Raw genomic sequence first — 72,089 nt, 5'->3', positions numbered from 1 at the left:
TAATGAGAACAGTTTGCGCAACATCAGTGTAATCTGGTAGCGAAGGAGTGGGGACTGGAATGCACATGTGTGAACAATGACAACTTCACTGCACTAGTCAATGGAAGCAGTAGATGCTGTTGAGTGAGCATGTGTCCTGTGTGGCATGTTGCATTCAAAATGACTGAGCGAGTGGAGCGATGAATCTGCATCAAGTTTTGCATTAAGCTTGAACATTCCTCCTCAGAAGCTATTCAGGCGATCCAGAAGGCCACAGCTATGGGCAACTGCTGATTGGCGGCTTCATCACAAGAGTGTGCCTGCTCATCCATTATGTCTTGTGCAGAGTTTTCTGGTGAAACATCAAATCATCCAGGTGACTCAGTGCCCCTGCAGCCCAGATTTGGCGCCCTACGACTTCTGGCTTTTCCCCAAACTAAGATTTCGGACCATTGATGGGATTTCAGAAAATATGATTGGGCAACTGGTGGCAACTGTGAGAATTGTGTAAGGTCCCAAGGTGCCTACTTTGAAAGGGACCGAGGCGTCATAGTCCTATGTACGTTTCTTGTATCTTCTTCAATAAATATCTCTATTTTTCATATTACATGGCTGGATATATTCTGAGCAGACCTCATATTCCCAAATTGCTAATTGTTAACTACCATGGCTCATGAATTGACATCTCCTGAATAAAAGAGAAAATCTTATGGGTGATAAATAAAGTTCTTTTTGACCACTTAAGTTATTCCATACTTACAGATCTAGAACAGGTTTTCTAAACCTCAGCACTATTGACTGTTTAGAAGGATAAATCTTTGTTATAGGGACTGCTTTGTGCATCTTAGGATGTTCAACAGAATCTTTGGGTTCTACCCACCAGATACAAGTAGCATATTCCCTCTTGTGACAATCAAAATGTCTCCAGATATCGTCAATTGTCCCCTGGGGTGTCAAGATCCACCCAGTTGAGAACAGCTGATCTAGAGGACTCACCCTCCCCTTTTCAAGCCATCTGGAAAAATAATGCCAGTGGATGGTAAGTGGTTGGTATTTCCCCAGGGAGCAAAGGGGTGTAATTTGTGTTGTGTTTACTCAACTTTCAAGTTATATGTAAGCATTGTTTGTCTCTCTGCTCTCTAAGCCCTATGTAGAGCTGTGGGGATATATATATATGTTGGGCTATAGTGTTACCTTGGGATTTAGAAACAGGAACTGGAGGATTGGTGTTTGTTTTTATTTGACAGTTTTTGAGATTCTGCATCTATTGATCTTTGATGTTTTCCAGATGGAACACACAACAACAACATACAGTGCAGCTGTTGATTAAAAAAAAAAAATATATATATAGCAATTTCCAAGAAAAATCCAGAAAAGAATGTGGTAGAAATCCAACCGCAAAGCAACACTGCTCAAACAGGAAGTAGTTACTCAAGAGACAGAGCATGACAGAGCTGGAGCCACGGAGGAGGAAATGGGAGACATAAAAGGATGCCAGCCTCAAACCAGAGCTGTGTGCCTTCAGAACTCTAAGACGATAATAGATTCAGTGTTCTCTGAAGATTGACTGGCACTTCAACTTTGTTATGAGTGAATATGTCAAAATAATAACAGAAAAGTACTGAAAATATGCAAAGAAAATGATTACACAATAACCTCCATAACTCGAGAGGGAAAAAGAGATAAGTGGCCCAGCCACACCATGTGGGCAATAGCAGGAAACTGGTTAAACTGGATCGGACAGCTTCCTGGCACTCTGCATTTGCCAAATGCAGGCACTGTTCTGAACCATATGTATATAAGGGTATAAATGTAACTGATGTTTTGCAAAGATCCTTAATCGCCAGGTAGCTTTGTAGGGTACCTTGGCAGTTTGCCCAAGCCTCTCAGATGTGTGTTGTTACATGTCAGCTACAGAAATATGTTACAGACAATTTCTTTTTTTCCATTTGCGTGCTATGCACTGAAAGAGCACACTCACAGTTGTCCTTCCCATCTCATGTTCTCCTTAAGAACCAGGCTCAGATGAGACTGAAGAATAACATATGTGGGAATTCATGCCTTTAGGTCCTCCCTCCTTGCCTGTGCTAGGGGTCTGCGAAGAGCCAAGTGGAAATAGGGTGGTAGAAAGAGGGGATGGAGGAGGCAAGAAAGATGGATAGAGTCAAATATTTTCTACCCATTTGTTGAAAGATCCTTGTACGCTTCCCTCTCTTCTTCTCATGTGCTAGCAATTTACTCCTTACAAGAGAATGAGGTATGTTCATCATTTCAGAATCAATTAAAGGGCAACCTGCTGGTTCCACAGTTTAAGACTTTGCTTCTGCAGGAGCTTTTCTGGGTTTGAAACTAATCAATTAGCTATTTCTCTCCAATGTCTTTTCCTTGTTCCCTGTGAGGAGTCTAGAAATACCCATTTCCCAACCTCTCCCCCACTCAAAACACCACCAGTGGCAGTACATGCATTTTGCCGCTCACTAATACAGAATAGGACAAGCTCCTCTTTTGAAGCAAAGGCAGCCATGTTGAGGCTGCAAAGGATGGTGGGAGGTCTCTCTGTGCAGAGAAGACAAGATTCTGTTAGTATTTTCAGCCAAGTACAAGTCAGAGTCATGGCCAGACTCATTTCCTTCAAAAATAAAAAGGAGGCAAAACAAACATTGTAAACACCTGAAGAATTCACAAAATACCTTTCACCTGTAATAAATAGTTTTAACAACCATTAAAGGAATTTGTGCTTGGGATTTAGATGAGACAAGATGTTCAATCACAAACTTCCTTCCCATTGAAATGGGTAGAAATGAGCAATGTCCCCTTAGTCGACACAGCAGCTAGAGAAATTGTGTGAGTGGTTTTGAGTGAGCTGTAAACAGAGTAACAGCAACGTCCTACAAAGTTACTTTGCAGATCAAATGTAATGGTCTATGAAAGCACTTTGAAAACAAATGTCATTGAAGTGTAAGATGTTATTAACAACAGTGGCTATTTGTTTAAATAACAGCGCAGTGTCTGGCAGATCATGGATGCGGCATGAAGGTGAGTTGGGTCCTATCCTGAAGTATGTGTTCTCCTCACTATTATCTGCCAACCTCGCTCAGGATGTGGTGATATGTGCATTGCCTTCAGCGTTTAATGAGTCTTCACCACCATGATCACCAGCAAATGCCTGAGGTTACTTGTGGCCCTGGGCTTGTTTTTGTCCCATGAGCAAAGGACATCACCAAAGAGCATGTGTAATGATCACAAACTCTAATATATTTGAGTTAATACTTATCCCAGGGATAATTATCAACATGATAGAATTTCTTCCTTTTTAATAATAATTTATATTTAAAAAGTTACTAAAACAATGAGTTTAGTATAGAGCCTTAAAAAGAATGGAGACGCTATTTTTACATGAAATCTGTATTAGATGACACTTGAGACAATCTTCATTCTAAGGGGTTTTCTGAATATTCAATAATTTGGCAGACTAAGAATCTAAAGAAGCTTTCGCAAATACTACTGATTATCTTGTCCTCAATTATTTTGTAAAAAGTTGGGTTTTTTTTAAGTCTCCTGAGTAATAATTTATGATAAAGAGAAGAGGGGAAGGCGGCTGGGGCCTGAGTGGAAGAGGTGAAGGGATTGAGTACAGAACAAAACCAGCTCTCCTGGAAACAGACAGCAGTGCGGTGATGACCAGAGGAAAAGGAGGGCGGGGGGAGGTAGGAGAGAGAACGGGGGTGAGGGGGTAAACGGTGATGGAAGGAGACTTCACTGAGGGTGATGAACCCAGTGCAGTATACAGGTGATGTGTTATAGAATCATATGCCTGAAACCTATATCCTCTTATTAACCTGTGTCACCCCAATAAATTCAATTAAAAAAAGAAAAAAGAAAAAAGAAAGCATTATACATATTTAAAAAGGTAGCCCATATTGAATTATAGCTAATAAACACAAAGTCTACATAACAGTAAGGAGAACATCTGCTAATTTATAGGCAATTCATTAAAATGCTAAATATTAATACATTTCAGTTCCGCCTTCACTTAGTGCTGGTTGAATCATGAACCTCATCAAGGAGCCATTAAAGGCTCGAGTTCGGCCCCGCACACAAAGAACAGCACAGACCTGTTCTCTGCTCCCTGGGGGCTCGGAAACCAATTTATAAAATAATACTGTGGGCAAAAATTTACAGACAATAGGTAAAAAAAAATGAAATCATCATCTTTACAGGCAATATTCTACATTATGTACTTTCCCCATATACAGATATTTTTAGAGAGAAGAAAGCACTACACTATACATAGTAGGCCTTCAGTTAGTGTTTCCTAATTATAATGCGAAATTATTCATGATTTTAATGGGCCAAAGCCACATTCTCAAATAGACTCACTATTTTGGTAAAAACTTGTGCAAGAAATCTGTAAGTCGTCAAAAGCCGAAGACCGCATAGTCAGTCTTCTAGGCGCCCTAAAAACACCTCCACGGACTACAGGAGGGTCGTATGCGTGTAAGTGCCCCCCTCACAGAAATGCAGAGAACACCATCACTGTGCCATAAAGGGAAATGACAACACGATTAAAAGCAGGGTTTGCGGAGAAAAACTTTAGTTCTCTCCCGACAGCTGCCCGCCCCTCAAACCTGACAAATATCAGAAACCGATGGTACCGCCTTTGCTGTTTGTTCTTGGATGCAGAATTCTTCATTAAAGTTGAGGGATTAAATATAGCACTTTAGCTAATTAATTATAGTTTGATCGTTTTGACACCTCCAAATGACTCAGCCACATACCTTGAAGCTTTGTCAACTCAATTGCATCTTTATTTTTGTTGCCTTTAACCAACAATGAAGACGAATGCCACTCTTTCTAGTTTTCAATCACCTCCACAGAAGTGCTCCCCTGGCAATGTGCAAGGACAGACCTAATTAATCCCTCATCTGCCCTCCGTCGTGTCTATACATCACACTGGCAGTTGGAACTGCTGCTTGTTTTAAGGCTATTGCTGGAATGAAAAGCTCATCTGTTTTTCAATAATTTTACCACAGGTGGTGATTTGTAATTAGAGAGAGCAGAATCCAAATTTTGGTGTGTGCGTCCTTGTGCGTGTGTGCACGCCCATGCGCCTGCATGTGCTTTGTAATTCACCATGGGCACTTATTGTGGAATGGGGGAAGGGGTGGAAAGAAGTAGCACAGCAGGAGAAAAGCATAAGCTTTTGTACCAAGCTGAACAACACGACTTTAGAAGGACTGATGTTTTTTGGTATTGATTTTTGTTTTCTCTTTTAAGACTGATATGGTCACCTGTTGGTCAGCGATTAAACTCTCAGGGAAAACGGAAAAACCCTGAGATCCAGGAAATCTTAGGCCTCACTGATGTTCCCTGGAGGGGGAGTAGGCTTATGGTGAGTGTATGGGGGTACACGAAGGAGAGTCAGGTGAAAGCCTCCTTGGGGACGTTGGTCTCCCTTGGCCCTCTGGTCTCATGCTGCGAGGAGGCACTTGCATTCTCCTCCTCCTCCTAGGTGGAACTTGCTGTACCTGGAAAGGCAGTTTAGCATGAGGAAGCAGTCCGGCTAGCTTCAGCAAAGTCGCTGGGAGTGGAGATTGGCTTTTAGGTGGGTGGAAATGCCCTGATAAAGGCAACGTAACCCCAGGACTTCAGCAGTCACTACATTGCCATCCCCTGCCACGCTTCTTGATTGCTTCCTGTGTTCTTCTTGGTCAATTCAGTTTCTACTCCAGTTTTCAAGGCTCTGTCTGCTCTTCTATGAAGGCTTCCCCAACCATTTCAGCCTGCCATTCATATTCTGCAAAGCACATGGCTTCAGGCCTGAAAGAGAGACAGCTCAGGGCTTCCAAACATCAATTAGAGCAAAAATGTCGTGGCTGTCCAACTAGACTGCAAACCCCCAGAGGGCAGGGGTATTTTTTGAGTTTTCCTTATGTCCCAGGAACACGTGTAGAGCTAATATGTGGGTGCGTATCTCAAATTGAATTCGTCTTTATGAGTCTCAGTGTAAACTATACAATGGAGACTGAGAGAGTGGGAAGAAGGAAGGTACTGCTTAACTGTGGCAGAAAGTCAGAAGGAAAGTGCCTCGGAAGAATTACTGTCTAAGCTCTGGCAGAATCTTCCAGGCTGCAAATATTATGAATTACTAGAAATAAATGATCAGATGGTCGTCTTCAGACAGTGTTTGTTTGTTTTTAATAGCTTCCCGAAGTGCAGTTTGCTTCAGGGACGGTGGGTCAAGGAAAACTCTGGTGTAGGTTCCTCCCAGTCATAGGCTTCTACAGTTATGGGGCCGATGGCGAGCGAGGATGGTGGGGTCGATGTAGAGACATGGAACACCAACTCCACAATGGCTTCTTCCAACGACTGTTGGTCTGTGCAGAAAGAGACTATTTCACACTCCTTGGGATCCCTGTAGAAATATGAGACCTGTGCCACAAAGTGCAGGATGCTTTTTCATCGAGAGATTTCCCCCTTAGAAAGAAATGCTTGCTCTCTGGGGCTTTCTCTCCACAAGAGCAGATTTGCAGAACCACAGCGGTGCTGATGCACACCTCACTTCCCATTCTACCGCGTCTCTGTCCTCCCACACCTGGTGACTGTGGGAAAGAAATAGTTAATCCAAATAATCGGAAGGCAGCTGGATCCTATCGTGCGTTGTCCTCCCATTTAAATAGTTATCTGTATTCTGATTAGAATAATATCTTCACATTCTTAATTTAACATATATGAAGAACATTATTTGCTGTATTCAATTAAAAAAAAGAAAGTAAATACTATAAATGCAAAGAATAGCTTAGAGCATTTCTTTTTAAAGCTACATTTTTGGTTGGGTTTTAGAGTGTAGACCTTGTACTTCTGTTTTTTTCCCCCCTCAATTACCTATCTCCCTGAGTTTTAACTGCTTACCTGAGTACTAATGCCGCCCCCTATTTTATGTGAGATCTTTCTTTTTTAGTTGGATTCCTCACTATTTCTGTACATGGGTTTTCCTCTACCATTAGGCTCCTCTTCTCACACGCTGCAGACATGGGTGCACCTTCTCATTTCTGGGCCCGTACATACACCATTCGCTTCACAGGGAACACCCTCATAGCTCTTCTCATCACTTAGAAACCGTGCCTTTTTCAGACTATTCCATTTGACCATGATTCCTTCTTTTTCTGAGCCCAGTGCTCTTAGGCTCTTAGCATGTGCCACGTACTGAAAGGCTCCAGGCCCAATGCCAGGGCAATACCTCATGTTCCAGCACAAGATGCTTCTGTATTTTTATATTTACTGGTATTTTATTCTGACAGCATCACGTTATATATTAATGCTGTATTTTAAAATTAAGTTATGAGCATGTCTCCTCTTTTGACTTTCACAGTATTTAGTACACAGCAGACAATAAATGTTCGATGATTTGCTTTCGAACAGCACGTGGAGTATCGTCCTTCCATTTCCTGAATGTATACTTCAGTGAAATCGGGGGAAAAACGTAAGTGAACGTCTCTATAACAGGGTCAGGAAGCTAAGTCGTATGCCATAGGACCAAAGGCGATGGATGCATTGTGCTTCTGCAGAACTGAGAAAATATGTCATACTCAGACCTGGATTGGCTGGATGGAATTTTAGGGCTAATTTCCTCTAACTCCTTCATTCAGTAATTGAGAAAACTGAGACTCTGCAACAAGCCACTTAATTTTATATCTTTTACATTGTACCTGGACAAATGTCTCATAATACTAGTACAATTTAATATACTTCCTATTTCTCAAAGCATTTCATATACATCCATTTTTACTCCCACCATACATAGCATTTAAGAAATTTTTTGTTTTCCCCGCCCCCCACCCTCCTGCCTTTTTTTCAGATTAGTAAGCCTTTAGAAGTTTGTGTCCTCACTCCACAGCAGGGCCAGGACTGACACTTGCATCCTGGACGATCTCTCCCTGGGTAATCTCTTCCACCCATTTTCCCAAGGTCAGATATATGTTGCCAACTCATAACTTGTCTCTGAGTTCCAGATTTACATATATACACGCACATATAGAAATAGTCTTGTTGAATAGAGGCGTCATGGGAATGGGGAGGAATAAAGATTTAAAAAAAGCTTCTAGGCAGAGGGAAGAATATGCTTGAACGCTTGAGGCAAGGGGTCACATGCCAACTCTAAAAAAGGAAATGGAGGCCAAAATACAGGGGTGGGAGGGAGAATGTGTTTATGTGTGTGTAGAAGAGAGTCATCCTCTTCTTTACACTTCTCCTTGGAAGTCCCCCAAATGCTCCAAACTCAGTATCATCTAAAGCCAAACTCATTATATTTGCCAAAGAGGCCCACCCTTGGTTCTCTTCCAATATTTTCTAGCATGATGAAGAATATCCCCTTTCACCATCATCCAGGTTGGCAATCTAGCACTCATCCTGGGCATCTCTCTCACCCACTGTATCAATTCACCACCAAGGAGACCTGGTAATTCTACCATCGAAACCGTTCTCCATTCCCCTCACTCTTCTTACATAAACCACCTCCACTTGCGTCCCTGCTGCTGCTGTCTCTGTCTTCTTGCACCAGCCTCCTCCCTAGTCTTGCTGGTTTTACTCTGCCCATGCACTCCAGTCTGTTCTTCCACAGTCTATCCAGGGAAATCTTTAAAAATATATACATTTTACCAATCTATAAAAATTCTGCAATGACTTCTCATTGCTGTAAACATTAAGTCTAAAAATCTTTAATGAATTTTAATGTCTCTTAAACTATCATGTGTATACAAATCACCTGGAAATCTTTTAAAAAGGTAACTTCTAATACGGTATGTCAGGCTGGGCCTCAGATACTGCACTCATAACAAGCTCCTGGGTGATGTTGATGCTGGGGCTGTGCAGATGACACTGAGTAGCAGGGACCTATATTATCCTTACTGCTCTGGTCCACCACTTTCAGGTGTCCCTCCTCTGCCAGTTTTCTATCCACGGTAGCCTCCTTTTCATTCCTTGGAATTAGCATGCTCAGCCTCAACCCAAGCCACTAAACCCAGTCATTCCTCTACACAGAGTTTTTCTTACCCACCCTCATTTTCCCACCCCCAACCCCCCCATGTACCTGATGCACTCATATTCACCTCTTAGAGCTTACCTTCAGACCCATTCTGACACCTACCTGAATTTTCCTTCACAGAACTTAACACAGTTTGTATTCACATTTTTAAGTCCTGTTATTATTTGGTTAATATATTTCTTTATTATCTGCAGATTCCATGAAGATTAAACTTAAGAGTAAAAACCAAGAATTATGCTATCGGGGGTTCAAGCGTTCTTATGGATCCCTCTCCTGCCCCCTCAGAAAGAGATGGATACCAGGAAATGGCATTATTTCATTATTGGCTAGAGTGAGAGATGAGCCCCAGACGCCTGGACACATGCCAAAGATGGAAAATAATAGAACTTTGCAGTAGCAGGCAGGAGAAAAGGAGCAGACCTGAGGCACCAGAGGCCGAATGTGAGCCACATGTCATTGGTCTGCTTTGCTTATCATTAAATCTGATGGCCCGTCTACACCAGTGCAATGTAGGTATAATGTGAGTCATGATACTACCTACATATGTAATTTAAACTTTTCGGGAAGGATGAAAAATGTAAAAAGAAACAGGTGAAGTTAATGTTAATATTTTATTTAACACAAAATATTATCATTTTAGAACATGATTAATATTTTACCTTCTTTTTTCTCTTCAAACTAAGTCTTAACAATACAGTGTATATTTTATGCCTACAGCAAATTTCCGTTCAGATTAGCCACAGTTGCAAGTGCTCAGGAATCACATGTGGTTAGTGATTGCCCTATGGGACTGCATAGCTCTAAACTTGACCTCACTCTGCATCTCTTGAATGAATATACGACCTGGCATATATGGTGAAATGAACATCTAGAAGAGGGTACAGCCAACAGCTGCAAACCTGTTACATCCCTGATTCTATGCCCCTTGCAACAAAGTCACGCTTCTACCTGCTGCTGTGGGCTGTGTGCAACATATTCCTCTCGGTTGAAAGCCTACGGTGTGAACAACTCTCACTATTGAGAATGTAAAACAGAACTGGAAATAGAGTCTAAGTGCTTTTATTTCTGTACCAACATGCCTGAAGGGTAGAAACAGTTTTTAAAACATCTTGTAGTTGATTTGGAATCTTGAAGGAAGGTGATTGAAGGATTCCTGGTTTTACATCATTTGCATGCTCCTAATGAGCCACTGACAATTCTAGGAATGCATGCAGCCTGTATATATTTACATGCATTAGCATGCGCTGGTGACACGGGACAGCTCCTTAATAAAACATTCAAGACAAATTCTCTGTGACTTCTGGGAAAGCCATTCATAAACACGTGTGTAATTTTGAAATTAATCAAATGCATTCCTTGATCTGTGCTACACAGTGTGAATAATATCACATAAGTTGTGTGCTAAACATAGTATATTTTTATTTGTAACTCAAGGGATCTTAATTCTACATACAAGCTTTTTAATGTGGGTTTTAGAGACCCTTGGAAAATAGGCTGCTAATCAAATACAGCAGGTGTTTTTGTCAGGACCGTAGAGATTCCTAAAAGCCAACAATATAAGTCAAAAGTCTTCTGGTCCCACCTCCTAAATTCCAAGGGAAGGTCACTTTCACAGTTTGTCCACTGGTGTGCTGATCAACATTTTCATCAGCCACCAGAAAGAATCTGAGCAGCTTCCCCCAACATCACCTGTCCTCAATCTCTAGGCAATTAGGGGGAAGGGAGTGGAAGAGGAGAGAGGCCTCACACAGCATCAGAGCCCCACGGCAGTTCTGTTGGAAGCCTTCATTGAAGCCATCTGGCTATGGACCACTGAGGTTTAAAAGCCCACTTTTTCTGCTCACCCAGCGGGATGGGCCCAAACTAGGACTCTGATTTTCCATAATCTGCTTGCCAGCATTGTTCCCTTTTCTCACTTGCTCTTTCTCTTAGTTTCTCTGCTGCCACTGTAGGGAGTTCCTTGACATCTCTTGGGTGCCTCCAAGACTCTGATGTACATTTGCTCATTGGTCAAAAGGGAGCAATACTCTCTTCTGGTACTCAGGTGTTTCAGAAGAGATACCCACAATTAAAGTGGGTCCCTAGCAATCAGTCCTTTCCCTTTATTCCACTATATCAGGGGTGTCAAATTCATTTTCACCGGGGGCCACATCAGCCTTGCAGTTGCCTTCAAGGGGCTGAAATAATTTTAGGAATGTATAAGTGTAACTACTCCTTAACTGTTAAGGAGTTGAAATTACATTTGGCCCTTTGAAGGCAACTTGGAGGCTAATGTGGCCCCCAGGGAAAATGAGTTAGACACCCCTGCACTACATGGTTTTAGCAGGGTCCACGTTTCCTAGAGACAGGGCTGGATAAGGGAGGCTCAGACTTAGCCCCTTTCTGTGTGTATCCTGAACCACTTGTCTGTCCCTGCTCTTTGGTTCTGCTACTAAATCTAACCGCTTGCACCCATGTGCTGCAAATAGAGAATATTGTTTTTTCTCATAATTTCTCTATTACCTAACCGCACTCTGAATTCACGCAAGCTCTCCCCCCCTCTCAGATGGGCTGGACTGTGAATGCATTTAAACTCTAGTGGTGGACAAGATTCAAGTATTTTCTCTTAGAGCTCATTGGCCTCTGGTTAGACATTTGTTCAACTGTCTCTGAACATTGTGTTCAGAGGTAAAGAGTCTGGGTCTGCCCAGAGAACATGAAGGACTGGCAGGAGGTGTCAGTCCTCTCCATGCTGAGAAATGCTCTTATAGCAGGCACATCAACTCTAAGTGTGTTGCGGCCTTGGAGTTAATAAAATTTAAATAATCAGCCTTATGGATAACAGTGTGGTAATTACTGGGGGGTGGGAGGGTACGAGGGGACTAAATGGTAATGGAAAAAATACAATAAAGGTTAAATCAAAAACAAACAATCGGCCTCTACATTTCCAGTTTTCTGTTATTATGGATAATTTAAATTTCCATGATATACATCCCCTCATAAGAAGGAAATGTAACTCATGTATGTGTCATAGTAAACGTAGTTATTTAAGTCAGTTTTTTGTGCACAGGGTATGGGAACATGCAGGTTCTAGGATGACATCGCAAGTTGCCTCGTTGAGAAAGGACTTTGCACGTATTAGGAGAAAGGGAATTTTCATGCATGTGATCATTAAGCTAAGTAAAAGGCAGTGATCTATTCTTTGCATACTTAACTACTTCCTTAGCAGCTAGTAAGTATTTGTGAGGCACTTCCTCTTTGAATTCAACCTTTTATTAGGTTAACCTCTTTGAGATGGTAAATACATTTGTATAAGGATTGTGATATTCAAAGTATGTTTTTCCTGAAAATAAACAAGTGAAGAGTATATATTATATAGAGCATCACACATTTCCATTAACTTCATTCATTTTGGAGAATCTTCCCCATATGGAATTTAGTAAGGAAAAATATGATAAAATTTCCAACTTTCCATTCCAAGTGCATTTTGATATATTAATATATCACCCCAGTGGCTGTTATTTTCCTAATAAATTTTCCAAGAATTAGGCAGAGAAATGGATAATCCACATGAGTCCAAGATATTCTTTCAGGAGGAGGCATGTATTACTATGTCAGTGGCAATTCTACTGAATCAGCAGCTCAGACAATATTTAACTGAAAAAATCAACTACAAATTTTTGTTCTCTACTATCTCAGTTATTATAACGTGTTACCTTCCCTCTCATTGTGCTTCTCTGCTTTCTGTAAGCCTTGGTAGGTATCAACACTTGCGTCACTGATAACAAACAGTATTGTTAAACTCTGGGATTGGATGTAAAAGATAATGTTATACTTGAGTGATTTGGGAAGAGGGAATCTTGAGTGAATTATCTTCTATTACCTCTCTAAGCTGTCAGGATGGGCAATTTGGGGTAACATGCTATAAGACACAACACTTGGTATCTTTCTTATAGAGGGTTCCATGCCCTGACTGGTGTGGCTCAGTGGGTTGGGCATCATCCTGCAAAGTGAAAAGTTGCTGGTTTGATCCTGGTTGGGGCATATGCCTGGGTTCTGGGCCAGGTTCCCAGCTAATGGTGTGAGCAAGAGGCAACTGATTGATGTTTCTCTCTCACATCGATGTTTCTCTCCCTTTCTTTCGCCCTCTCTTCCCCTCTCTCTAAGAATAAATAAAACCTTTATAAAATACTGTTTAAAAAAATAGGATTCCAGTCTTCTCCAAGTGGTCTCATGCAATATGAGATCATTTCCAAAGTTTAGGACATTAAACAGTAGCCTGATAATCTGTAAGTTTCCCTAATTTCCACTTTATATCCCCTCCAATAGGCATCGCTAAAATATAGGCGATTAAGCAGAAAACCTATGCACAGTCATTGCTTACCTGCTTCTACCCCTCCCATTCTTTCCACCCCCAATGGAGGGCAAATAAGATTGAGGAAAGGATGCCAGTGTACATGCCTCTAGGCATGGCTTCTCCTCCAACCCTTGGACTCCTTCCCATGTTCTAGTTTTACTACCTCTCTGGGAAAGAAAACATCCAAGTGATTTTCTGAACATTTCTGCAAGACTGCCTTAATGATTCTCTATCAGGCCTTGTGTGCTTTATGCCTTGAAGGGGATTTGTCAGAACCAAGAAAGGTTTGTAAATCACCTCTGGGTGACTTGGCCAAAAGTCCACCAGTCTCTCATCCCCCCAAGTGATTTGCCATCTAGTTTCAGTTCTAGCACCTGATAGTGTGGTTGATAAACTGAAATCCTAACAATCAACTGACCACAGTCTGAAGTAGCAGTGGACTGAAGCCAATGTGTGCTGGGCCTGGTGACAGCCGCTATGTGACCCAGCTTGTCAGCAGCACAGGCAGGGCCTCAGGTTGTAAGTAGTCCTGGCCCTTCCAGATGAATGAGAGCTGACAGGAGTGATCACTGTGACGTGGACTGGAGTGATGACATGAAAGCAGTGACATGTGTGGGACTGAAACACCAGGCACAGATATGTCACTTGTGATGGTCAGAGCAATGACAAGGGACTTGCACTAACTTTACTTGATTTCAGTTTAAAGATGTCCTTTGTGCTAAGAGCCAGGACTAGTTGGGAGTCATGTACTGGGAAGACCCCCCTCCCCCCAGAAATCCCCACTCCAATTTAATCTCAGCTACAAAACAAATGGGCATTTTTGCCATTAGAATAGTGATCCTTAGCCCTGGCGTCACATTAGAATCACCTGAGCACTCTTGGCCTGGCCTGGAGGTACCGATTTAATTGGTGTGGAGCAAGACACAGGCATTGTTGTGTCCTGAGAGCCCCCAGGCAACTCTGATCTGTAGCAGTGGTTGAAAACCACTGCATTGGAGGACGGGAAATGAAGAGTAAATGCCCTGGAAAATGGGTATAATTTTATCCATAATAACACTATGAAGCTCACACCCTTTCCTATTTTATTACCTTGTTATTTGATTTTTAGGTGTTGACATCGAAGCTCAGCAAGGCCAAAAGCATTCTCTTGACTCATCCAACAAGTCACTTGGTTCTGGGACCACACATCTTGCCCCTTCTGTCTAATGCCCTTTCTTTGAGCTAGAAGTTAATATTAATTTTGAACCCCAAACAAAACAGTATTACCTTGCCCCTAGCCCAATTTGAACTTTGAGGATCAAAGGATAGGTGAGCGAGAGTTCTTAATTCAATACCAGAAACGTGTGATCCCGTATTTTGTGGAAGTGATGCACAAATGTTAGAAAAGGCAGGCACTAATTTCCATTTTAGCTGAGGCGGTAGTTTTCCTCAACTAATAGTGTTCCCATATTTTTTGATACATATTCTAACTCAGATGTGGGGAAGGATGGGGGTGAGGTGGGTCAAGATAATGACAAAGACCAAACTGAGTTGATCCTATCTTCTTCCACTGTCCTGGCTTCTTATCTGGGACTGAGTTCCCACGTCAAGCCCTATCTCCCCCAAAAGATCCAAAATATGTCATTTCCTTACCAATCTATATAACTTTGCCAATCTATATCTTTTCCTAGGGTTATTCGCAAACATTATCTCTAATGTAGACTGAAAATAATGTATACATAGGAAAATGGGTTAGAAACACAAATAAGTATGCGGATTAGGTAGATATGGTAGATGACAGATTAATAAATTGAAAGATGATAGATGGGTATGTAGGTGGATAGATGGATAGATAGATAGATAGATAGATAGATAGATAGATAGATAGGTAGATAAACTTCTCATTGCTTGGGGTGCCCTGTGGAATTCCACAACTATCTTTGAGTAGCTCTGAATGTAATGGAATAGAAATGAAAACTAATCCTTTTATCTTCCTTCAGTGTAGCCTTACAGGCTGGGAGAGAAAATATGCATGCACAGGGTGGTGGTGGGTTAGAGGATTTCAAATTGCATCACTATGACTCTTAAAGTAACTTTTCACCTTAAGTGACATGCCCAGTAGTAACGGCTACTTGGAAGTGAAAGTAAAATTAGGTGTTAATATGATAGGAATTGAAAGCAAAAGTATAACTCAAAAATTATTTTTTAATCAGTCCTTTAAACACCAATACACTATAATTTTCATCAGTAATTTTTAATTAAAAAAGCAAATAGTGAAATAAGCTATTTGCACTAGGAAAAATGGCCATTTCATGTCTTTTTTGTGAGAACCAACAGTTTGGATTGAGATGTATGATTGACAATGAAATGTTATTCACCAAATATAAAAGTTTGTCTAAATATAAAAGTTATCTTCTTAAAATACACCCAGGGCACAGTGGCAATTATAAATATGTATTTGATTCATTTTCATTTATGCATAAAAACAGAAAAACAGCTAATATCACAAATTTTTTATCACATTAATTTTGTGGAAATATTTCCCTCAAGTACAGCAGAGATGATCCAGGAAATGTTAGTCAACAACTCATCCCAAATTAACACAGCTAAAGAGCTAAGAAATGATAAAAGAGTAAACAAGACCCCAATTATTTCCCCTATACTTGCCCCTACCTCCCAAAAATTGTCTTGGAGAACTGGGCTGCACCATCAACCTAGGAGTTGATTGCACTATTCAGGTGCTCAGAGCTGCCTGCTCCCTGCTTGAGTCCTCTGTTTTCAGCCCCATCGGGATCTATGGTCTGGTCCCTCTTTGAGAAGCTATGACATCTAATCTGTAGGGGCCAGGAGTGAAAGGTCTTGAGTACTCATATCCAGCTTCCTGAAATGTGCATCCAGAAATTAATGAGTCAGAGGCACGAAGGGCGGTGGGAGCACTCTGAGACCCCCAGCGAAGGGAGACTACACGCTATGTTTAAATGTCCTTGAATAAGCACCTTCCCGGAGTTAGAGTGAAATCACTGAACATATTCATAAAAACATGTATTTTTAGGAAAACTGTGACCTTTCTAGAGTAAAAAAAATATTAAGGTATCGTAGAGGGAGGAAGTTAATTTTGTTTATTTATTAATTTATTTTTCTAGCTTTATATTGAGGTATAATTGACAAATAAAAGAAAACTAACTTTAAAGAAATTAAGTTAATCTCAGATTTCTTTTCCTGGCTGAACAAGTTTACAATTTGAAAATATTCTACATTAATAGTGAACAGAGAGATGAAATTGATAACAAGTTAGTCTGCCAAAAATGTTTTTTAAAAATAAGGCTCTCTAAAACTTTGAGGTGGCAGCAAGAGAGATACTCAATATAGTTGGGACTGGTGCAAGTGAGTAGGGATATTTTGAAAAACAATTTGGTTATATATGTGAAGATGCTTAAAACTTTAGATTCAACTTATAGAAAACCTATCCTCAGGGATAGCAAGAGGGTTAAGACATCGATTTCAGTATGAAACAATTTAGCTCATCATTATTGGTTAAAGGAATAAAAGCATGATAACCAAAAATAAATAGATAGATGGGTAAATTAACTATGGTACTCTTTCCTATAAGATTATTATAGAGGTATTAAAGTTTCCAAGTAATATTTCACAACATTGTAAAAGCATTCACACAATATTAATGGTAAGGCAAAATATAAATGTATATGAGTATACACATATATCATGATCCTAAATCTAAGAAAAATTACATGGAAAATGTAAATTTTCCTGAGCTTAATCTATTTTGTTTTTCAAACATAAAAACAGGTTGGATGAAACTTAACTAATAACTCTTGTGGTGTAATAAAGGGCTATTTTCCTGTGATTGAATCATAGGGCATTTAAATTTTTTATACTGTGCTATATATTTAAATTTTTCTATCATAAGCTAGTAATATATTATCTGAAAAATAATTATATCTATTTTTAAGCAGTAAGAAAATTTTGTCAGCTAAATCCAACTGCTAGTTTCCTTGGTCTGAGAAGTGAGATAGCAAAACACTTTTTAAATAGAACCATAAAATGTCAAGTGATTACTACAGTAAGTTTCTCTGGAAATTCAGAGGAAGAAGAGTTAGTTTCTTGGAGAAAATGGAATATCTAGTGAAGCAGACCTGAAGTCAGATTCAGAAGGCCTTGAATGCCAGACTAAGGGAGCGATTAGAAATTTTTGAAGGGATTTTCGTGGCCCTACCTAATGAATCTCCTTTGTTCTTCTCCATTAAAGCTGGCACTTGAAAATGTATATGCATATGTGTATTCATATTTGAACGTATGTATACTGGATGTATTCACCCCTAGGCAGGAAATAATGTGTCTATAAAGAAGAAACAGGAAGGATGATTAAGGTATTCGTTAATTAGGGTCCATTTACATTACTAGAGTCAGCTAAAATCATCCACTTATTCAAACGGAAATCTCCTCCATTTATTACAGTCATTATTACTGGGTAGTAAGAGATAGTTTGAATTCACAAGTAGAGAAAATTGCATAGTCTGTTGCTGCTCTCAGAGGTCACTATTAGTCAATGTTTGAGTAAAAGAAATTGCGATTCTTAGGAAAAGAAGTGAACATTTATTGAGTACCGACTATGTTCAAGACAGCTGCATAATTCCATAGATATTCTCATTTAGTCCTCACAGCAACTCCTCAAGGTTGATATAACCCACACTTGCTCGTAAACCATTCTGAGAAAGATGCTAAGAAAGCCACGTAGCTGGCCCACGTGAGCCTAGATTTAACTCAGAACTGATTTTCTCTCACTATACATTGATGGATGATAACTTACGACCCTAGGGCACACCCATTAACTCATGAATTTTTAATATTATTAAATTATACTTTTTGAGATTATGTATATAGATATGCAACATGTACATGAGTTTATGTAGTTGTAGGGTACATATACAGCTATCATATAACTGTGTGTTTATGTAGACATACATTATAGTAGCAACCTTATACATACTGATAGCAATATATTACATACTTATTATGTTATGTCCTTAAATATACATGTGTATATAGCTACATATAAATATGCAGGGTCTGGTACAAATAACACCCCTTTTTATTACAAAATCATAAGCATGTAATTCTGTAATATAACTATATCACACTCAAGCACACCATATAATATTTTAGGTGAAATGTTCAAATTAAAACTATAAATTATTACACCCAAATTATTACCCTACCAACAATACTCAAGCAGATGTTACTTCTGCCGGACCCTGTATATAAATAAGACATAAATATAAATTACACCTGAATGCATATGGACATATATTTATACATACGATTGTATAAGAAGACTGCTGGGCTATTGGAGAACCTATGTCGTAGCTGAGGAAACATTGCTCCCCAAAGCCAAATGAGTTCCGACTCTGCTTTTGGGGTTGCAGCCCCAGAGAAGACAGCTGGTGCTTGTCTTGAGTCCAGAGGCTGTGTCTCCCTAACAAGGACCTAGGAATCCCCAGACGGAAATGTGGAGGACCCTCCCTTTCCCTTTCTCCCATCCACGCGCCCCAACACCCACCTCACCAACCCACACCCTGTGAAAGTCCGCAGCGGGAGGAGGGGTGGCAGATTCCTTCAGCCCTGACACTAATTCTATTCTATAGACTCAAAAGATCAGCTCTAAATCTGATCCCTGCAGCGGAAGGACAATTCCCTAACAGTGAAATTTGTTCAGCTTTTTATTTAAGAAAGTGATGTACCATTACCATCAGTGAACCAACCGAACAATCAGCCCTACGAAAAATAAAGGGGCAAGTCCGAGAGAAAAGAGCCCTTGGTGGGAGTTTGCGGTTCTGCACAAAGGCTGAGGAGGCCGAGCTGTCACTCCTTTTCTCCGTCCCAGTACCCCATGCATGGCACCAGCTCTAGCGTGAAGGGAGATTTAAAAGCAACTAAGTACATATAAACATTTCTCATTCATTATCTGGGGTTTCTGCTACTGGGTGACATATCATTAGTTCTAGTGTAAGGCAAGCTTTAAAAACGTAATTACTTAATCATGCAGTTAGCTTCCCATCAATCCTAGCAGCATTTGTTCTTAACTAGCTTTTAAGAACAAAATTAGGAGTAATTTGTAAACAAAAGTAATTGAAGAAAGGCAGATATCGCCAAGGTGTTGACAGCATTAGCAGACATTACAGTTTCCCTTAATACCACCACAGCACTGCAGTTAACAACAGGTAGCTGGTAAAAGGCAACACGAGGGAATTTGTAGGTTGCAAGCTGAGGAAGTGTAACACTAGGCAAAGTCGACCTTCCCCGGGCCCCGTAGGTATCCAACTGCAACAGGTAGGCGGACCCTCTACTCCAAAATTGATTTGCATTATAATTTGATAACTTGGAGATTTATGGTATGGTTTAACATTTTTAGCATGGCATGAAAATAATTTCATTATATTCTTCATTGCCTCTGATTGGAGATATTGAGTCCAAGAATTTTCCCATGAAAGGTGCCGTCCTATTTACATGAGCCACAGGGGTACAGTTTCCATCTGGTAAGCCCCTCTCAGGAAAGGTGTAGTAGTGACAAAAACGCGGGGGACCAGTACTTTCTCGAAAGGAGCTTTGCCTGTGTTTCCTTCCAGCTACTGCATGCAGGTGGTTTTCAGAGAGTTGGGGGAGGATGAAGAGGGTAAAGGGGACAAAAACACGCTGACGGAACGAGACTAAGCTTCAGGTGGTGAGCACACAATAGAGTGTACAGATGTTGTGTTTTAAGTTGTACAACTGGAATTTATGTAATGTCACTAGCCAATGTTATCTCAAAGAAAGTAATAAAAAAGTGAAAACAAAGAAAGACTTAAGCCACGTTTGTAATAGCTGAATAGTTAGCTTCTGACTCTGCCTATTGGTATGGGGGACTCTATAGCACCTCCAACAGAAATCATGAAAACGTGTAAGTCTCGGAGTACAAACAGGAGTATCGGGCCCTGGAATGGGAATACTACTATCTTTGTTTTATAGATGAAGTAACTCAGGCTGAAATGAATCAAATAACTTACCAAAAATCATACATATAAGAAATGGCACAGTTGGGATGCAAGTCCTGGTATTTGTTTATTTTTGTTGCTGTTGGTACCAGGATGGCGAGTCCAGCTGTCTCTCCAGGATCCCCCAGAATTCAACAGAACTCCTGAACCCGGAATCAGCACCAGCTTCAGTTCTGCTCCTGAAACCTTCCACTATGTGACTTTAAGTTGTAAAACTTCTCTGAGCTTCCGTGATCCCATCAGTAAAAATTAGTATCTTGGTAAAGTTACCTCAGTCTGTGGCTGTAATGACCTCATAGAGTAACGAAAGTAAAAATTCTCTGTGAAGTTTAAGTTCAGAAGTAAAATATTAGTATTGTAAGATTCCATTTATATGTAGTCTAGGAATAGGCAAAGTGGCCTGTGGTAATAGAAATTAAAATGTAGTGGCCCTTGAAGAGTGAAAAATTGGGTGGAAAAGGCACAGGGAACTTGCTAGGCTAATGAAAATGTTGTATCAACTGTCAATACTCATCACGTTGAATACTTAAAAATGTGCGCCGGTTTGTGTGCAAATGATGCCTCACATTTCCATTGAAAAATACGATATGACATTTCTATTAAAGTTTTTTTGAAAGTTAAATAGACTTTTCACATCAATTGTTAGCATCTCAGAAGTGAGCTACAATCTAATGTCCAAAATGGACAGTCCAAGGGAGGCCCCTCATGGACCATTAGAAATCTCTAGGGAGAACACATATCATTATGCCTCTAAGTTAATTCAAAATAGATATCACCTCCTCTTTATATCCTTAAAAAGCAAAGCATTGAGAATCATTGTGGCCTTCCAGGTTGCTGACTCCAGCATATAAGAAGAAGATGAAATTTGTTGCTCTCTATAATTATCAATGTGGAAAAAATTCTCAAAACTTAAATGTACTAACCAGAGAATGCTAATAATATTACATGTGGTTTGGAAATAAATATAAGAGAGAACTTTCTGATCTACTGGCACATAGGACAACAGAAATTGTTACCGAAGCAAGTAACAATAGCCAAGGTCTCTGTTCACATCATTTTGCGATGGGTAAATGTTACCTTATTTCAATTTTTTTTTCATGACTAGGGTAACTTTTAATTTCTAGAGGGTTTTATGATTCTAACACAAAGAAGAATAAACACATATTTTTGAGTGCTCAGAAACATTGGGCCAGCATACGCCCACACACGTATACATGTGTGTATACACATATGCACATATATGTGTTTGCATGTATATGTATGTACACATACACCTATATGAGATCATATGTATGTGTGTACACACACACACAAACATGTGAGGTCTGTACAGAAAAAGTGCAGCCATTGTTAATATAATGAGAACAGTTGGTGCGATATCTATGGACCTGGCAGCCAAGGGGAGTGGACTGGAATTCACATGCCTGACCAATGATGACTTCACTGTAGTAGTCAGTGGGGGGAGGGGGGCAGTGCAGACACCACTGAGTGAACACGTGGTGTACGGTGTGGCTGCCGAATTCAAAATGACTGAGTGAGTAGAGAAATGAATCTGCATCAGATTTTATGTTAAGCTTGAACATTCCTCCATGGAAACTATTCAGATGATTCAGAAGCCTTTCAGGGAGGATGCAATGAGTGCAGTGCAAATGAAATTGTGGCACAAATGCTTCAAAGATGGTTGAGAATCTGTTGAAAGTGACCCACATTCTGGAAGGCCTGCAATAAGCAGAACACCTGAGAATGTTGAATGTGTATGAGCTGCAATCAACAAAGAGTGATGACTGACAGTGTGAGAACTAGAAGCTGACCTGGGGATTCCAAAACTACTGTGTCTGAGATTCTGACACAGGATCTTGGCATGAAACATGTCATGGCCAAATTTGTTCTGCAGCTTCTGCTAACGGAGCAGAAGGAACATCGTGCTGCAGCTGCTAATAACTTGATTCAAACTGCTGCCAATGAACCAGATTTCCTCAAGAAGGTCATAACTGGGGATGTCTCATGGGTCTGTGGCTATGACCCAGAAACGAAGGCCCAGTCATCCCAATGGAAGTCACCTGGTTCTCCACACCTGGACAAAGTGTGGCAAAGTTGCAGCAAGATCAAGACCATGTTAACTGTATTTTTTTATTGGAAAGGTGTGTCCATCATGAGTATGCCCCTCATACTCATGCGATATAATTAATAAAGAGTACTACCTCGGTATTCTTCATTGGTTGAGAAATACATTATGATGGAAATGGCTGCAGCTATGGGCCATTGGTGATTGGCAGCTTCATCACAACAATGCGCCCCACTCATGCACCATGGTCTCCTGCAGAGTTCTTCGGCAAAACATCAAATCACCCAGGGGACTGAGCCCTCCCACAACCTAGATTTGGCACCCTGCAACTTCTGGCTTTTCCCCAAACTGAAATTACCTCTGAAAGGGTATAGAATTCAGACTGTCAATGAGATTCCGGAAAATATGACGGGGCAGCTGATGGCAATTCCAAGAAAGGATTTTGCAGAGTGTTTTGAACTGTGGAAGAGACGCTGGGAGAACTGTGTGAGGTCTAAAGGTGCCTACTTTGAAAGAGGCTGAGGTGCCATTGTCCTATGTACAGTGTTTCTTGTATCTTGTATCTTCTTCAATAAATGTCTCTATTTTTCATATTACATGGCTGAATACTTTCTGGACAGGTCTCATGTATACATATGTACACAATAGTATGGTATTCAGGCTTAAAAAAAGAAAGAAGTACTGGTATTTACAACAACTGGGCAAACCTGGAAGGCACTGTGTTAAGTGAAAGAAGCCAGATGTAAAAGACAAACAAGTGCTGGCAAAGTTGTGGAGAAAAGGAACCCTAGTGCACTGTTGGTGGGAATGCAGACTGGTGCAGCCACTGTGGGAAACAGTATGGAATTTCCTCAAAAAACAAAAGATGGAAATGTCTTTTGATCCAGTGGTCCCACTGCTGGTACTATACCCTCAGAATCCTGAATCACCAATTCAAAAGAACCTATGCACCCCGGTGTTCATAGCAGGGTTATTTACAATAGCCAAGTGCTGGAAACAGTTAAAGTGCCCATCAGTAAATGAGTGGACCAAAAAAAAAAAATGTGGTACATTTAATAATGGAATACTATGTAGCAGAAAGAAAGAAGGAGTTCCTCCCTTCAGCGACAGCATGGATGGAACTGGATAGCATTATGCTAAGTGAAATAAGCCAGGAGGTGAAAAGCAAATACCCTATGATCTCACCTATAAGTGGAACCTAATCAACAAAACAAACAAATGAGCAAAATGGAAACAGAGACTTGAAAAGAAAAATCAAACTGACAGTAACCAAAGGGGAGGGGGGAGGGGGTTAATGAGGGGAAACAAGGGGAAAGGGCAAGTGAAGGAATATCAGTGGAGGACTCATGGGCAGGGACAATGTGGGGGATGGGGTAGAGGTGAGCAATGGGGAAAAAGGCAGGACAACTATAACTGAACAACAATAAATTTAAAAAATAAAGGCAAAATTTTTTAAAAAAGGACAAATACTGCATGACCTTACTTACATGTGGAATTTTAACTAGTCAGACTCATAGAAGCCAACTCGAGAATTGTGGTAACCAGGGGCTGGGGAAAGGGGAAAATGGGAAGATGTTGGTCAAATGATACAAGCTTTCAGTTATAGAAAATAATTAAGTTGTGACAATCCAATGTCAATAATGTGACCACAGTTAATAACACTTTCTTGTGTCCTTAACACTTGCTAAGGTAGATCTTAAGTGTTCTCACAGAACACACACTTGCACAAATGATAACTACTTGAGATTATTCACAATGTATATCAAATCATCAAGTTGTACACCTTAAATACATAAAATTTTTATTCTCAAATATTCCTCAGTTAGTAGAAAAATGAGACTCCAATTCAGATTATGAAAAAAAAAATATCGGGTCAAGTCTCCATAGTCCAAAGCAAATCAATCAACAAGTTTCCACTGAGTGTCTCCTGTGGGCCCAGAACAACAGTTAAAAGGGTTGAGATAATTATCCAGATAATTATCTAGGCCCCAAAGTGACTTTTATTGGTTTACAGAGAACATTTGGGTAGAAGGAGGCTTTTCCCTTTTGATTATCTGTAAAACTAAATCAGTATTACAAGACTGGTTTAGTTCTTTAAAAGATTAAATAAAAATTACTTAAAATAAATGTAAACAGTTCAGTTGGGAAATTCTTTTGACAGACCTTCAGAACTTGAAAACATGCATCAGCTTAGGTGTTTTTCTTCTTTTAAAATATATTTTATTGTTTATGCTATAGCATTTGTCCCAATTTTCCCCCTTTGTCCTCCTTCACCAGTGCCTCCATTCCCTCTAGCAATCCCCTCCCTCAGTTCATGTCCATGGGTCATGAATATAGGTTCTTTGGCTACTCCCTTTCCTATACTGTTCTTAACATCTCCCTGTCTATTTTGTTTCTACTGATTTATACTTCTTAATCTCTGCACCTTTCCCCCTTTATCTCCCTATCACTTCCCAGCTGATAACCCTCAAAATGATCTTCATATCTATGATTCTGTTCCTGTTCTTGTTTGCTTAGTTTGTTTTTTAGATTTAGTTGGAGTTGTGAATTTGTTGTCATTTTAATGTTCATAGTCTTGATCTTCTTTTACTTATATAGTTCCCATTAACATTTCATATAATAATGGCTTGGTGATGATGAACTCCTTTAATTTTACCTTGTCTGGGAAACACTTTTTCTGCCTTTCCATTCTAAGTGATAGCTTTGCTGGATAGAGTAATCTTGGATGTAGGTCCTTGCTTTTCATCACTTTGAATATTTCTTGCCAATCTCTTCCAGATTAAAAAGTATCTTTTGAGAAATCAGCTGACAGTCTTAAGGGAACTCCTTTGTAAGTCACTCTGCTTTTCTCTTGCTGCTTTAACAATTCTCTCTTTATCTTTAATCTTTGGCATTTCAATTATTGTGTGCCTTGGTGTGGTCCTCTTTGGGTCCAACTTGTTTGGGAGTCTCTGAGCTTCCTGGAATTGTATGTCTATTTCCTTCACCAAATTAGGGAAGTTTTCTTTCATCATTTTTTCAAATAAGTTTTCAATTTCTTGTTCTTTCTCTTTTCCTTCTGGCACCCCTATGATTCAGATGTTGGTACATTTGGAGATGTCCCAGAGGCTCCTTATTCTATTCCTTTTTTTTTCTAAATTCTTTTTTTCTTCTTTCTGCTCAGATTTAATGTGTTTTTCTTCCTTGTTGATTTCCTGTAGATTTTTCTTTATTTCACTTAATGCAAATTTCTGCCTGGGTCTTTTTTATGCTATTGCAGTACCAAATGATTTCTTTGAGCATCCTGATCACCAGTGTTTTGAACTCTGCGTCTGATAGGTTGTTTATCTCCATTTCATTTAGTTCTTTTCCTAGAGTTTTGTTCTGTTCTTTTATTTGGGCCATATTTCATTGTCTCCTCAATTTGGCAGCCTCTCTGTGTTTGTTTCTGTGTATTAGGTAGAGCTGCTTTACTCCCTGTCTTAGTGTTGAGTATAGTAGAAAAGGCACCTATAAATTGTGTGGAGTAGAGCCTTAGGTAATCACCAGGGTGAGAACCCATTTCACGGTTTTGTGGCTCTGTGTGGATTCAGAGAGGGGACAGTGCCACTGCCTGGCCTCTGCAGATTGCCTGGGAGGGAGCTTCTCCCAGCAGTTGCCCTGTTGCCTGTCACCTCACTTTCTCCCCTTCTTTCCGTATGCCACTTGTGCCCTTTCAGCTGTTGCCCTGCTGCTGAATTCCAGAGGGGGTTAGTCTGCATGAGTCCTAAGTCCATAGTGGGCCCTTTAAGAGGAGTCTTTTGAGAATTTCCCAGTTTTTTCTGCCACCCCAACCCCCACTGGTTTTTATAGACAGAAGTTATAGGGACTTATCTTCCTGGCGCTGGAACCCTAGGCTTGGTGGTCTGGCCTGGTGTTGGGATGCTCGCTCCCAAGGTATCCCTCCCAATTTTTATCCCTCCCAATTTTTATCCACTACACATGAGTGTGGGACCACCTATTCTGCCACCTCTCCACATCTCTCTGTGTCTCTGTCCCTCTTACCCATCTGGGTGAATGCTACTTCTTTAAATCCTTGGCTGTTGGACTTCCATACAGCTCAATTTTCTGATGAATCTGGATTATATTTGTTGTGTAGTCTAGTTGTAATTTTTGATGTAGTTGTGTGGAGAGGCAAAGCATGTTTATCTACAGCAGTACTTGACCAGAAGTCGTATCAGCTTAGGTTTTAATGTCAGTCAGCTAGATGAGACTTGACGAACTGTCCAATCATGAAGACTGCTCAACATTCCCAGTAAGAATCACAGTTTATTGTCTTTTTCCTTAAGAAAATGAAGAATTAAGTTGATCTGCAGTGGCAAAAATAAGACTATCCATATCCATGGACCAAGTTGAGTTTTGAAGTGGGCCAAACATTTATGGATAAACTGCCTCCCTATGTTACGAGAAGCTTAGGGCAAATCCTTGTCAAATACAAAAATCTTTCTCTATCTAGATGCCATAGGAATACCTCTACCACCACCACCATCATCATCATTATTACCATCTTCAGACATTTTAAAAAGTACCTTTATATAAAGCTGTCATTCTATGATGTTTAATGTCATCTCTCTTATGTCTCTACAAAATGCAACATGAGTCCTATAATGGGAAAGGGTGACCCACAGAATTAAGGCTGAGGTCTTGGCTACAATCACTGAGCTCTCCTCCTTGACAGGCAGCTTTTGATTCTGGCAAGCCCAGTGTCTAGAGGGAGCAGACGCTCTGAGAGAGAGAATGTAGATACGGTGGAAAAGTTGTCCTGCCGTGGAACCTGCTGCAGGGTCTGCCTCCCACTTCATTCTTCCCGTGGCTTTGCTGGAGGTCTTCACCTCTACTTCAGAATCAGAGCCCAAGGGGAGGAATCCGAATGCTGGAAGCTTCTAGGTAGTTCACTGCTCCCCAGTGAGGGAAAGAACACTGGCTGGGGGGTCAGGAAGACCAGGTCTTAATTCTGAACTTTCTTCCAGTTATTTAATCAAAGTAATAATAATAGGTGCTTTACATTTATTATTTTATTAATCCTTAACTCAGGCCTAAAAATGCTTTCCAGGGAAGTTGAAATTGTTAGTTTGTTACATCAAATGTAATATTTGTCACCTCTTTGGCAACAATTTCCTCCTCCCAGTCACTTTCCTTTTTTTCCCTTCATATCATCTGACCCTCCCTCTCTAAAATTATTTTTAAATGTGTTTATATGTATGTGTTGTCTACCTTCTTCACAAAATGAAAGCTCAGGAGAAGAGAGGTCTTGTCTGGCTGGTGGTTTCTAGAAGATTACTACCATTTAACAAGGATAATTCAACAAACAAATGAAAAGATAGCCTTGTATGGAAGAAGGAACTATTATTACTCTCATTTTACAGGTGAAGAAAGTAGGATTAAGTTCTGGCAGAGCCCTGGGCAGAGGAGCTTCCTGGTTGGGCATCGTCCTGCAAAATAAAAGGTCACTGGTTTAATTCCTTGTCAGGGCACATTCCTGAGTTGTGGGCCAGGTCCTCAGTCGGGGTGCATGTGAGAAGCAACCAAAGGATGTGTCTCTCTCACATCACTGTTTCTCTCCCTCTTTTTCTCCCTACCTTCCCCTCTCTCTGAAAGAAATAAATAAAATATGAGAGAGAGAGAGAGACAGAGAAGATAGAAAATTTGCCCAAGTCAGTCCCCTAGCAAGTAAGGGTCCAGCTGTGAGTCCTACTTCAGCCGTCAGCCTCACAGACCACCCCCTTAGTGCCTGCGCTTCAGCTCTCCATGTCTCTGTTTTATCATGTGAAAAAATGTGGATATTGTCTGCATGTTGGGGTTATTGTATGGACAAAGATAATGTGCACACAACTTCTGACATGCGCTGGTCATTCAATAAATGGTACATATAATCTCTCTGGGGGGGTCTCATGAACAGAGTGTAACCCTGTGTCCTTCATGAGGATGCCAGCCACACTCTACCTCCAAACCAGGATAGTCACGTCTCTGTGTAGGCTAAGCCTAGCTTGCACGGAACGAAATAGGAAGGAAAAGAATTGAGCATTTATTATCTACCATGTATCAGACACACATTAGCATACTTAATTTTAAAAATAGCTCTATGAAGTATTCACATTTAATAGTTAAGGAAATTTAGGTTCAGAGAAGTAAAGTGACAAGAACATGGACGCACAGCAGATAAAATAAGTAGGTGTCCAGGGCCCAGGCAGGTCATACTGTATTTTAACTATTTGCCTGTATGCCTCCCTCAGCAGACTTCATGCTCTTTGACAACAGGCAGTAAGTGTTCGAGTCAGCTGTGCATGCCCAGGATCTATCATTTCATTGCACGGGGATATACACCTGCACAGACCTGCGTATATCCTCAGCAAACTTTGGCCAAATGGATGAAAAAAAGAATGAGATTCAATACTCCTTCTAATATATTCTGTAACCTAATTGAGCCCCCAAACCAACTCTCAGCCTTGTGAATGCGGGAAACAATGCAGAACTCCAGGAAACACATGGGAAGAGCTGCATCAGGACTAAGGACGAATGAGCATCTTGTGTTTCTGTGCAGGGAACACAGTGTTCAGAAAATAAAAGGACTAGTTTCAAGGCTTTATTCTCAAAATGTAAAAGTGAACAATTGGTACTAAATGTTCCAGGGTCTTAGTACATTGCTTAGAGACTTGCTTTAAATCAATCAATAAAATTAATATTTATTGTGCTGAGCCAGGAGATGTGGAGAAGAATACTAATGATTTACATTTGGGTGGAGTGTATATAAATGACTGTGGAGTATAATCTACTTCCCCTTTAATTCTCAATATAGCTCTGTGAGCTGGGCCTTATGCTCCCATTTTTGTTACAGGAAAGGAAACTGAGTTTCGAAAGCTATTTAGATTTCACTGAGTTGCACAGTTGGGTAGTGTCGTGACCTGGGTCTGAACTCATGTTTCAGATCCAAGCTTATGTTCAGATATTATCACAGCTGAGAAAAGAGTCTTAAGATACAGGCTCTGAATTCCAAGAGTCTATGACCTATTTGTGATGAGGCCACAGTGCTTTGGAAACAGGGACTAAACACTAAAGAATAATGAATGAAATAGAAGGGGAGACAGACTGAAGGCAGCAGGCATTGAGAGATGAGTACGTTTTCCAGGAAAGGATATGCTTAGGCTGTGCTACTTGACAGAACTTGGCAATGAAAGAATGATGACTCCAAAACCTTATTTTTTTGTGTGTCTTAGATAGTTACCAATGTAGCGAATATTTCTAAAGCAAAGCAAATATTTGTATGATGCTTTGCTGTTACAAGATACAGTAAGTTCCTTTAGTCAAGGATGAAAGCTGGTTTAGACAAAAGGCAAATTTAGATTTGAATGGGTTGAGTTTAAGGAGATGTTAGAACATTTAAGTAAAAATAATCAGGGGGGCCTTGACTTTCGGTGAGAAGCCAGAACTTCAACCTACAACACTGTGACCCTTAAAAGGAGAAAGCATTTTAAAAAATGCTTCTTATTTTCTCATTGCCATTTTTATCTTGGGCTCTATTAATTTGCTTGGCATATATTGGGGCTAAATAAGTATATGTAAATTGTTTGAATGAATAAATGATTGATTTAATAATTATATCTGTCCTACCTGCAATAACAATTAATACAAGACAGGTGGCTAAAGCCAAGAGCGATTAATCCAAATAGCAAAAAGAAATATTATACAATTTACTGTGGAGTTTTTCTCTTCTCAATCTATTTCCATGGGAAACTGTATTTTCAGGCAAACTATTTGCTCTTCAAGTCAGACCTTCTGATCTTTTATGGGAAGATGGCTGAGGCCAAAATAGATCAAATGCAGTTCCCTCGTGTGTAATGTTTCTGTTTGTTTGTTGTTTTTGTGCTTGTTTCCAGAAAATATCTGCAATCCTCTTCTGCCCACCCCAAGACTCCCAAATGTCTGCAACTCACAGACCCTCCTGATCTCCGATGATGGCTCTTGTTTAAAAACTGTACAAGTAAATGGAATCTGGTATTTAATGAAATGCACTGAAATTGTACATAGTGCCACAGATTCTTCCTACACCGCTGAACATGTCATGAGGCAACATTTTATAGGCATTGTAAAATCTTTTTACCACACACAGCTGCATTATCCAAAATTACTCAAATCTGCAGGGCATCTGAAACTCACTCTGAAACAGTAATAGGCTTTGCTGCTTAAAAAGTGATTATGACTAATGCACAAAAACAGTTATCACTAGACTTAATTGCCAAGAATTAAGATATATATATATTCATTCTCACTGAAATTTGAGCAATCACTAGGAAAAAAAAACAAGTGATTTTTACAACTTACAGAATCATGAAAGAGGCCTAGGAAAAAGGAAGACTTTATTAGCATTATTTTTATAAGTCCTAAAGTTTTACTGTTTTTAATATACCCTTGGGGTTAATTGGAGAAATTCTGAAAAATATTGATGAGTGAATCTGCCCTATAGGCATGGCCCTGCTCCAAGAGGAGATAACAGAAAGTGTGGGAAAGAGATAGGAACGGAGCCCAAGAGACTTGATTTCCAGTCTTGGTTCTGTCCAGGGCAATTCATTTACCCCTGGTCCTCACCTTCTTCTTCCATCCAAAGAAATCTTTGGGCTAAGCGTTACTGGGGCCGTTTCCTACACTAATATTCTATGATTTCATCTTAGGTGATCAAAAGTAGAAAAAGGTTGCTGTCTACCTTTGGCCTCTTTCGGAAAGAAAACACAAGAAAAGACTTAATGAAACAGGTGATACTTGTGCTTTGCTTTGAAGGGTTTGGGTGTAAAAGAAGGAGATCTGGAGCCATTCAATAGATGAGTCTAACAGCACAAGTGTGGCGGGAAGGCACAGAAATGACTCAGGAAATGGTTGCAAGGGTACACTATCTGACATTAGAGAAATTTAAAGTGAATAGTAGCTGTGACTTCTTCAGGAGGTCCAGCAGAGTTTCCAACTGCTCAGGGAAGGCCACATCCTCCTTTCCTATCTGAATTCACACTTTGTCTAGGTGCTCTAACAATGGAACGTGGAGTGGAGGTGATGCATGTCACTCGGACCTACTCCACGGATCTTTCCTGGCACCCCCACCTTGTTCTTTTTTCTTGGATGATCAAATGAAGATGACTCTGAATGGAAGCCCCAAGTGATGAAAGAACGCCCAATCAGCTTGGATTTCTAAATAAATGTATTGAGCAGAGAAACCCTGCTAACCCCAAACCACTCAGCACCTTTAGATGAGCAAGAAATACATTCCAAGTTTCAATGTTGCAATTTAGTCATTGACTATTCATAATCTAGAGAGTAATTGCTGTGGTGTGGTGGTGACTGAGGGCAGAGTCCATTGTATTGTGAGATGACAAAAATGGTTCATAGTAAAATTGAATGAGAATAGACTACATTTTCAAGAATTTCAACAGTGTAAGGACAGGGATTAAAGAGGTGGAAGAGTTAAGGAAGGGACATATACAAGCAAGTTGAGCTTGTTGCTGAGAAGTTAATGGCTGGGAGTTCAGATGATCCGAATTTGTTTCCTGGACCCAGCTTAATGAGATACATGACCTTATACAGTATTGCTTGGTACACATTTTGCCATTTAATCTTCATAATGACTATTAGATGGATGCTCTTATTTACTTCATTTTAGAGATGAAGAAACTATGGCTTAGAGAAGGCAAGCATACTGTCCAAAGTATTTTATGGTCAATACTAAAGCTGCCATTTAAACCCAGATCTACCTGATCCAAAAGCATAGAGTACGCGCTTGGATAAGGTTGAAATTGGTCAGTTACTGAAGCAACTAACAAGACAATTTCAAGATTCAGTACACGCTGAGAGCTTAGCGATCCAATCATTCTACAGTTGAGCTGGTCCATGCTATCTGGGAACATTGGCAGGAAGGGGAGATCGTCAGAAACCTCTGAGCACAAAGCACTGTTGGCACTTTGATCACTGGGGCCATCACCACCCCACACCGCATGGGGTGAAACTAATGTCCCTTGCTACAAAGAAATCTAGAAATAACTGTAGCACACTGAAAGAACAGATCATCCCTAACTCACATCTCTGTCTCTAGAAGTCAACTGCAAATAAATTGCTATTGCCTTTTGCTGCATTTTACTAATTTCTAGCTTAATGTAGAAATAAAAAGTCTCTATGTAGCCCCTAAAGGCGATAACTGCATTGTCTTAATGGGCTCTGGTTGGACAATTCAATTAGGTCTTTTTTGTGGCTTCTGCTACTCTTGTAATCCTTGTCAAGGTCAAAGGCATGTGATCTCATTAAAGGACTTATCCAATCACGTATTAATTGAACATCTACTGTGGAATAGGCAGTTTTCTAGGAAAGTAAAATACAGGGAAAACTAAGACATGGCTTTTGTGTTCAAGGAATTCCTAATGTAGTCCAGAAGGCATACAAGTAAAAGACAATTTAGCCGTGGTATAAAGGTTGAAAGCATGGAGCTTAGAGACAGGAGAGTTCAAGTTTGAGCCCTAACTCCCAGTTACCAGCTGTGTGAACATGCACAAGTTCTGTCACCTTTCAATGCCTCTTCTGCCCATTTGAAGTTCTTTTGACTATAAAATGGGGAACTGCCTCACAGGGTTGTTAAATTATCAAATATTAAAACAATTAAATGCGTTAATAAACTTAAGATTAGCCAGTGTTAGGTTTTTATGACAGTCTGATGAGCATATAAAAATAGAGAAATTAAATAAATCAGACTAGTTGGCTTAGTCACTGTAAGCCTTTCACTGGAGGTGAAAACTGAGTTGAGCATTGAAGACTGAGTAGGCATTAATTAATTAATATTAATTAATTAATTCAAAATTGTGAAGGTTTTCTAGGCAAGAGATCCTATGCAGGTGGAAACTGTGAAAGAACCTATTACAATACTAGGAAAACTCCAAGAAGTTCCATCAGATGGAGACTCAGGTATCTGAGGCAGATGCCATTGATAGGGCTGGAAAGGAAGGCAAGGGTCTCCTCGTGAAAAACCCATAAGTCAGGATCACAGTTTAGACTCCTTCCTGAAGGCAGGTAGAGCCACTGGTGATGGCCTTTATACAGGTCAATGAAAAATTGGGTGTCAGTGAATTGATGTTGGATTACCAGCCCTGGGAGTTGACTGAGGCACAGGCATTTAATGAAGATAGGCACAGATGTATGTTGACTTCCCAGGACTTGCTTTGTGTGCCCTGTCAGTGTGTGCAGATATTAAAAACCAGAACTGTTCACACCACACCTTAAGAGAGTGACAGTCTTTGTATCCTGTTAGCCACCTCAAAGTCTACCCTTTCTCGCAGCCTCATGTAAATGGAGAGCAGAAGTTAGCTCCTGTCTCTGTCTGCCCTGTTGGTACCATGAGGGCCAAGCACTGACTTCAGTGCAATAGATTGAAAAAGAAGTGAAGGGCCAGGGTTTTTTTCCTGATGATGTCATATTCTAAGATGAGAGAAAAAAAAAACACATGGAAAAGTACTTGAAAACTGGTTCCTAAGGAAGAGGGCTCCATACCTACAGCAGCGTCTCTTCAAAGCACAATTTGCAGGCTCCAACACCAGAATAATCTGGAACACCTGTTAGAAATGCAGCTGCCTGAGCTCCCTCCAAGGCCTGATGAATCAGAATCTGTATTTCTAACAAGCAATTCAGCCAACTTGCAACACACTAAAGATGAACTTATTACACCATTCCTTATTTTAAATATTCAAGTATGGCTCACATGCATCTGTAATGAGAAATAGAATTACTGTATCTATGTGAGCCTATTATGTTCCCTTAACTTTTGGGAGGAATGATTCTTATCTTTTTAGGAAACTCTCAAAGGTCAGTCAAACCTCTTAATTTTGTGGACCAAAGTTAACCACCACAGATAAGGGAACTACATCATTGGTTTGAGAAATAAGAAAGTTCAATATTTTCCTTGGTAAGTGTGATGTTTGAAAAGAGCCTTGCTTCTTCTGAAATAGCATCCATTTAGGGAGAGCCCATTGGCTTTTCAGCTGCCAGTACCATTGTCTACACATTCCAGTTACCAAGCAGTAAACCCATGCATTATAATGAAGAGTAAGATCTGATGTCCACAATGGGGAGGCCATACTCCTCTTCTCTTCTCTTCTCTTCTCTTCTCTTCTCTTCTCTTCTCTTCTCTTCTCTTCTCTTCTCTTCTCTTCTCTTCTCTTCTCTTCTCTTCTCTTCTCTTCTCTTCTCTCTCTTCTCTTCTCTTCTCTTTCTCTTTTCTTTTCTTTTTTCTTCCCTTCCCTTCTCCTTTCTCTTTCCTTTCTTCTTCTCTTCCCTTTTCCTTCCTTCCTTCCTTCCTTCCTTCCTTCCTTCCTTCCTTCCTTCCTTCCTTCCTCCCTCCCTCCCTCCCTTCCTTCCTTCTTTCCTTCCTTCCTTCCTTCCTACCTGTTGTTAGAGAAAGGGGGTAACATTGGGAAAAGATATGTAAATAATATCAGATGAACATAGTACTAGATATATGCTACCAGCACCCTGGGAGGTAAGTAGTAGAGGACCTCAAATATCAGGGAAGTTGTCACAGAGGAAGTTATGTAGCATTCTGAGCAGATGCTGACAGAGGGGAGGGATGTTCTTCCCTAAGGTGTGGATGCAGGTAGACTAACTCACAAGAGTCAAAGCCTCAGGGAAACGATAGTCCCTGAATTTCCTACAAAGAATTCTACCACCCAGCCTTCTTCATACAATGTAGATGGTCTGACCAAAATGGTCTTAACCGATATCAGACTCACACCATTTGTATATGAATAAAATATTATTCATTCTAACATAAAAAATGAAAATTAACCCAAATAATTTCTTCTGAAATCATTTAACATCCTCATTTACTTTTTTTGATAAAGAAAAAGACTTCATTTTCTTCACAGAAAGACATTTCAAGACATCCTGAGTAAATTACTAAAAAGAAATAAAACATTATGTTGTAATTAGGTTAACTCTATTTTCTCACTTCTCCCTCTGGCCACCTCCTTCCAAAATAGATCATTTTGTAAAAAGTAGCAGTTACTCAAACAAAATATGTTGGTATATCTTGCAGCCAAATGAGATGGATCAACATGGCACAACAATAGAAGCCAACCTCAGATTGATAAATTTGTCCACTAAAAAATATATCTTGAGCAGCTTTGTTAATCATTTTAAATGGTAATGGTAATATGCTTCTTTACTATTGAGATATTTATGACTAATGGTTTGATGCTGTTTAAATTTACAACACTCATCAATTTCAGTTGTTTTTCATCATTAGGAAAAATAATTCAAAGAAACTTCAATATTTCCCAAGAACAACATATAAAACAACACCAGAGAGCTACCACGCACAGAAGGCCCCTTCCATGGACTCAGTTCTGCCAAAACCAAACCCTAGAAAGACTTCTTCTGGGTAATTTCTGGGTTTCATCCAGATTTCCAAAGGCTTAAAATAAAAAGAACTCTTCTAATTCCTCAATTTAATTTGGTATCAGGATATGATTAGTTCTATTGTGGTTATGATTAGTAATATATAAAGGCTACATTTATGCCCCATGTAGAGGAGGTCATATGACCAAAGTGATTTTTCCCCTTGAGTCTGTGGGTGACTCAAGACTCATAATGTTCACATTTTATAACAGGAAATAGAAAGTTAATTGACAGCTATTTAGAGCCTTTCTAAAAAACTCAGACAATGAAGAGTTATTTGGTATAACATTTGAAAGATCGTAGAAAACAGTTTATTAGGACTGACTTCCACATTGGTTGCTGAGCCAGCAGACTGCTGGCGCTAGCTGTTTACTCAGACTGTCATTGCAACTCCAAGGCAAAATGTGTGCTAGAGTTCAAGATCGGCCTTAGCCTCTTACCACCCAGAACTGATGGACGTCAAGTTTCCACAGTGTTTCCACTCTATTTTTCCCCCTTTCTCTAAAAAGATCCTAATGTTATGTGAAGTCGGGAGTTTTGTTTCATTTTTGTTCTGTTCTACATAATCCTGCCTTTATCCATATTTATGGATATGGAAAGAGCTACATTCATAGCCATGATTATCTATTAACTCATTGATTTGCTCAACTGGGATAAGATTAAAGAATCAGAATTTGTGTTACTAGATAGTTAAATAGTAAGTGATGTACTAATATTAAGTGTACACTATTGCCAAAATTAATATGTGCATAGCAAAAGAGATAACCAGACTTGGGATATCTTAGCATGTTAAGAGGAAGAGTTCTCACACAGTGATGATGAATGAATCAATAAATTGTCCTATGTTTTATAATTATGAATATCTAACTAACCCAGACATAACATACCTATCTACAGAATCACAGTGAGCTAAGAAAGTAGTCACCAACTGGCTGCTGATAAGATGAACCTGATTTACTTGATTAATGATAATAATAAAATACTGAAATGAAGATGCCCAAAACTGCGAAAAGAAAGAGAGGGCAAACATCGACAGAGCCATAGAAGAAAATACTTGATCTGACACTCTCCATGGTTCATATGACAGAGCTTAGCTCTGGAACATGCAGACCTGTACCGCTGACTTATTCTTGAGTTCGAGCCAAGTATATGTAGGAGAACTGCACCTGCCTCTGCTTTTGAAAAAAAGGAAGGAGGGAAGGAAGGAAAGAAGGAAGGAAGGAAGTAAGGAAGGAAGGAAGGAAGGAAGGAAGGGAAGAAAAGGGAACCTCTGAAATTTAGATAAAACTCAAATAAAAACAAGGAGTGAGGAATTAGTGATTCCGATATACCAAATTTGCTATCGGGAAAATGGTTGGTATAGATAGCAAAGTTTTTAGCCAAAGAGACTCCTATGGTCAACTACTCTGCATTGTAAAGCACCCCAACCTTAATGACTAAAAACAACAACACTTTGTTATCTCCCACAGTTCTGTGAATTGACTGTGCTTACCTGGGAGACTCTTGTTAGAGGAGTCTCATGAAATTACTTACAGTCAGATGTTGGCTGGGACTACAATCATCTCAAGTCTTAACTAGACTGGGCAACTAGGATGGCTCCCTCATGGCTGGCAGTTGAAGCTACGTAGCTGTCAGCTGGGAACTCAGCCACAGCTGTCAAATGAGGTGCACTACACACGACCCCTCCATGTAGCTTAGGTTTCACATGTGATGGCTGAGATTTTAGAGGGAGCATTCCGAAAAGAAGCATTCCAAAGGATCCAAGTGATAACTAAGAAATCTAATGACCTAGTGTCTGAAGTCCCCGATCATCACTTTCACCACACTGCATCGGTCAACCAAATCACCAAGTTGAGCCTAAATTCAAGGGAGGAGAAAATGGGGCTCTGTCTCATGCAAGGCAATGGCATGGATGTATAGAGAGGAAAAGAATTGATGGCAATCATTTTGGGGGAATCTCCCAGGCATATTGTTTCTGTCTTGAACATGCTAAACACAGTCTGTAGACCCTTCACAACGGTGGGGCTATTGTGCACATCAATGTGAGGCACATGTCAATGACAAGTGCAGCACACAGATGAGGTCATGTCACTCTTCCACTTACAAACAACCAGCACTTTCACTATACTGAGAATAAAATTCACGTTTTTTAACATATCCTGCAAAGCCCTATATGGTGTGCTCCATTGCAACTTCTCTGACCTCAATTCCTTCCACTCCTTCCCCTGCTCACTTTGCTCTAGCCCCGGTTTCTGTCCAACCACCCAAGCTCATTTCCACATCACAGCCTTGTCCATTTCTCCTGTTTGTTCCTGGAAAACTTTGCCCTCGGATCTTGTACATATTGTTCCTTTACTTCACTCAAATTTCTAGGCAAACATCTCTTCGGAGAGACACCCCTCAACCACCCTCTTTAATTGGTCACGCACCATGCTCCCCTCACTCACCACCATGTCACTGCTACTGAAACTGCCTGTTTTGTGGTAGGCATCAGTCTCCACTGTGCCCTAGAAGCCCCATTAGAGCAGGGGCCTCACTATTTTGCTCACTTTCATAACCCCAGAACTTGGAACAGTGTCTGACATATAGTGATATTCTGTACCTATTTATTTATTTATTTATTTACGTAGTTATTGTTATTCTATTACAGTTGTCCCAATTTTTCCCCTTTGCCCTCCTCTGCCCATCCTTGTTTTTTGTTTTTTTTTTTTTTACATAGAGGAATGAAGGTGGACCATGCTCAAGTTTTCTTTTTAACCTGGTATATTTATAAATGACCTAAACATCCTTATAAATTATGTGAGCCTTAAGCATAATTCTTTCAACTTTCAATTTTATTTATGACTATCCATCAGCCATATAATTTAGAAAGAAGAGAGTCAAGTTCCCTAACTTACCTTCACAACGCTAATCTATCAGTTATGTAGACCTCTATTGCTGGTGCACTTGGAGGGGTCTCTCTAGTAGCCTGCAGCCTTCTGTTTCTGTTATGCTACAGGAAAAAAACAATACAAAATAAAACAAAATATTTTTCTTCCCTTCTTTTTTTTTCCAATCCAAGATGGTCTTTAGAACATGAAGGTTGGAGGGATTAAAGAGAAGAGACAGAAAAGGTAGCATTCCCTATCTTACAAACTTATTTTTTTAATTCATTTTTTGGATCCCATATTCCAATCTCTGTTCATCATTTGATGTCTGTTGTCTTAAAATCTACATGAGAGTTTCACTGGACTATTTAAATTCCTGCTAGAAACCTATATTGTCTCCCTACTTTATGCCTTTCTGGGATGTTGTTTCCTCCTTTATCGATTCAGCAAAGTATTCCTATTTTCCCTGAACACTTATTTTGTGTATCTGCCCACTCGGAAAGACTTACGCTGACCACCCGCTCCACTTCCCATTGGCCAACATTTTCTGGATTGGGTCTTGTGTTTTTAACTATGGGATAGTGAAGTAAGGGCTGTCTCCTCATCCAGCTATGAGTCCTTTCATGTCATGGGTGTCATCTTATTCATGTCTGTAATCCTATTGCCAAGTCCAAGAACACAATACACACAAAGTACTTATTGAATGAGATAACATTAAATTACAGCAAAATGAAAGGAAGAAGATAGTAGAGAATTGGGACAGTGGTATATAATGTCAAAAAGCTAAGAACACACTAGCCTCTTCCTTTCATACACACGAATCTTATTAGTTTAGGCTCAGTTATACATGCTTTTCTAGAAATATCATCATTCTCTAATATGTTAGGAAAAGAAACTGAAACTAGAATTATTTAGAGGGCAAGAATGAATTCAGGCAATTCTGGTACTCCTTTTCTGACACAAGCATCACTCCTCCCCCTGTTCATCTGCATTTTTCTTGATTGGTCTGGTGGGTAGGGGTGCAGAAAGGAGGCACCAGGTGCACTCTACAGAATTCTGTGCTGTCTCTGACAAAAGAGACGTTCTACGCATGCATTTTTTATAATAGCGAATTCTTTCTTTTTCATTATCTGTTTTGGTTCAGCTACATTTATGAAATTACATCTTTTGTGTGTGCTTTTGGGTGTGTTTTATAGGCATATAGAAATTGGGTGTGTACTCATTTCCAATAATTGAGCTTGCTGGCAAAAAAAGTTTTAACTTTAAAGAAAATGAATACTATATTTGAAAAATGAAGTGTATATATAAACACTTTTAAAAATTGATAACATGGTGCTTTTCCACTTTTTCTAAAGAAAATGAGAACAGAAGCAATCTGCTAACAAGCTAGTTAAGTTTTACTTTGTTCACTGCGTACAGAGGGTAATTTCAAATTGCACTGAAGGAACCTTCAGTTCAGCGTAGCTATTCATCACCTTGTTAATAGCCCTATTATGAGGCCCCTTTGAAACACCCCCGTAATTGAAACTTTCCAGGTGGGAAAAACAACAAAATAACAGATTTAGCTTTGGCACAATGCTTGCAATGCTTGTGAGGATTACCAAGTATTTTACAATGTGGATTGATCAATAATTGTAGAACAAGTTTTTTTGCAAAGTCTGAAAGATTTGGGTCAGTTGGTGGTTGTGGTGATGGACGAAATAAGTTAATAAAAAGATAACACTAATTAATAGTAGAAGTTATGACTTTGTGGTGACTTAGAAAATCAAGGATTGTGCTTTCTGGTTCAAGATTTCCTATAAAGTAGAAGTGGCTGATTAAGAAACACATCCATTTCTCTGCATGTGTGTGTCTTCATTGAAAGGATGAGGCTAGTATTAGGTTTCTTAAGTACCACAGTGATATGTGTTAATGTGTACTATGGGAGTATCAGACAGAAAATGGCACTAGTCCTTTCACTTTCAGAAAGAGCACAAATACCTTCCCTCCCCTCCAAATGCCCACCACTTCTACCAGCATGTGCCTATTAGAGGCCAAGACAAATGTACCACATTTAACTGCTTCTCAGCTATACGGCTTACTCTGTAATCTAATGCCAACTCCCATAAAATTCAAGCTGTAGCAATAACCTCACACAATAGGTCATTCACACAGCTTTGTCCCTTGGAGTTTATGGGAACAGTACATACCCAGGCTTGGTGTAGACCATCAAACCATTCTCTTTGACTAATGACTCTTGGTCATCATTTATGAAAGTCAGTGCTTAGGTCAGCCAGACAAAAAGAGCTTATAATAGGTTTCTTCATGTTTATTTTTCCCCATACTTTGACACCCATGAAAAATATTTTCTTTTTTTTATAAACATTTCATCTGTGCCTCAATTTTTAATTTATTACATCTTGCCTCATATTTTAAGTATCCACATAACTTCTTCATATCTCCCCTGTGAGACTGAAAGATCCCCAAGGGCAAGGTGTTTGTCTAATTTGGATTTTTATGTATCAAACAAGTGAAAGGATAGAATGCACAGTAGAGTTATTTCATACTCATTTAATGAACATGGACAGATAATTTTGAGAGACTATACGGTATAGATTGAACGGTGGACGAAGGAAACCCATGTATAGTCAACTCAGGACTGAAGTTATGTTGAAAAGATTTACTAGCTCTGTAGAAACATGCCTTTGGAATTTCAGGTCCATTTCAGATACCTTATTTTTAAGATGATGAGATGGAGACCACAGAGGCAAAGTTGCCTTTCTAACTGATGTGGCAGCAGCCAGTTATCATCAAGGCTCCATTCAAAGCTCAGTTCTCAAGACCCTAAGAAGGGCCGTAGTGGGGAAGAGTCTAATGAAGAAGACCTGGCAGGAAGAAGTGAAATTACTCACCCATTTCAGGAGAAACCAAACTTCCAACCTTGAGCCCTCACATGCCCAGAGGCTCTGTGGTTGTCACCCTCAATGGCAAGGATGAAGAGTGAGACAAACGTACTGCAGTGGAGGGGCAGGACTGACCCTAACAAGCCTGAGCTTCCCAATACCGACATCAGCGTGAGCCGGCAAAGGAAACTTCAGCGACCCCGCCAAATACTAGCTAGTCTCCATGACTCGCTTCTGCAGAAGCACCAACAGCTGTCGGGAGCTCTCCCTGGTGCTGCCACAGCACAGCCCCAACCCCCTAATTCAGCATATTTTGCCGATCCAGCTCTAGGGTTTTTGTAACCCTAGTTGCTCAGAAACAACAAAACAAACCTCTTTTGAAAACTGTTTTATAATAAAAAAATGTCACACAAGTTAAAAGCAGGGAGAATAGTTGATAAAATCTCTCGTTCCCATCCTCCAGTGAAGGATCTTTCTCAATGTGCCTGATTGTGCCCCCAGGTCCACCTTAGCATTTTGCCATGTGTGATCCATCGCCCAGCTTCAGCTCAGCCTGGTCTGTAATTTAGTCTGATCCAGATATCTGCCTGACTTACCATGATCTTACTGAGACGTATCCCCACCTGAATCCCAGACCAATAGGCCACAGGCCTCTCAAGTCTACCCAGTCACTTATTTTTTTTCTCTCTTGTTTCTTGAACTTTTATTTAGCACCTGATAGATACTGAGATGCTATGCTGAATAGTAGAGATGTAATAATTGATGACCCTCAGTCACTGTCCTGGTAGAGATAACGTAGCATCCAATTGAGGTGTGCTCTGAGTACTACAGGGTGTTGGAAGACAGAATGAGCGTCTCTTCCACCATGGCCAAGATGAAAAAATAGTACCAAAGTTTGGACTAAAACCTAAATTCCAAGGCGTTGCATTTATATGACATCAGTTATCTACTGGGAAGCACATAATAACTTTTAATTAGGTACCTGTTATTTACTAGCCTAACATGCAACAGAGCCAGTATTTTGAATAAAATAATTACTACTCTATTCAAGTAGCACTGCATAGGAATGTATGACTCTTTCCAAAGAGGTCAGGTGATACACCCTGACTAAAATAGAATCAGGGGGAAGTGCTGCGGAATGAGATCTTCCCATAACTTCTAAGCAGAGAGACTGATATTCTCTGGGAAACCACATGATGTATGATTGAGAGACATGAGTTCTAGTATTTATTGCCTTTACCTGTAATTAGCAAGTAACTACTTCTTTCCGAAACTCAGGTTTTTCTATTGTAAAACAAGAGCTGGGTTTAATCATATGCCAGATTTCCAATATGGTGCATGACTATGATTTTCTCTGTCCTGATCTTAAGGCAGAGTAAAAGGCTGCTGTCACTGAAGGGCTAGGATTGTCTGTGGGTTGTAATCACTCCCCTGGACTCCAGTTTCTGGGAGCTAACACCAGCCCATATCACGGGATTTTCTCTGAAATACTGCCTTGTGATTCCTCATAACTACATCGTGCACGTGACTCAAAATGCTCTCTCATGCATTATGTCTTTCCACGTCCCAGCCACCTGAAACAGGTATTAGTGTTCTCATGTTTTTAGAAGAGAAAACTGAGGTTATGATACCACTTAATATCATGTGAAAGGCAACTGTCTTTTTTCAGTGCATCTCAAGGGCCTATGTGGAAGCTCCTTTCTAGAATAGATGCCATCCCACAACTTTTTCTTCCTTGTCTTTTTCTTCTGTTAACTCTTTGTTAGATCTGCTGTTTGAATAGGGTCGGTCGGCAGAATGGGTAAGTACAGATGCATCCCACACTCTGACAAAATGTGTGTTTGGATAGTTGTGTACAAATAGTTCTTTTAACCAAATTTTAATATGCTGAAGGCCATTTCAGTGGGGAAAAAGTTTAAACAGTGAATAATCACACCTCATGGCAGCCTCCACCCGCAATGATTCGTTCTGGAAACTTAAGATTTCTTCTATAATGCGCACTGAAGTAGAAGCATAGCTGCACTCTCATGGGGCCCACATGGGCTTCCCAGGGAGAACATCCCTTCCTTGGTGATATCCTGCTGAATCTGGGGCTGCAAAGCCTGAGGCCCCTGGCTTTGTGTAATGCTTCCTCCCTGTTCTCATGCCTGCTTGGAGGCCCTGTGTTTCTTGGCAGCTGTGCTGTTCTTACATCATTTTAAGTAAATTAAAATTATTAGGGTAGTTTTAATAGCCAGTGCTCCCTGAGGCCAAGTAACAAACAGTGCAATTTAAAGAAAATTGGATAAATAAAATAAGGAGGAGACGAATGAAACAATAGTTGAGAAAAGGAATGAGAAAAAATTAGTCTATTAGCAGGGCCATCCACATTAAAAATTATAACAATAATAGTGAATTACTTCCAACAGGGGCCATCACACAGGACCAAACTGGTTGTGACTGATAATGCTTTGACTTCAGGGACACCAGGAGGACCTCCACGCCCACCCCATCCTCACCAGCCTCACAGGTATTTGAGAGGATGTGATTGATTCATTTATCCTCCACTAACTCTCATCTTAGGAAGTACAATGTATTATGCCTTATTTAACGTATACCTGTGTGGATAGGATGTTTTTGTTTATAAGTTTACCACTTCCATTTCATTTGTAAATAAGGTAGTTGTACCAAACTGTTTGTACAGTCTCTTAAGTGTTCATAATATCATAATCTCTGCTTCCAGAAAGGAGTCTCCAGGGACATGAAAGATAAGATATGAAAAGAGAAGAAAAGAAGATCGGGGCAATGAATGTATGCAGGTTCAAGCAGATTTCAGTAGTGGGGAGAACAGTTAGGTCCTGGGATAAGGTGTTCTCACCAATGCCACCAGAAGTACTTGCTGGCTGTTAGACCTTGGGTGAGTTGCTTAGCTTCTGTGAACACCAGGCTCTTCATCTGCAAACTAGTGTTAAAAGAAGCATCTCTTTTAGAGAGATCTGAGGATGATTTAATGGTATCACATATGCAAAATGTTTAACACAGGGCTTGAAGTACAATAAATGCACAAGAAAAGTAAGTCATTATTATCATTGTAGTTTTTTACTCAACTATGGGGAGAATTTGGAGGATTAAAGAAGAAAAATGTGCAGAAGGGTGAGTCTAGCAGTCCTAGAGTCCACACCAGTTACTCCGTGTTTTTGCTAAGGTCTAGGTTAACTGAGCACTCTGCGACACATAAATACTAACAGTCAACATTTAGTGAGAACTTTCTTTGCACTGAACACTGTTTTATATACTTTCTATGAATTTCCTCAAAATGACTATGATTAGATGCTATTATTGCATAACCATTTCACAGTTAAAAACCAAGGCATGGAGCATTTAAATATCTTGCCCAAGATAACAGACTTGCACAGGTAACCAAAGGTAAGCCCAAGACTTAAACTCCCAAAGCAGTCTGGCTGTGAGTGCCTTGCCCGCTGCCACTGTGCCACATTGCGACTACTGGCAGCTGAAGTTCAACGGCTGGCAGAGGTAGTGCCATGGCCTGTGACAGCTGTCCCATGCAGTCCTGCATTTGTGCAGCATGTGGACCCCAGTGTGGAGCTGCAGGCTGGAGAGGAGGCATTTTTTTCCTAATGCACTGGCCCGTGGTTTTTAGATTCTCAAAAGAGCCCAGCCTGAGCCAGGGTAGGCCCTGGGCTCAAGCTAGGCCTTCTTTCTCCTCTTGCACACTTTCAGCCTATGAAGCCAAGCTCAGCTCCTCCTCCACAGCTAGTGTTCTGTTATCCAGGAGGGTGTGCCCAGGAAAAGACTAATCATCTGAAAGTGTTAGCCATGGGAACAGATGCCCTGGTGTCACTTGATCAAAGAAGACAGAGCTGTTAATGTACTGGAGCATTCTCTCTGCGGAAATGAGTCACACCACAGAGCCAGGCTGCTGCAGCATCATTTGGAAACTGTAGAAAAACTCAAGGGCCACTCTTGAGTGGAGGAGAGTTCGGCAGATAGCCAGGAAAAGGTGGGAGGGTGCCAGACTCCTAATGAAAGAGTGGCTTCACAGTCAGGCCTCTTGCTGTAACTGTCTCTTCTGCTTACTCTTTTGAAAGCTAGTTTTCCTATTGTAAATAATCCCATCAAATGAAGACCATTGTCTCCCCTTTCACACAAGAGGCCCATTCAGAGTCTTCAGCAGTAATGAAAGGGAAAATCACACACAATCAAAAAGATGAGGGGTGTGGCATGTTCCATCTTGAGGGAAACAGGAGTGAAGGAGGGAGAGGAGGAGCTGGCTTGAGTGAGGAAAAGTTCAGTGTGTCCAACTTGCCCAGCCAGTTGGAAAATCTCTTGTGAAATCTCTCCGTAGCTAATGCTGGTACATGGGGAAGGGTGGGAGGCACAGAAAGGGGAGACGGATGCAGGAAACTATGCTTGTGGTTTCTAATATCTTTGGGAGACAGAAAAATAAGGAGTATGATGACTGACGCAAACCAAAGAGCAAATCTGGTGACCAAACAAAGTATTTTCTGTGGCCTTCAGCGCAAAGATATCACTCCAATTAGACTTAGATTTCCTGGGCCGCATTAACATGAGTTTCTCTGCCATTATGAAAGGTGGATATCTCAGATGATGAGCAATCAGCTGATGTTTAACAAAAAAAAATTTTAAGGCTATTGAGAAAGTTTAAAATCCTTTCAGGGATAGATTCTTGAAAATTCTTAGTTTTATTTTTACAACCAGACATCAATATCAGGTTGGCCAATCACCAAACTTTTCTTTTTAAGTCTTAAACACAGCTGACACATTTCAACGAGAGGAAAGAATAGGCTAAGGAGACAGCAGGACATACTGATGAAAAGAAAAGACTCTGGAGCAAGACTATGCGGATTCTAATGAACTCCATCGCTCATGAGTGCGTGACACTGGAGAGTCACTCAACCTCCCTGTGCCTCTGTTTCTCACATGTAACTTGGAAACAATGATAGAAAGAACCGCAGAAGACTGTTGTGAAGAGCAAATGGATTGGTGTAGGTGAAGCACCTAGAAGACTGCCTAGCACATCCTAAGTGGTCAATAAACGCTTGCTGTTATTATTGAGTAGCCGCTGTCGAACAGAGGACCAGTATCTCCCTTTACGTTGTCACCTAAGATCCACGAGCAGATATGATGTGCAATGGCTCTGACCTGAGTTTCCTCCCACTGATGTACAACACAATGAATGCTTAATATTTTGTTCGGAACAAAATGCAAATCATGCCTTTGTCTTCTCTATGGCCTTGAAGCATTTGAATGTAACTTGTCACCCAGGCTGGACATAGAAGTGCCAGCCACAAAAACTTTATTCCCGCTTTCTCTCATTTAGCCAGAGTTATCATAAGGTTACACTAAATCAGGATGGTCACCATAAGCCCGATTTTTGGAGGCTTTGGTAACATCTGATCAAATGACCTGAAAAGAAAGTGAGTCCTAAGAAAACGTCTATGAGTCATACACCATTATTCTCTGACTTTTACCCCCAAAATAGCCTAGCATAATGAAAAGACTGCTCTTTCCTTGAGATTATAGATCATGCTTTGGTGAAACTTCCCCTTAAAAGTTATCCTTTTGTAATTTTTAATGTAATTTCCCTATGTAGAAATGTTCACCAGGCCATGACGAATCTCATTAGAAGTGAGATCAAACACTACAAGGACACTGATTATTGAGGTTGCTTTCCACGAGAAGATCTCTATGTACCACTGTGGCTGTGTCCTCACTGCTCAAGCTGCCTCACAACAGCAGAGTGAGCACGCTGCGTCACTCACAGAGTTTTGCACTGCCCTGAGTGCACCAAATGTAACCAGCGTTTCAGACCCATCTACAGTGTTACACTTATGGGATGGACACCAAAGAAGCCTATAAAATTGCTTTAAATGTGGAGAGAGAAAAAATTATGAATCTCAAAGAAACAAGTTTTAAATAGTACAACATTGTTCATTCAAATTAACACCGGAGAGTGAAGATCTAGATAAAAGCACTATGTGGTCCATTCCTTGCAGTCGTAGCTCTCCATAAGAGAACGCCAGCCCCTGAGAGTGCTTCTGAGATTTTCAGAGGTAATTTCGGTTGCCCCCGTGATTGGCTGTATTGTTGGAATCCAGTGGATGGGATCTAGGGTTGCTAATGTCCTGCAATGTGTGGACAGTCAGATACAGTGGAAAGTTGTCCTACATCCCTCATGACTTTTTGTGTCCCAGGGACATTCGAATGTGCAAAGGTCTGGACACATGCTTGGCATGTTATTCCTACATCAGTTAGAGTTATTCCCTCTTCCTCTCATAATATGCTAATAAATCTCGTCTGTCATTACTCAGCCTAATGCTAGTTTTTAGTCTAGTGTTTGCTTCCACCTCTGTCCTTTCATTTTCCTGTACAGTTTGACTGGAACAGCTTCTGATCTTTTTATAGCTCTTAATCTAGGGGTAGTCATTCTAAATGTATAAAAAAATCTAATTCATCGTCATGACTTCTAGTGTAGTCATGCCCAAGGTTTCCCAAGTTGAAGTATGTATTATTTTATTATTAATTGCTTCCTTGCTATTTCCTCCTTATAAAATAATATATTATTAAATATTTAAATTACACATGACGTTATAATTATAATTACACATGAAATTATACTTTACACTTATGAATTTTCCATTTAGAATAGAAAGAGGAGCATATTTATAACATATTATACACATATTATACAAATAACTTAAAATTTTATGATATGTGTTACATAAGTGTTCTGAAATATGTTTTATGTATTTTATATTTATATATATGAATGTGTCATGTATAAAAACATTTATTTTAGGTACACATATAATGTATTATAGGGACATATATCATATAGACATACATATTATGCATGCATGGTATATTATTTGTGTTATATATTTATCTACTCATATCAATGTGCTATGTATCTGCATGCATGTGTATACTATGTACACATGCTCAAATGCATGGATATATGCATATCACACACATGTTACATGCCATGTCCATTATACACATTTTGCATGTTTGCACGGCAAATGCCTATATGTACACATGCGTGATAAGGAGATACTCCATGAGAATAAAGTAGTTGGAGAGACCTTGCTGTGATGTTTATTTATTATAATCTCTATTCTCAAATGGGCAGTGATGGGTTTGCAACTTTAGCATTTGAATCATATTTGCATGGTACATTTGAAATGAGATTCAACAAGTCTGGAAATATTTTAAAAGAAAAGATAGCAGCTATAAGAATGAGGTAACACATTGCTTACTGATTCATCAGTGCTAACATGACCGAAGCCATGTTGGAAACTAGAGCATGCCAGCCAGTTTGCCCACATCCCCATCCTTTCTCATTTGTAAGTCTGAGCCAGAGGCAAAAAGGCCCAGAAATATCTATGACTCTAATGTGCATTTTCATATTTACACATAATTCAATTTTCTTTATCCAGCTAAGACTATCATTAGAAGTTCCCAAAGACACAGAGAAAGAGCAAGTGTTAGAGAAAGTAGAGATATAAATTCAGGGAAACATACTACAGGTAGAACAGGCCTAGAACCCTCTTGGGCCAGCTTACCCAGAGCCTGGCCCCCAATCTCCTTATGTGGGTCTTCTACCTCCTTATTTTGGTGTGCAAGTCACTCCATTATCATAGACCAGGACCTAACTCCCATTTGTAAGACTTGATGCTAAGTATGACTCAGACATTAGAACTTCCAGTGAACCAGCAATTCTCTCCTCTGTGGTTAACCCTGAGATTGGCAGGAAGTTGTCTTTCCAGGTTTCATTTGGTAACAGTTCTAAAATGGGATTCCTTAGCAGGTCATCACGGCTGTGGAAGTCTTTGACCAAATCTGGTTGTAGCCTACTCAAAGCTGTAAGATATATTCAGGACAACATCTTCTTTTGTGTTGACTTTTAGCCTTCATTAAGTAGCAATTTTGCTTCCTAAAGACTTACTGAGAGCATATAAGATGTATTTTGTCCTTTATTTTATTCTGCGGGGTAGCCTTGCCTATAGGTGACAGTAGCAAGGACCATGAGGAGAAAGACATTATTAAGAGCTGCTGAAGCCAGATCAATCATTAAGCTGGAATGGTCAGACCTTCAGAAGATGTCAGACCTTTAGATCACCCACAATTAGGCTGAGAGGCAATCAAATAGGTAATGAGGGGCCCACATGAAAGGGATACGGCCAAAGGTATTAATAAGTTCTTTGATATTTTATTGAGAGCCCGAGAGCCTGTCCTTATGAGCACGACATGAGCATTTTAAAGTCCTAGAAGTAACCTGTGTAGTCCCCACTGATCCACTACTCTGTATTAGTCTAAACACATTGCTAAGACTACTTTTCCCCATTAACAGTGGCTGTCCGTTATGCTGGGTTGAGAAGCTTGGAAGGGTCAGAAGGCTGAATTCAGACTGTATAGAGGAGTGTGAGTGTGTGATTGTGTGTTTGTGTGTTTCAAGAGGGTACATTCTGTATGATCCATCAGGAACAGTCACATCCATGGGATGGAATGGTCTGAGCCACAAAATCTGTTTCTCTCTATTCAGAGCATTCTTTAAACTTAGACTCTAGTGACATAGTTCACAGAATATCACTGCACCTTCCATCGTTTTCCCTGCACTCGGAGAGAGGATATAAAGGCACTCAGCAGACACTCAATAAGTAGTCCTAGACTAAATGAACAATGCATTTAGACTAGTAGAGGGTAGTGGATCCGTTGGGACTACCCAGGTTGTTTCTAGGACTTTAAAACGGCCATGTTGTGCTCACGAGGACATGAATAGGTGAATATTGCTGAGCCTCCATTTCTTCACCGGTAAAAAGGAGATATGTGAGCATGTTATAAGATAATATACACAACATACCAAACCCACAGAAGGGGCTCAACAAATATTAAGGCCCATTTATTGTCCCATTCAACTCCAAAATTGGCTGGAACTAGGGATATTGTTGCACCCGGCCAGAGAAATAAATGTGTGGTGTGCATTAAGTATTCATGTGGAGTGATTTCCCATCTATTAGTATCATTAGGCTTATACAGATTTCAGCCGAGTATTCACCAACCTCCTCTACTGTCTATTATGACTTTATGTTTTTAAGCACCTGTCTTTCCTCTCTGAACCTGGGACATAATGGGCTTTAAATGAGTATGGTCACTGGCGTCAGAGTAAGTCCCTACAGGTCTCTCTAAAAAACGTTGTGTCCATCCATCCATACCCATCCATCCTCGTTTTTGCCTCTGGATACCCTCATCTCCAGTTGCGCCTAAATGCTCCAAAGTGATGCCCTGTCTACCATATGCATTAAATATCTTCCACCTGGCACCTCACATCCACTTCCCTCTCCTATCAATCCTACTCAGCTCATTGGCTACAGCAGTGGGTTTCCTTGCTGGCTTTTGTAGGTTGGAATCAACCAACAGAGGTGTCTGTGTGTGCGTGTGAGTGTTGAGGTGAGGGATGGTGGATTGGAATGGCGCTTAGAGATACATTGAAGAAGGAGGAGAGAACCGTGGTACTCCGATACTTGTTCCCCAAATGCTCTCCCTGCTAAGTCATCCCAGGCTGATTACATGCATATACCCAAAGCCACAATGTCTGTCAGGCAGCCCTTTATCCAGGTTCTGGTAACTGCTCCCTCCCCTTGCCTATTCAGCTGAGGGTTGGTAATGGCTCCCCTTTTAAAAAAGTAGAAAAACAGTATTTCATTGGGCTTCCACAGATATTGCCATAGGTTGGTAAGTTAATGGACTCCGAAGCCTGGGAAGAATTTCAAGTGATCGCCTAGTAACTTCTTTTTACAAAGCTAGAGCTAATGGACAATTATCCATATGTAAGAATGTAAATAATAATCATTAGATTATAACATGGAATGCTGGCATTTTCCCTTTGATATTAACATAGCTTGAATTTGTTACAGGATCTGTGTACTTTTAAAAAATTTTATTTTCAATGACATTTTGCATTCAACATTATTTTGTATTCGTTTCAGGCACCGTACACAGTTTTTATGATATTGTTGACTAGATTCCCTGTGTTTTACTTTTGAAAATGAGAAAATTTGAGGGCCAAATATCATTTAGTGAAAGAGGAGGAGGAGAAGAAGGAAGAGGAAGGGGAATAAGAGTTAAGAAAAAATAGGAAACCAAAATGGATTCAAGTGGGCAAAGTTATGACAAGTCTTCAAAAACTTGATTTCTTTCTCTAATTTTCAGAGCTTCAAACCCCCTAGATATAAATGGAAATTAATATCTCCTCACTGTGTTATTGGGGAACACACATTTCTTTTCATTGAACTTCAGACTTCATTAATTATTCTGGTGCAATGTTATTATAAACTGTTGTTGATTATCTGACTCTTCTGGGCATGAGACTGATGCCAGAATGTCAGTTTTATATTAAAAGGATGTCGTTTGTGAAAACTAAATACAGAAATAAAGTATGTGTTTAATTATGGCTTTAATCTTCCCTGAGTTCATTTTTTAGAAAGGGGGGTGGGGTGTGGAGCCCTGGATGCCTATGGGGTTGATAATATTTTCCTAAAATGATTTGTATTCCTATCATAAGTATTAGTAAACATCCGTTTGTGTTACTAATTAACTTTAATGGCTTGATATTATTTTACCTCTCTTGATTATATGTTCCAGTCCAGATACTTATAAACTTAATGGTGCCATCTATATATTTTGGTGAATTTTAAAATAGCCAAATACAACTGCCCACTGGGCAGACAGCTTCAAGAAAACAACCAGGCAGAGAAATGATGGGAAGAGGGTGAGGGAGATGAGCGAGCCAGGGAAAAGTGTATGGGAAAAGCTGGGGAGATGAGGAGAGAAAAAAGGAGAAAAAATAAATTAAAAAATAATAAAACAAACACAAAACCCATCAAATTTGGGGGCAGGAAAAGGAGAAGAATAAAGCCACAGAGCATTGGACTAAGGCCAGGGTTCACTACCACTCTGCCCCACGAGTGCAGAAGGATCCCTGTCTCCCGGTGACTGACAGTCATAAGCAGAGTGGTTGGGCCACGCTAATGCTCAAAGCTGGTTCTTTATATGGAGCCAGTGAAGGTGAAAGGAAATGTGAGAAAATTAAGCCCACTGCTAAAGGGTATGTTTGTTTTACTGGTTCCAAGGAAAGTTTTGTTTTCACTTAGGCCCCCATTAATAATGACAATGTTCTCAACATTTCCGCTTGGCCTTCAGCAGCTCAGCCCCGGGAGCAGCTCCATTTTCTGTCTCTCTGCCGTGTCTCCTGTAGACTAGAAATCACCTGGCAAAGACAGGTGAGGCTCCTGACCCACAGAAGGCAGATCACTGTTGCTAGATGTGGATCCATTTCCCCTCCTGTTTGTAGAGGAAGAGAAAGAGAGGGAGAGAGAAAAAAAACCCAAACAAAACAAAGCAAAACAGGTGGGTCCCAGTGACTTTGAAGGGCTGCTGTGGCTGCTTTCAGAAAAAGAACTTTCTCTATCTTTTTGGAAAATAGTAAGCAGGTATTTTTCATGTAAAGGCATCTCTTCCCAAATAGGTCAAATGTTGAAACAGTCTAAAAAAATCTATTTTATTCGTTTTTTCATTTCATCCATGGCCTTGGAATGCTTGCTGACTTAGCCCCACTTAGTTTTCAGATTCCAGAGAGTGCCCTTGAGTTCTAATGATAACTGTAATGATATTTTGTGGGTTCCCCACTGCTTAAACAAAGACGGAATTTATAATGCGCCTCAGAGCGTCAAGAAGGGATGTTAGAGAGCATTAATATTACTATTTTTATCACCATTTAGTGAACAGTGCTGGAAGATATTAATATTACCATGATCATTATTACGGTGAGATAAAGAAGGAGCAGAACGCCATGTGGCAAAGAGATTGTTGAGGGGGTGAAAAATAGATGAGCCTATTTTTCTCTAAGTTCTTTAAATCAGCTTAACCAGAAAAATAATCACAGTGGCTATCAGAGTCAGGAGTCAGGGTAATTAAATGGGTAAATGAGGCCCGTGTCATTTGAATTTATGCCTTTTCCTCCATCCCTTTGTTTGCTCTGCCTTTCTCTTCACTGGGTCTCCACCACAATGTTGTTTATTCATGGAGGGCACGCCACAGTTTTCAATACTGGGGGGAAAATCTGAACCCCTTCATCCGACTGGCCAACATGGAGACCGGAGAGAACACGAGGGGATCAAAGTGATATGAAGACAACAGGGGTTTCATTAAAATGTTCCATTCTCTGCCCGAGGACAGAGCAGTGAGAAAAGGGTGAAAAAAAAAATCATCTAGCCCAAACAAGTTTAACTTAAAAAAAAAAAAAAAGCAACGAACCACCTGTGGTCTCCTTGGAAACAGGCAAGCACACCCTCCAGCCACCTTTTAATGAAACCCCAGAGCCCCTTTATTAATTTATTAAAGAATCTATTTTCTGTAGACTCATAAACCCCATATAACTCATATTCTAACACATCTCTGCTATGCTAATGGCACGCACTTCTATGAATAATTAATTATTTAATTAGTAATAATTAGAGGTTGTTGTATAGGTCAAACCATTGGACTGACAGCATGCTATTGTCAAAATGTCACTTGAATTAACGGAACAGCATTTCAACAGAGAGTGATTCATCGTTTGGGGTGGTGACTTACCTACCCACTCCCTCCTCCTTCCCCAAATATCTTTCACAGCATATGGCATTTTAAGATGTGTATAACATGTAAAATGGAGCATTTAATATTGAGCATTCTACAGAAAGTGTGTAGCCACCCATGCTTTGTTAGACATGCAGAAATGAGTTAAATAACTGAATTTATGACATTCAGATGCTACGGCAACAGTACATGAGTTTTACATCATTCGTATATAATTTATAAGACTGCTTTTATGTCACTGGACCTAAGCACTCATAAAGAACAAACACACTCAAAGGGGATAATTGTTCAAATACATTTAAATACATTTATTGAGTGGCTCTGGTAAAATAATCCTTAAAGATGATTATTCTGAAACATTCTTGTATTATTGTGCCATTGCTCTGGGCTGTGAGGTCTTCGCACTGTCTTTTGCATTCATTCCGTAATCTATACCTCAGCCCTGCTGATGGGGATACTTGATCCTCCCCATACACATAAAGGAACTGAGGAAGGACCTCCTTGAGCTGGGGATCTAGGCTTTGCGCTCATTGGCAGTGTCACTCCAGCCGCATCAATTAAGCTCTTGATGCCGCAGTTTTTTCATTTGTCACGTGGAAGCCAGGACAGCAGCTATCTTGTGAGGATTCAAGATAGAGTTGATCTATATACAAAGGGCTGAGCGAAACACCTGACTCATAATGAGCTCACAATGAATGAGCTCATTATATTGTTACTTTGCATGTCAAAATATCACTTTTCCATACACAGAAGAATATTTTAAGTTGGACAAGGTAGACCTTTATGTCCCTATTATTCTGATCAGGAAACTAAGCAAGGCACACACTATCTTTGATCTCCTAAGCCAAGGGTCACAAACTTTTTCTGTAGAGGAAGAGCTAGTAAATATTTTCAGCTTTGTGCAAAAGCAGCCACAGAGAATATGTAAAAGATTGGGCATGACTGTGTTCCAATACAACTTTACATACAGAAGCAGGCAGCAGACTGGATTTGGCTGTGGGCTGTAGTTTGCCAACCCCTGGTCTAAGCCATGTTGGCAGCAGGTTGTACATAGTAAGTGCTCAATAAATACTAGTGGGATTAACATAATAATAAATGAATGAATACATCAAGGAGAAAATGCTTGATCTTAATCTTAGTGCTATGTATGGTCCAGCCAGTATCCCATTAATTAAATTTCCAATACCTAACATAGAATAAAATTTTCTTTTTGGTTTTTATATACAAAAAGAAATTCACCTGTTAGTCTGTTGATGTAGATACTTTTTAAAGGAATCCTATAATGGAAACTTAACAAAGCTAACATACTTTTTTTTAAGTATAAAAATGCATAGACATTTAAAAATATGCACAATTTATTGTGCAAGTACTGGCTTCAGCTTAGAGATGGTTGCTGGTAGAAAATAGAAGAATTTGCCTTCTATCTGAAAAGAACACAATTTATTTTGCTCATCCTTCTACTTACCTTCTTCCTGGTTGTAGCAAAATATTCCGAGTGCACTAGAGGGAGACAGCCTAGACTCTGGGTTGTTCTTCTTTTCCCCTCACCCTAGCTGGAACCCCAAACTTTCTTCCTTTGTTTTCCCTCCCCCCTCTCCATGGCCCTGCCTTCCTCATGGTTTCTTCATAGCCTCCAACATGAAGAGGCCGTAAGGAACTCCTTATGCATGGCAAGTCAGCAAAGCTTTGACCAAAGCCCTTATTCTTCAGGTATTCAGTCAACACGGACCCTGTTAAGGGTTTAAAATAATAACAGAACACACAGGCAATGCCCCATAATACTTTATGGAATTTTCTAAACAGATGTTTATAAATGAGACAGCATTTCTGATAAAGAGGTCAAAATGTACTGGACACAGCATCCCGGAGTCGGAATCGACCACCAGTAATCTCCATGCGCTTGTTGGAAAGTTGAGCTAAGAAATTGTAACAAAGATACAGCCAATTACCCTTTTCTTCTGTTGATGAAATACCACATGCCTGGGTTATTACAGACATGGCAACTGGAAATCTTTTAATATCTTTTATAAATAAGTGAGTGCAGAAAATACAGTTGTACATGCGTGGGACCAGCAATGAAGTAATTGTCAGATCAGAGCTAATTGGGCCATAAAAAGCATGGTGTGCCTAATCTACATAAGAGTACAATCAAACGCAGCTGCAAGTTGAAAATCACAACTTTAGAAGCTTACAGAAACACACACTTACTATTTCACGGTTTCTGTGGTTCAGCAGTCCAGACACAGCTTGGCTGTATCCTCTGCTTAGACTTCTAACCTGAATAGGGTCAAGGTGTGGGCCAGGGTTCTCAACTGGAGAAGAACCCACTTCCCAAACTTTCAGGTTGTTGGCAGAGTCCATTTCTTAGTGCCTCTGTGATACATGGCGATTTGTTTCCTTAAAGCCAGCAATGGGGAGAGAGAGACTTTCCAGCAAGTCTGCTGACAAGTCAGTCTATGTGGCATAAGATGGGAGTAACAGCCTATCACCGCTGCCGTGTTCTAGGGGTTAGAAGTAAGTCACAAGCCCTGGCTACGCTCAAGGAGAGGGGTTTGTATGAGAGTGTGACCCCAAGAGTGAGGGATGATGGAGGATACCTTTAAGTTTATCCTCACAGTTGTGCCATGTTCTGCAATAGACTTTGAAGATGAAGCCTTGGGTCTACTGGCTTTGAGACCCCAGAAAAATTTTGTAACCTCTCTGGGACTCACTTTCCTCCTATGGAAGCTATAGACCGTAACACTGAGTTAATAAATGTTGTTGTATCTAATGTGTAATGAATGTGAATGTGCTTGGTAAACACTAATTTCAGTTAACATTAATTGGCCAGTGAGGTACCCCTCTGCTTTGCATTTTCCTCTGCCCTAAATGAAATATACCTATATGTACTTTCATTGTATCTGAATTTCTATAAAAACTAGCTTCTGAGTCTGATATCTAAGAAGACTTGAAACTTAAAACCATGGTGGGGGTGGTCGTCTACAATTCATTCTCAAATGTAAACAAGTAATTGTAAAGAATAAGGCTGTGCTTGCCAGCGTGATTTTGGGTAAGTAGGGTCAGCCCCACCTCTCCCTGAGTGGTCAGTTTTGGAACCCATAATGTGGCAAAGCCTAGTACCCAGTTGCCAAAGATTCCTGTTGCCCTCGTGTGCATGTGCCTGAGAGTTGTTGCTGGCTAGAACCCCAGGGGGGGATTCTGTTTCACAGCCTTCCCTGCATCCAGGCAGAACTGTGCGACTGAGATCTGACCAATGGAACGTGGGAGAAAAGTGATATGCACCTCTTCCAGGCCAGCACCAAGGAAGCCTCCCAGGGGGTCCTTCACTCTCTCTTCCCCCTTTTCCACGGGACGCTGAGGCTGATGCATCCAGTGTCAGAGGGATTTTGGAAGCCTGGTTTGAAAGCTGCAGTCTCTCATCTCCAGGCCCTCACTGTGGAGAACACAGCTTCCTGTTGACACTGATTATTAGCGTTCAAGTTAAACAAGAAATAAGTTGCCATTGTATTAAGACATTGATTTCTGAATTTATCTGCTACAACAGCCAATGTTACCCTCGTCAATACATCTTGAAAAGGGACCAGTGGAATTTAAAAAAATACACATCCTTCTTCGTCTAACACAGTGCTTCTTAAACATGGGTATGCATGAAAATGACCAGGGGTCATTTCTAAAATGTTGGTTTTCATTTGTTAAGTCTTAAGTAGGACCCGAATCTCTGCATTTCTAACAGGCTCAGACATGATGTCAAGATTGGAATCCCCTTTGATTAATAAGGCTCCAACACAATGGTTCTGAAACCTCAGTGGGTATCAGAATCCCCTGGACATTTACTAATATGTGAATTGCTGACCCCCATCCTGAGTTCTGGGGTCAGGCCCAAGAATTTGTATTTTTAACAAATTCCCAGACAGTGCTATACCGTTGGTCCCGGGGCCATGCTGAGAACTGCTGGCCTGAGCATTTCTGATACAGACCCCTTCCTCATTTCTTTAGCAAGTCATTGGTCTTCAGGGCAGTGCGTCACTTATCACCAGTGCATTGGAGAAGAAAAGCATGCCTATGGACCAACAGCTTAAAGCAGTTGTGATCACCTAGAGTAATTTTTTAATTGTTTTTGTTTGTTTGTTAAAATGCTGATTCCCAAGTCCCAGTCCAAACTAATTGAATCTGAATCTTGGGGTGGGGGCAAGCATTAGGCATTTCCATTTTTAAGTGTCTCATGTGCATTTATTAAGCACCTCGGCTTTAGAACCACTGCCTTAAAGAAATGCTAAGGGTGAGTAACCTGAGAGGCAAGAGTCTTGTTGATCATAAACTGTTTAACTATTGATTTGAGACCAATCTTATTCTCTCTCTAACCAGTGGGAGAAAGAGCTCAGCTTCTCTAACATATGGTTTGTATCAAGGCTATTCAATTAGGTAGGTATCCCCCAGCCTTTGATAGGAGGTGAAGTGAGGCCAAATGAATGTAAAAAAATATCTCAAGAGGCCCTCCATTGAAAAAAATGCAGGTGAATGCTAATCACAGGAAAGAAAGAGAATGAAGAAAGGAAAAAAGCGGATAGAAGAAGGGAGGGAGGAAGAGAGAGCCCAAGAAAAAGAGAGAGGGAGGGTTGGGGCGAGGTGGGGAGCAGCGGATAAGGGAGCGAAGGGAAAGGGATAGGGCAGGGGAGGGAAAAGAAGGAAAGGGGAAAAAATGAAAAGAACAAAAGAAAGTCACCACAGATTTTCCTGGGGAAATGGAAGTTATTTTATTCCAAGTCAATAATAATTCCCTGGTTCCATCAGAAGTCATTTAGAATTGTGTGCATTGGAGACGAGAGCTGGCCTTCACAGTGCTTCACTGTTAACAATAAAACCAGGTCATGAAGGATGCAGCAGTGGATTCCTCAGGGACTGACACCAAGGAGTATATCTACAACAGAGGAAACTACTCAGGTGATTAAAGTGCATTAACACTTTGTCCTCATTATCAATGGCAAAAAGTACTCATTTCCTGGCACAGCCCAGCTACCAAAATAATGCAGTTTCACAGAGAAACATAATCTTCAGAGGACTCCATAGTTTTTTCCTTACTGAGAGATTAAACAATAATGCATGTGATTTGTCCCACCATATTCTTTGAGTCACAAGCTGGGCACCCTTCTGAATGAAGTAGGTGTAGTAATCAAATATTTATCTCAATCCCTCACCCCTGAACCCTAATGCTCACAAGACTTCATCTCCCCAGGAATGTCTCATACAGCCAGTACATGTAGCCAATGACAAGTCACGGGGTGGCCCTTCCCAAAACACCTTTCTGAAATAAAAAGGAGGTGAGACAGGACAAAAGGACGGACACTGAGTTCATTCCGGCCAGCCTTTCAGTGCCAAGGAAGCGACGTATCATCTGTGAGAGCTTATTCCACCTGCCCCCATGCCTATGTTCCCAGTGGCTGCATATTAAGTTATACATTATTTGAGCAAAAATTAAAAGAGATGATTTCTGCTTTTACTATGATGTGGTATGATAGGATACAGTACAATAATGGTGTGAACAGGATGTTGAGAGAGAATAAACGAGAGGGCTCCAGGAAGACGGCAGAGAAAAGCTTGTTTTCGTCACAGAGGAGGCACACCCAGTGGCTGTCAGACTGTGATCCTCATATCAGCAGCATCAGCATTACCAGGAAGCTTGTTGAAATGCAGATTCTCAGGCCGCACACCAGATTTACTGAATCAGGATCTCCAGGATGTAGCCGAGCAGTCTGTTTTCACAAACTCCATGGGATTCTGACGCACCCTCGATATCAGAACTACGTGTATTGGTCAGGATAGGTTAGGTTATACTGTCCTAACCAACACCCAAAAGTAATTGGCTTAAAAGAACATGATTAATTCCTTGTTCATCAACAGGGCCTTCATGAGTTGGGACTTGTATCACTTCTCACAGTCCAAAGAAGTCCGTGGTCACACCTAACCTTAAAGGTGCAGGTCCTAACCCTACCACATGCCAGAGAAGAGGGCAGAACTCCTGGTTACCGCACCATTTCACCCCATACTAACTTTTTCTGCTAGAGGGCAAATACTAACTCTAACCCTGACCCTGACCCTGGCTCAAAAGAACACAAAATTCTTTTGAGGCTACATTTATGATTATTGCAAATAAGCCACTAGGCAGCGCTGCCTCTGTGGAGGAGGGAGATGCCAAGGAGGAACCTATGGCAGCCCTTGGCAATGAACTACGCCCGGACCTGCTCTGCCCAGCTGGGGGCTGGCAAGGGCATATGCCTAAGAAGTGACTGTTTTGGCTGATTCAAGTCAGAGACACTCTAGAAAGCCAGACCAACTTGTCAGAAAACAGTGATATTTCCTTCTCAGAGCTGTAAAGTCATATGATTTTATTGTTTATGAGTCACTTTAGTTGGATGTTCTACATAGGAACTATCACTGTCTTCATTCAATATATGTTCACACAAAGACTAAGGGAAGAAGTATTAGCTAGGTTTTCCTCAGTTTGCTCGTCTGACAAATAGAAGTCATCATAGCCATATCAGTTACGGTGAATACAATAGATAATGCCATACGTAAAAGTCCAAGTGTGTTGTGAGTACTCCCTTTACTTAGCACAAAACACTGACTTAAAATCAGCAACAGCAACAACAAAAATAATATACACTCAGCTATTAAAAGGGCATTACTTATTTTAAAATAAAAAGTTTAAAAAATAACCTTGCTATGTACCAATCACTGTTTTAAGCTCTTTGCAAATATTAACTCTTTGAATAACCATGACAACTCTGAGACAGATTCATAATTATCATGATTTATAGACAATAAAATTGGAGCACAGAGGGGCTAAGCTATTGGCCCAAAGCCACACAGGGATGGATCTTGGATTTGAACCCAATTAGTCTGGATCCAGAATTTATGCCATTAGCCAATAGAGTGATACTCTGCTTTCTACTGCAGCAAACATAGTCCATGTGGAATTGGACTCCACTTGAAGACTGTCGTTTCTGTTCCCCATAGCAGTGGTGCACGGCTCACCTAACCAGGCTGGGGTGTGGCGCGCTCTGTCTTCTTGCCCTTCACTTCCCGGCACACTGGAAAGCGAACCTGGGCACCTTGTGCTGCTGGTGTCTGGTGAACTGGAGAGCAGAAGTATTGTTTCAAATCCATATGTCACTCTTCTTTTAACATCTGAGTTTCCGCAAGTTCTTATCTACTGATGGCTATAAAATTTACAGAGGTTTTTAGCACCTATTAAGTATTTTATACAATCTTTACTACCTTGCCTCACAATTAGATCTGGTTTAGTGCCCTCTGATGACTATGCTGGATTTTTAATTTATTTCACTATATATATATATATGTATATATATATATATATATATATATATATGTATATATATATATATATATGTATATATATATATATATATATATATATATATATATAGCCTCGGTCTCCTTTTTAACTCTACATGCTAGACAGACAGCTTGTAGACATTATTTCAATGGACTCCCCAGTCAAGTAAATGTAAGGTTAAAATAAAATAATTATATAGACTTGGGCCAGATAAATCAGTGCCCCATTCTTTGTTTGGTCTTTGTTAAAGGCAAGGAGCCCTTTGTTCAATTCCTGATTTTATTTCTGAGATGATTTCTAAATAGTTCTATATAGGTATTTTTGTGGAGTGATTCAGAAACCAAAACATCTAAACAATGACTTCTCAGAAAAACCGAGGGGTATTGACTGAGCTTAACTGCCAGGTAGAAAGGCCTTCCGATGAGAATTGTCTACTTAAAGAGATCACTAAATAAGTAGTCTGTGACATACCTTATTTGCATAGGCACTTAACCCCAATACAGGTGACTATTCCAAAATAAATTAAAAGTGTAAGAAATGTATGAGAAGAGGCTTGAGGGTATTCACCACTGCCTACAAAGGAAATATAAAATAAATAAAACACAGCCACCCCCTCCAAATGAAACAAAACTCAAAAAGTTCATCCTTAAATGGCATGCAACCAATTAATTTTAATTAGATCACAAGCCCCTCCTGTTTCCCACCTAGTAGTTGAGGGGTTAATGGAATTAGGGAGGGCTACCAGGATGGCTGATGAGTGATTCTTGTATGAATGATAATTTCTGAGTGGGAGTGAGACATGCCATCTCTCTCCCCATCTCAAGGTACTTCAGGCTCAACTGGATACAAAAATCAGACAGTGTTCTTTCTGCTTCATACATCACCCGGCAGAACACAGCTGGTTGTTTGGCTTTAGGGCAAACACATTTGAATAGACAAAAATACAGGCTATGTTAGGGTAGCTTGACTGAATTGCCCTTCAACCTGGATTTTGTCTTATTCATTTATTTATTCATTCATTTATTTGTTTGACAAGCTAGGATGCCTTTGCCAATTTTCCCAAATCCCAGAACATCCCTTTTTTAAAAAAATAAGGAGCATTTCTTCCCTAAAATCTTATCATTGATCAATACAATCACTATCAGCATCATTTCCACCTCTATGATCCTCAAAGTGATGAGGGAGCTGCTGAGGTTCTGAATTTAAGAAGGCCTGAAATCACAGTGATAACAATCTAAGTGTATTCACTGTACCTCCTCGTCCTTCCCTTCCAACACTTGGAAATCAGCATTGTTTTACAGGTTTGTGCCAATCTAGAAAGTGATAATCTCTTGTAAGGTCTATGAACACTGTCCCCTATGAAAATAGACCTGTCCCCTGCCCCCTTTGAAAATAGACACTGCACCTCGTGGGGTTGTGATGAGCTGCCTTAATCATTTAGGGGCAGCTTGGTCTGCCACCAACTTGAAGATTTCACTGACTGATTATTGTTCAAAACTAAACAATGGGGATTATAGAGGGAAGGAAATGTGAATGCTGGACAATACAAAAGCAGGAGAAGTGGAGGCATAAAAAAGAAGAAAGATGGCCCTTGGAACTAGAATTTCAGTGCTCTAGCCTTTTCTTTTCTGTAACCAGGATGAATAGAGAAACACATCTCCCACTTTATTGAATTAACAACAACAAAGCCCAGCGGAAAAATTTTAAAAAATTTACCAATCCTAATTCTGGGATTTTGCAGGAGACACCACTAATGGATGAGCCCTGCAGATTTAACTGGAGTCGTAGTAAAGAGATGAGAAAAGTACAAGGGGGATAGGCACAACCAAAACAACAACAAAGTGATTCCCCCAATCTTATGAACAAATGTACTTGATAACAACACTCGATGCTTCGGGGCATTCGAACAATTGCTGCGCTGCATAAGAGAAGGGGAATTGTGGTTTCTCCCCCCAAAAGAAGAATGCTCTCCGAACTACCTAATTAGATTTAGACCTATACTAAGATTATAATTTTTAACTTAAAAAACCCAAATTTTTCCTTTTTAAAAATAATCTGTGCACAGTTTAGACCCCACTTGATGCTTCTGTACTTGAAGTGCTGCCTTGTATTAGCAGAGTCTATTTGCTTCTTTGCTTTGGGGAATGTCTAGTGGCATGTGCACACACACTCTTTAACGAATAGTTTCTGTGCACAAAAATGACGTTATCTTTGCATAAAGTGTACATAATTTTGATAAAATTACCAGTATGATGAAATCCACTTCTATTTGCTCCTCTCTCCCCTACTTTTTAACCTTTTTTCTTAAATAAACCAACATCGACACCTCAAAATAAAGAGGAAATGACTTTCATGGCCAATAAGTATTCTTGTTGAATAACTATCTAAGTTCTTTGGTCGAAAGTTGATTTAAAAGCCTAAAATCTGTATTTGTGACCATGATTGAATCTTCTCGAGGCACAGGAGTACAGGGTGGCAAATGGAAACAAGAGTGGAACTCTGTATATGTTGATCAGTAAGCCCTGGACTGTGAGGATTTTTAGCCAAATGGGAAATATCTGGTGCTAGCAGAATGGATTTTAAGAAAGGGAAGGTGGCCACGAGAATGGATCCAGGAAAACGGATGGAGAGTTCATGGACTCCTAAAAAGGAGACACCCTCTCTATGACTGAGGGATATGGATCTGTTCAGCGTTTGGTACTGAAAATAGAGAGGTGTGTGGGGCAGAGGTCTGAATCCTTGAGAGCTCAATCTATTGTGGTTCACAATAGGGGAAACACAAGCATAATACTTTCACAAATACACATGCTTCTGCTCATTCCATTCTGATATTGTCTCTTCAGGGGAACATGTCCCCAGACAGCAAAATCTCAAGGAACTTTGTCAGCTAGAATGAGAATTGCAGGCTATTCTGGTTAAGAAATAGTCAAGGAACCATGGACCCCAGACCTTTGGCACAGTCAATGCCATGAGGTCCTAGTAAGGATTTTTTAATCAAATTCACAGGCGCTCTACAGAGCTGTGTATAATGCCTGACCTTTTTTTTGCTTTCACTGTTCCTTTGTTGCCAATGTCTACCTTCCCTTTGTCCTTTGGATCTCTCCATTCCACTTCACTCACTGTGTCTTCCTACACCTAACCCTTAGTTAAGACTAGGCTCATAGATCACCCACTTTCTAACTCTCCAGGTCTGAGTTTAAAGCACCCTAGGTTTCTCTCTATGTATGTTAGCACTTGATTTGTTTATTTACTTGCTTATGTTCTCATTAAACCCTTAGTTTTATAAGGTCAGAGAATATGTTTCATTTGCCTTTGAAATCCTCCTGTTAATAGGGTCTAATACAAGATAAATATTTGCTAAGTATTTGTTGAAAAAAACTAAATTACTAAGTAGGTTTTTAAAGATTCATTCAAAATGACAATTTTAAAAGATGAAGGAGAGAGGGAAGAAGGATAAACTTTAATTTTTCAATGATCTTACTAAGTAATGACATCTAGGGAATATCATAACTATGAGGTATAAATTATTGTTAAAACTATATTAAAATGGAATACAGTTGACTATCACACAAAGAATATTCAGATAAACATTAAAGGAAGTTTTGATAAATACTGCTGAATTGGAAATTTTGCCTTTGGATACATTCAATTGGCATGAAATTCATTGTTTACACAGGTGCACTTTTTGCTATCCTTTGCATCACCAAAGCCACAACAACCCAAGGGTGGGAAGAGATCGGGAGTCTCTGTGATCCTCTATCTTTCCAAGCTCTTCCTGACTATGTTAAGTCTGAATGACATAGCTTATCCCATTTTGTGAATCTTTTTAAGGAAGATGCATTAAATGAGTCTGGAAGATGGAAAAACAAGAAAAAATAAAATAAGTGATATTCACTGAGTGCCTGCTATGTGTCAGAAATTTCGAAAGAATTCTACTTACATGAACAAATGTAGTCTTTACAAGCACTGTTCAAGAGGAATATTTGCTTTACCAGGCGAAGAAACTGCATTTCACGGAGGTTGCTCTTCTAAAACGGCAGAGCAACTGAAGAGAAGAGAAAGAATTGCGATGGAGGCTTGTCTGACCCCGCAAAATTCATATATAATCCCTGCAGCCCACAACCCGTAGCCCCACCTGTGACTGGTTCATGGAGAGCAAGATCCACCACCAAGGGTTGACACAGGGACCCCTGCTATTGAGAGACACACTGCAGAAAGATTCAGCTACAGACACACAAGGGGTTGTTTGGCATAGTGGACATATTAACTAAGCATGGGAGATAAGAAACTACACATAAAAATTCATTTGTTCAACAAAATATTTATGTCCTTGTCTTCTTGCTAGGAGATAAATATTAATATTACTTGACCACCCTTCTTGCTGGAGACTAAGTCAGTTTAGTCAATTTGCTGATTCAAGTCCTGAGAGATCAGGGAAATTTTCTTCTATCATCTGCGTAAGTATCGCTTTTCCTCTCTCTGAAACCACACTGATTGCATCTTAGTCCTAAACTTGCCCTCTAAGCCTCTCACTTTCCCCTCTTGGTGTCTATGTCCTTGCCGGTTTCTGAGTCAGCTGTTTCTTCTGTGGATGTTCTACCTACAACTTCTGGTTTCAACAGGGTCTGTGTTCTTTTTCAAATCATCTATTGGATATTTTACTTTTTTATTTTTAATTACAATTAACATTCAATATTATATTCATTTCAGGAGTATTCATACTGGTTAGATATTTATATAACTTATGAAGTGATCCCCCTGATAAATGTAGTACTCGCCTGGTACCATACATAACTATTAAATATTATTGACTATATTTTCTATGCTATAATTCACATCCCTGTGAAATCCAAAACTCAAAAATATGTATGCATCCTTATGTTTATTGCCATATTATTTATAATAGGCAAGATAATGGAAGAAGTCTAAGTGTCCATTGATAGGCAAATAAATAAAGAAAAGGTGGTACATATATACAATGGATACTACTCAGCCATAAAAAGAATAAAATATTAACATTTACAACAACATGGATGGACCTGAAGGGTATTATGCTAAGTGAAGTAAGACAGACAAAGAAATATCATCAATTAGATTTCAAAACAGAAGTCCTTTTTTGTGCTCCAATTTCACTCACTTGAGAGCTTTAGTGTTTTTTAATGAAATATCTCGATTGACATTTTCATTGTTTCTACTTCAATGGGGGCTGCATGTTCTAGGCAATCAGACAGGTCTTCCCCTCTCAGATTGCTAGTGCCCTTGAATTGTAAATTGTCTTTGCCTCCTTATGGAATATAAGCCTTGGCCAGTCCAGTTAAGCTACAAGATCTTTTGGAACAATGGAAAACCAGGAAATGAATAAAGGAAAATGCAGTCTCTATCATTATGAACCATTGGAGAACAACTGGCAAATAGCTCACCCTCAGCTGAGGCTTTCTGCTCCAGGACCTCCTAGGAACATGTGGCAGTTCTCTCCTAATCTCAGGGGTGGGGAACAACTCAGCCCACCCACATAACTGCCCCATCCATGCCCTCCGGGGTCCACCGGACTAGGCAAGCATTCCCAGGAAAATTGGTTGATGCAACATTTGTTGGAGGGAATCATGTCAGCTGGCCACTCTGGCAGGTACAGAATTCTAGTCTTCTCCTCAGTCCGCAGGAACAAATGAGACCTCCTCCCTAAAAGTGGCACCCTGGCTCCCTCCCATGTAGATCCAAATCCTGGACCTGCACTTGAAATGAAATCTTAGACCCCTCCAGTGTCTACCACCAGCCTGCCTCCTCTGGTTGATGCCTCATGCAGAGGAAGATGGGAGGACAGGAGAGTCAGAGCCACATGCCCTGGTTGCTTTCTTCCCAGGATTTACTCAAAGCATATGTACTGAGCCCCCATGATGAGCTGGCAGTGGGGCATCTTGAGACAGAACCATCAGAGACATGCATAGCTTGCTCATGGAGCATAATATTCGATGTTTGCCTATTTGTGTAAAAGCAGTTGTCAAATCATGATTAAAACAGCTGAATGATCTTAGACAACCTCTGAAGATTAAAAACACAGGAGAAGGAAAGCTATAAACATTTTTATTTTGTGATACATAAACACTTTAGTAAAATGCAAAACTTGATTGATATTGCACATTTAAAAGATATAAATTAACCATTTGAGGACACTTTGGAATAACTTTTTCTGCTTAATTAGGTATTGGAACTAAGAAAGCAAATTCACTAATATTTCATAAGTTCCCAAGAGAACCCATGATAGAAGTATTATTATCATTTCCATAACCCAGATGAGTCCACAGTTCAGGATATATTAAATGACTTGCCAAATAAATAAAGGGTGATCTTAAATCTTCTTATGTAAAAAGCCAACTCCAACATACCATGAAACTTTCTAACATTAAATAGTGATAGCATGAAGGAATGCTAGATTTAATTTCCTAAAGCAATGGCTCAATTTCCAATGGAAAGAAAATTGACAGACACACGTTAGCCAAGTATGCATTAAATTTCTAGTTCAGAGATAGATTTATAAGCAGATTGTTTTTCCTCTGAATAACTATGACTACACACAAAGTTAGACTAGGTAAGTGCAGGAAACACACAAGCTTTAATGTCACCTTGAAGTTTCCAAGCTCTAGTAGAGGAAGAATGGAGAGAGATCACTACCATGGAAGGAAACTGGAAATTACTCTCACTTGCCTTTCTGAGCAGGAAAGTGTGCACGTAGATGGCAGAGAAGGATTCAGAGTTCCTCTGGAATCTTACGTGTCCTGAGGAATTGGATTTTTCTTTTCCAGCAAGAGAGGAACAATGCTCTCATTGGTAAGTATTAGCCATACAATAAAGCACATGGACTGGGTAAAGGTCCTGTTGACATTAGATCCTCTCTATCTACTGGACCAGCTGGCTGGAGTGCTGACATCTATCAAGAAGTACCCAACATTCATGTGCAAAACTGCCCAAACAGGAGTGATTCACCCATCCTGTGAGGATGCACACCTAACCACATAAGTATGCATAGCTAACAATGCATATGTATAGCTAACCTATGAGCATACACAGCCAATCTTAAAGATGATGTCATAAGTCAAATTCCATCCATCCATATTACATTTAAGTCCAATAAACTTAACCAATTAAAGAAAGAATCCCATTGCACAGGTTATAGTACTATTTAACTTAGGGTTCCAGTCCCTAAAAGGGTTTTATACAAAGAGCTCTATTAATACAAGTATACATAAATACATACCTAGCCTTAGTTAGGTTCCACACTACAGGGGTGTCTCCTTTATCTCATAGTTATGATTTTTCTTTAACTCCTACCTTCCTTACTCCATCGGTCTTATGTGGTTAGGTAAATAAGTAACCCTAAATACTTGCTTTCTTGTTCAAACGCTTCACTTCTAAAAGCATGTTATTTTTTCACAACTCCAGTTATCCCATGTATAATAGATTAGTTCTAACTTTTATTAAGTCTTTTTAAAAGCTCATGTTTTTAATTGTCTTAGCTTTGCTAACAAAAAACTCCTTGCACACTTCACACACATCTTACTTTACATGAGTCTCTCATTTCTGAGGAAACTTCTCTCAACACTCATAACACACTGGTACAGGGCCCCTGAGAGCCAGCAGGTTGAGAATAAGATGAGCCAGGTTAAATCGTTGCCCGTCTAATTACATCTAAGGGAACCACTGATTCCACATTTGATAATACGCTGACCCTGCAATAAGAAACAGATTACAGTGGGGAAAATGGAAGTGGTTACTCATATTTTCTTGGTGAGGCAATTTTTCTACAGACTTAATAAAGGAGCCCAGGATCTGCAGAAATGGTATTCCATAGATTGGTCAAATTATTTCCCATGAAGACCCACTATAGGAAGTTAAGTTAGAAGATGAAACTTTCCTAAGTTTTCCACTTTAAAATCTCAAAACTAAATACCTCATATGTGCTATAGGCTTCAGTTCTTTATTAAAAACATCATTTCATCGTCTAGGTTATTTTCACACTTTTATACTTTATTTATTAGTTATTTATACTTTTCTACATCCTGTTAGCTAACCTCTTATGAAAGGTTTTTCTCTTTTTTTTCTATCAATTGGTAACAGCAATTTATAGGGAAAGAGGAAAATCGGTGTCTGTGTATGTCTGTATTCGTACATATGTATATATGCAAATAACATGCATCTGTATAAAAATAGAAATTTATGTAGGTAAATAATATTGAAATTTTGAAGAGCATTTTTATTATACCTATCCTTACCTTGATATAACATCTTTTAAAGATTTTATTTATTTATTTATTTTTATACAGAGGGGAATCGAGGGAGAAAGAGAGGGAGGAAACATCAACATGTAGTTGCCTCTTGCACACCCTGCGCCAGGGAACCTGGACCACAACCCAGGCATGTGCCCTGACTGGGAATCGAACCAGCGACCCTTTGGTTCACAGGCTGGTGCTCAATCCACTGAGCCACACCAGCCAGGGCTGATATAACATTTTAAACTTTTCAAAGTCACTTCACATTTTTCAACATTGCAATAATGAAGTAGGGCAGATGTGAACCTTAATTCTAAAAGACTCAGAAAGAGTAATCAAATTCAAAGCCCCAAAGTTAGCAATAGAAATAGCACCTAAGTTTTTGTCTCTTAACTTCTACTTCCATGTACAAAAAAACATTGAATGAAGAAGCACATTTATAGGAATATATTACCAGAGGCCCCTGCCTTTGCAGACAGGGCTACCAGAGTAAAACTGACAAACAGGAAAAGAGGTTCAGTCATTCTTTGGGGATCTTCCTGTGAAGTCACATCCTTGGCTCTTTTACTTATCCATCCCTTGTCTGTTCTTGAACCCTCCATGGCTAGTCCCCACACCCCAACCACTAACTTCATCCTTGGTCTGAAGGCTTTGTCCTATCACAGCCTCAGCTTCCTACTGGGTTTCTCCTTGCTGCCATCAAAACAGCACCCCCCGCCCAACCCCGGGCAAGGACTCTGCTCTGCTCCCAAGCTGCAGGTGGTGTAGCTCATATTTACTTATGGGGAGGACACAAAAAAACCCATAATTTATTTATAAAAAATTGTGTATCTGTTCTTACATGTTTAAACTTCAGGCACCTTTAAAGTACTCTCCATCTGATGCAATACACCTACTGAGACATTTTTTCCACTGCTCAAAACAGTTTTTGAACTCATTGATTTTGATGCCTTTTAGTGCTTCTGCCAATTTTTTTGTTTGTTTGTTTCACCTCTTCCACATTAGCAGAATATTTCCCTCTAAGGACTTTTTTCATCCGTGTAAACAAACAAACAAAAAAGTTCTCTGGGGTGAGATCTGGTGCATAGGGAGGGCGGGGCATGGGGGTCATGCCATTTTTGGTCAAAGACTGCCACACACTCAGCACAGTGTGGCCAGGTGCACGTGTAAATCACCCATCATGAAATGGGCAAAGGGGCCGAAAGAGCCTTTAAAAAAAATTCACTGAAGTTGAATGCAGATTCTCACAACAGTGTCAGCTGGTGCACTGATACAGATGGGTTCCCAGAACACTCACCTAGTGGGAAAGTCTGTACTACAAGGGTCTTACCCTTCAGAACATAATTCCATTTTGGGGGAGGGCCCCACCCATAATGCCACTGATCCACCTCTGTCTCCCAGGTAACATAATGTGCATTTTAGTGAGAGTCTTTCTGGAGACAATGCCTCAGGCTTTGCAAATTCCCAGAAGTGAGAATGCAAGTAAAGTGATAAGGCAAAACCAAGACAGACCAGTAGGCCCAAGGTCTGGGCCAAATGATTTCCCTTGCATGATTGCCTCACCTTCCCCACACAGGTGGTTTGCCTCAACACATGCACCTAGAAATATGTAGAACATGACTTGCTAGGAATGGGCTGCCCCTCACCCCTCCTCAGCCAGCATTGCCGGTTAAGATTATATGTTTCATAGATTGTCCATTTGTCTCTCAGACCCTCTTAACACGAGTGAGATAAATAATTGTGTATCACAGCCCCACTGCCTCAGATTGCTGCCTTACCTCGACATGCCATCCCCAAAAGCTATCATATTTATTCCTGAGCAAAGAAGGGGAAAAGGGACAGCCTTAATATGTCACTTTAGTGACACAGAAATCCTTTCTGTATTAATAAGTGTTTTCCAATGGACAAGCATAAAATATGAATGGGGAGATAATAAAGGTCAATAGCTAGAGAAATATGGATTGGGTGAACATGGAAACCGCTACCTCACCAAGTCAATAACTCATGGAGTGCTTTTTATCTGCCTAAGACTTATTTATCTAACCCCAGAACAGCAGATATACCAGGTTCCTAGTCTTAGCATGAAAAAAATGTACATACGCTAATCTCAAGAGATGATTTAGTCTGAAAATCTAATAGTACATATTTTACCTGTTAACTGATTGATCCCAAATATACTA

The sequence above is a fragment of the Desmodus rotundus genome, chromosome 11 (assembly GCF_022682495.2).
Source record: "Desmodus rotundus isolate HL8 chromosome 11, HLdesRot8A.1, whole genome shotgun sequence".
Taxonomy (NCBI): Eukaryota; Metazoa; Chordata; class Mammalia; order Chiroptera; family Phyllostomidae; genus Desmodus; species Desmodus rotundus.
This window is presented reverse-complemented; position numbering follows the sequence as displayed.